We start from the raw sequence: 61,854 nt of genomic DNA, 5'->3' as shown, positions 1-61,854 counted from the left end.
ATGACTGCTGGACTGTATGGTAAGCCTATGTTTAGTTGCATGGGAAACTGCCAAACGCTCTTCCAAGGTGTCTGTATCATTTTGCCTTCCCATCAATAATGAATGAGGATGTTTCATGTCTTTGCCAGCATTTGGTTTTGTCAGTGTTCTGGATTTTCGCCATTTCTAATAGGTAGAAATGGCCAAAGATAGGTAGAAATGGCGAATAATAGGTAGATTTTGGCCAAAGATACCAGGGTGGTATCTCATTGTTTTAACTTGCATTTCCCTGATGATATGTGATGTGGATCACCCTCTCATATGTTAACTTGGCATCTGTATATCTTCTTTCTTGAGGTGCCTGTTAAGGGCTTGGCCCATTTTTAAAATGGGCTTTCTGTATTCTTATTGTTGAGTTTTAGGGGTTCTTTGCATATTTCGGATAACAGTTTTTTATCTGATATGTCTTTTGCAATACTCCCACACAGAGCAGATTTTGTTTTTCTTTGTTTTGTTTTGTTTTTTTGAGACAGTCTCACTCTGTCACCCACACTGGAATGCAGTGGCACCATCACAGCTCACAGCAGCCTCAATCTCATGAACTCAAGTGATCCCCCCACTTCTTCCTCCCAAGTAGTTAGGACTACAGGTGTGCACCACTATGCCCAGCTCATCATTTATTTTCTGTAGAGATGGGGGTCTCACTTTTTCGCCCAGGCTGGTCTCAAATTCCTGGGCTCAAGCTATCCTCCCACCTCAGCCTCCCAAAGTGCTGGAATTACAGGTGTGAGCCACCATGCCCAGCCAGAAATTTTCAATTTTAGTAAGAATTGCCTTCTTGATTCTTTCTTTCATGAATTATGCCTTTTGTTTTGTAATTACAAAGTCATTGCCAAACCAAACGTCATCTAGATTTTCTCCTATGTTATCTTCTAGGTGTTTTATAGTTTTGTCTTTTACATTTAGGTCTTTGATCCATTTTAAGTTAATTTTAGCGAAGCACATAAGGTCTGTTTCGAAATTTACTTTTTTGCACATGGATGTCTAGTCATTCCAGAACCATTTGTTGAAAAGACTATCTTTTCTCCACTGAATTGCCTTTGCTCCTTTGATAAAGATCACTTGACGATATTAATGTGAGTCTATTTCTGGACTCTCTGTTCAGTTCCATTGATCTATTTGTCTGTTCTTTTGCCTATAGTACACTGTCTTGATTACTGTAGCTTTACAGTATGTCTTGAAATCAGATGGTGTCAGTCCTCCAACTTTGCTCTTCTTGTCCAATATTATGTTGGCTATACTGGTTCAACATTATGTTGGCTACACTGGTTCAATATTGTGTTGGCTATACTGGGTATTTTTCCAGGGAAATGCAAGTTAAAACGATGAGATACCACCCTACTCCTATTAGAAATGGCCAAAATCCAGAACACTGACAACTTTAGAATCAGTTTGTTATATTCACAAAACACATTGTTGGAATTTTTATTGGGATTGTATTGAATCCAAAGATCAAATTGAGGAAAATTGACATCTTGACAATCTTGAATCTTCCTAGTCCTGTACATGGAATATCTCTCAATTTCTTCAGTTCTTCTATAATTTCTTTCATCAAACTGTTGTAGTTTTTCTCAGATAGATCTTGTACATATTTTGTCAGATTTGTACTCAGTGTTTCATTTCTGAGGGAGATAATATAAATAGTATCGTGTTTTTAATTTCAAATTCCATTTGCTCACTGCTGGTAGCTAGGAAAGTGATTGATTTTTTTTTTTTTTTTTTTGTACTCTGCAACCCTGCTATAATCACTTATTACTTCCAGGAATGTTTGTTGTCCATTCTTTTGGATTTTCTGCATAGATGATCATGTCGGTTTTGAACAAAATAGGTTTTTTTCCTTCCTTTCCAATACGCATACCTTTTTAGTTTGTTTCTAATTGAATTAGCTAAGCCTTCAGCAATGCTGAAAACCAATATGAGAGAAGACATCCTTGCCTTTTTCCTGTCCTTAGTTGAAAAGCTTCAAGTTTCCCACTGTTAAGTATAATGTTAGCTGTAGGATTTTTTTGTAGGCATTATTTATCAAATTGAGGAAGTTTCTCTTTATTCCCAGATTACTGAGCATTTTTAAAAATTATGAATGGGTGTTGAATTTTGTCAAATACTTTTTCTACCTCTACTGATATAACTATCTGGTTTCTTCATTAGTCTGTTGATGTAATTGATTATATTAACTTTTGAAATTTGAACTAGACTTGCATACCTGGCATGAATAATTTTTATACTTTGTTTTATACCTTAGACTATAATAGTTTAGACATTTTCGGGTTTGATTTGCTAATAGGTTTTTGAGAATTTTTGCATCTATGTTCATGAGAGTTATTCGTCTGTAGTTTTGTTTTCTTGTAATGTCTTTAAATGGATTTGGTTATTAGGGTGATTATGGATTTATCGTGAGTTAGAAAGTGTTCCTTCTGTCTCTATATTCTCAAAGATCCTCATTCTTTTTAATTTTTGCATTGTATTTTATTGGATGAATGTAACAAAATTTAATCTGACCTGTCACATATGAATGAACATTAAAATTGCTTTTGATCTTTTGCTCATTACCAAAAAAATGCTATAATGAATACCTGTGCATACACACATTCCTTTGCACGACTGTGGGTTTGTCTGTAGAAAAAAAATTAAAATAGTTTGTAACCTAAGTGTCTATCAATAGATGAATGAACAAAAAAATATGGTTCATATACATAATGGAGTACTATTCTGCCATGAAAAATAATGAGACTCTGTCATTTGCAACAACGTAGATGGAACTGGAGGTCATTATGTTAAGTGAAATGGATCAGGCACAGAAAGACAAATTTTGCACGTTCTCACTTATTTGTGGGAGCTAAAAATCAAAACATTTGAACTCATGGATATAGAGAATAGAAGGATGGTTACCAGAAATTGTGAGGGTAGCAGGGGTCGGGGGAGAAGTGGGGATGGTTAATGGGTACAAAAAGAATAGAAAGAATGAATGAGACCTAGTATTCAACGGCAATGGCACAATAGAGTGAATATAGTCAATAATAATTTAATTGTATATATTTTTAAAACTAAAGGAGCATAATTGGATTCTTTATAATCCAAAAGATAAGTATTTGAGGGAATGGATACCCCATTTTCCATGATGTGATTATTACACATTGCACATCTGATATCAAAGTACCTCATGTATCCCGTAAATATATGCAACTATTATGTACCCACAAAAATTAAAAATTAAAAAAAGTAATACTAAAAAAAAGTTTGTAATTTAATATTTCTCTGCTTTTATCTACTATCAGAGCTATAAAGCCCATTGCCACATCTTAGGAAGACAACTTTTCTGAAAAACGAATAGTGATCTATTTCTTGACATGAGTGGGAGTACATAAGCATTTTGTTTTACACAAATATATTAATCTTCACTTTATCTTTTTCTCATTGTGTGTGTGGGGGGCGGGGGGTTGTTACAGTCCACATTTTAAAAGCTAAGAGAAATAAGTCAGCTATATGCAGCGGCTCATGTCTGTAATCCCAGCACTTTGGGAGGCCGAGATGGGAGAATTGCTTGAGCCCAGGAGTTCGAGACCAGCCTGGGAAACATAGTGAGACCTCGTCTCTACTGAAAATACAAAAATTACCTGGGCGTGGTGGTGCGTGCCTGTAGTTCCAGCTGAGGGGCTGGGGCTGAGGTGGGAGGATCGCTTGAACCCGGGAGGCGAAGGCTGCAGAGAGCTATGACTGTGCCACTGCACTCCAGCCTGGGTGACACAGCGAGACCTTGTCTCTAAAAAAAAAAAAAAAAAAAAAAAAAAAAAGGAAAAAATGAAAACTAAGTTAATCGAATTCTGGTCCCCTTTTCTTTATACCGGTAAAGTTTCATAGCTCCTGAAATTAGGCTGCTTGAAGCAGGACACCATTCATAAAGGTGCTGCAATTCTCTAAATTCATACTTGCTAGGACGGGGAGAACTCAGGGTCAAAGGCAGCAGGAGGAAGCCATCCCCGGCAAGACTGGCCCCGGTCTCCACTGCTCGTGAAAACGAACTCATTAGAAATCGAGCTCCATCTTGTGGCAGCTAAAAGAAAAAACAAGGAAATGCAAGTCTTGCTTCACTCTCACTTCCAAGACCGCATTGGGAGATAACCCTTGGAAAGCTTGATTATTTCTGGGCTAGCTCACCCAGAATAAATTTCTAAGCACATCTGTACAAGTAACTTTGTTTTTTCCATACAAGAAGTCCCCTTCATTCCAAAATGTACAATCCAGAGGCGGTGGAGGCTGGAGATCTCTCCTGTATCTCATCCCATTCTGAGTTACCAGTGCCATTAGACAAAAGAAAACCCATGTAAATGCTTCATGCCCTTAAGATGCTGGGGACTGTTCAACTGTGATTCCATTCTATCTTTCTCTCTCATACCTCCTTCAGCTCCAAACACCATCTAGTTAACTGCTTCCCAAATGTTGACCTACACTGATGCTGTTTCATCAGAATCAATTGGGGAGGTGTTTTTTGTTTGTTTGTTTTAGTATGGGTTAGGTCACTGCAACATCAAAGCATCTTGATTTATAAAGTTTGGAGCAGAGTGCAATAATCTGCATTTAATCACAGATTAACTTTGTTCCCTTTATGTAGTCCCTGGTAAATTGTAATGTGCAATCAGATTCCCCTGTTTGTTTTGTTTTGTTTTGTTTTTGAGTCAGGGTCTTGCTCTGTCATCAAGGCTGGAGTGCAGTGGTGCGATTATGGCTCACTGCAGCCTCAACCTCCCTAGCTCAAGCAATCCTCCCACCTCTATCTCCCGAGTAGCTGTGACCACAGGCACATGCCACCATGCGGGGCTTATTTCTCCTTTTTTTTTCCTCTCTCTTTTTGTAGAGACAGGGTTTCGCCAGTTTGCCCAGGCTGATCTTGAACTCCTGGACTCAAGTGATCTGCCTGCCTCAGCCTCCCAAAGTGCTGGGATTACAGGTGTGAGTCACTGTGCCCAGCAATGATTCCCTTGCTTTCTAGCGGTTGAATAAATGCTCTCTTAACTAGAGAACATAAGAACTAATATTAGACCATGAGAATTAGAACTAATATTAGTACCTAATAAGTACTAATTATTTTTATTTATCTATGGAAACTGTGTAATTATGAACTGTGTTTTGAAATGCCAATAATGTCTGCTTATTTTCTCATTGAAATAATAAGGCTTTATATTTTGCTCCATTTAAAAACTGTCATATTACTTTTATCGCTTCTGTACTTTCTACTAAAAATCACATATTCTGAGAAAAAACAGAGGAATGATAAAACATTAACTACAATAAATGAGTAGGTATTGAGAGGAAGAGATGGAGGTGGTCTCTTTCTCTCTCGCTACTGTATCATTAAATTTTATTTCATTATTGCTATATATATATATATATATATATATATATTCTCTAATCTAACTAAAAAAAAAAAACTCCTTGTAGAACACACCTCCTCCTGAACGTTACCATCAATCTCTGCTCTCCTTGACAGCAAATTCAAGGGCCACTTCCACTTCAGTTCTCTACTTCCTCATTTCACATTTTCACAACAACCCATTCTATATGGGTTCGTTTCCTGATTACTGCACCGGGACTACTCTTACTATGGACAACAGTGACATCTGTTGCCATGTTACCGCACTGCAGGTTCAGACATTGGGTGCTTGGCTAAGAATCCAACGGGGCAGGTGGGGGGTGGGGGGGGGGGGGAAATCTACCATCGGTCAGGTAACAGTGGAATCTTAAGCCCCTAAGCATATACGACTCAGTTGACCAGTCCTTTCATCTGTAAATATATAATGTTCCTGGCGACATGTTTGGTTTTCATCCCACCTCAGTCACTTCTCTTTCTCGATTTCTTTGGTTATTTTCTGACTTTTAAATATTGGTGTAACTGAGGGCTCAATTCTAGACCCTTCATCTATTTGTGTCAATGCAGTCAGCCTAGGTAATGTGTTCCTGTAACTTGAAATCCCACCTGTCCATTGATGACCCCTCCCAAATCTCCATCATAATCCACAATCTCTTCTCAGAAGAAGTCCTGACTGGTATCTACCTCCCTCCTCTGCATCTCAACTTGAAAATCTAACTGAAGTATTTTATGTGGCATGACCAAAACAGAACTATCAATCTGATTCTTCCAAAAAAACTGATTGCTATGTTTTCCACATCATTTCCAAATTTAGAAAAAGCCACCACCCTCTACCTAATATCTTAAGTACCAAATATGAGTTATTCCTGATTCTTTTACTGTCATCCATCATCAAATCATATTGATTCTATGTCAGAAACATCGACCAAATCTGTGTGTTTCTTTTCTGTGCACTGCTATCATGTGACTCCAATCCGCCTCCATCTGGACGACTGCAATAGTCTCCTAATTCCTCTTTCTGCTTCCACTCTTGCTTCATAACAATCCATCTTTACAAACCTTTTTCATAGTGTAAGTATCATCATGCTCCTCCCCTGATTAACACCTTCTAATAGCTTTCTATTACACTAATAAAACAAGCATTTAAAGCCTCTCTCTAGGAAAGCCTCATATTATCTGGTTCTTGCGTATTCTGATCTTCTCTCACGTCATGTTTCTTCTCACTTATTATGATGCAACTACACTAGTAATATTTTTATTTCTCTTTTTTTGTTGTTGTTTTTTTTTTTGAGATGGAGTCTCACTCTGTCACCTGGGCTGGAGTGCAGAGGCACGATCTTGGCTCACTGCAACCTCTGCTGCCTGGTTTTAAGCAATTCTCCTGCCTCAGCCTCCCGAGTAGCTGGGATTACAGGCGCCTGCCACTGGTCCAGCTAATTTTTGTATTTTCAGTAGAGATGGGGTTTCACCATCTTAACCAGGCTGGTTTTGAACTCCTGAGCTTGTGACCCACCTGCTTCAGCATCCCAAAGTGCTGGGATTACAGGCGTGGGCCACTGCGCCCTACTTTTATTTCTCAAACACACAAAACTTACTCTTGTCTCACAATCTTTGTACTAACCACTCCTCTGCCTGGAATATTTCTTCCCTTGAACTTCTGAAACCACCTTTGCAAAATTATGACTGAGACAGTGAAAGAGATCTAATTTAATCAACTCCACCTTGCTTCTAACCTCCGAGCTGTACTTGTTCATTTCTGGGTGTAGGCTGAACTAACTTTGGGAAAAACTTAGTTTGTAGTTTAAAACAAAGATGATAACAGCCCTTTCCCAAAGCAGACCTCCTTCTTGCCTGGGGACTGGATTGCCTTGTAGGACTAACATTAGCCGCAAGATTAGAAATGATGGTTAGGAGTCATGCAGCTGGAGGCTACAAGATTCTGACCCTCCCTAAACTGCTCCTAAGACCAGTGTTGGAGATATTTTGCAGACCCCACACTGGATGGATCAGCGGGCACCATCCAGACGGATAAACTGGTTCATCTGATCTTGTGGCCTCCACCCAGGAACTGACTAACCTCAAGAAGACAGTTTCAATTCCCTGTGATTTCATCTCTGACCCAACCAATCAACACTCTTGACTCCCCAGCTTCCCCCTACCCACCAAGTTCTTCCTAAAAACTCTGCTTTCTGAATGCTTGGGGAGGCTGATTTGAGTAATAATGAAACTCCAGTCTCCTGCACAGCTGGCTCTGCATGACTTACTCTTTCTCTATTGCAATTTCCCCCGCCTTGATAAATTGACTCTGTCTAGGCAGCGGGCAAGGTGAACCCACTGGGTGGTTACACTTCACATTAGCAGTTCATGTAATTCTGATTTCAGCTTATATGTCACCTCCTCAAGATATTGTTTTCTGAGCCTCTAAGATAAAGTAGCTTCTCAGGCACTCTCCATTCTAGTCCATGAAACTGTTATTTATTCTCTTGATAATCTTCATTGCTGCCTTCTGTCAATCTCAAAATTACCCTTTTCCCTCAATCTTTACAATCACTGATGTGAGTGCCTTTGCATCTCTCACTCTCTGTCTCTTCATCTACTGAAACAGCCTCTGCATTCACCTGCTATTCTGTGAAAGGGAGAGTAGATTTCCACCAAATGATGTCTGCACCAGTTCTGGTAGAGCTTGGTAAGTCTGAGTTAGAAATTTGGAAACCACTGGAGAATGAAGAGCAGGGTAGTCATGATTTGATGTTTTTAAAAATTTTTTTTACTGACTCTGAAGCTGAATAGCAACTTTCAAAAGAATAAGCATTTTCCATTTTAATTCAGTCCAATTTATACTTTTTTCTTCTGTGGATTGTGTTTTTGGTGTCATGTCTATGAACTCTCCGCTTAGCTTTAAGTCTTCACTATTTCTTCTATGTTTTCTTCTAAAAAGTTTGTAGTTTTGCATTTAATATTTAATCTGTAATCCACTTTGGATTAGCTTTTATAAAGAAGGTAAAACTTAGGTTGAGGGATTTTTTGGCTTTTTTTTTCAGATGGAGTTTCACTCTTGTTGCCCAGGCTGGAGTGCAATGGTGCAATCTAGACTCACCACAACCTCCACCTCCCAAGTTCAAGTGATTCTCCTGCCTCAGCCTCCCAAGTAGCTGGGATTACAGGCACCCATCACCATACCTGGTTAATTTTTTTGTATTTTTAGTAGAGACGGTGTTTCTCCATGTCGGTCAGGTTGGTCTTGAACTCCCAACCTCAGGTGATCTGCCCGCCTTGGCCTCCCAAAGTGCTGGGATTACAGGCGTGAGCCATCAGGTTGAGGGTTTTTTAAAAAAAGGAATTGATAAGGGAGCCTTCTGCAATGACAGGAGGATTCCTGCCAGTGAGAAAAAGCTGTGCTGTGATGACTCCACCATGGTTTGAGGGAGAAAACCCATGATTTACAGTGAACAATAAACACAGCGGATACCGCTTTTTTGAACCCCTTCTTTGTGGCAATCACTGGATCACACTCTCATCGTTCTCGCCTCTGATCTCAACAGTGTTGACTCTACCTCATCCTCATTGTGGGACAGGAGAGGACACTAGGGCTTTGAGAGGGGAGGGGACCAGCCCAAGTCTGCAGTTCTTGAGAAGGTGGAGCTCAATTCTAGCCAAGGGTTCCATGCACCATGGAGGACCTGTCTGTTCATGTGGAGACTCATCACTGCTCTGAAAGGTGACCGCTTCCACATTACACCCATTTTACCATTACCCATAATAATCATTGGGGCCCTTCTGTTTTTCTTTTCAAAGCTGTGAAACTCCTCACTGATCCCCACTCATGCTCTCAAGCTGATGCCTCTGCCTCCTACTTCACCAGATTTAGCCTCCTGCCGGTTCCTGCACCACTGTTCTCTGCCTTCACTTCGATATTGAGAAACAAGTGTTCCTTCCCAGGGGTTCCTCTACTGGTTGCAAAACTCACATCCTCGTTTACTTAAGAACTTCCCTTCTTTACTTGCTCCCTGTGTCTCCTGCAGTATCAATACTTTATCTATATTCTATCATTCCTATTAGCACTCTGATACTCTCTGGAATCTCTTACATGTTCTCACTCATAAGTGGGAGTTGAACAAGGAGAACACATGGACACAAGGAGGGGAATATCATACCCCAGATCCTGTCAGGGCTGGGGGGCTAGGGGAGGGATAGCATTAGGAGAAATACCTAATGCAGATGACGGGTTGATGGGTGCAGCAAACCACCATGGCACGTGTATACCTATGAAACAATCCTGCATGTTCTGCACATGTACCCTAGACCTTAAAGTAAAAAAGAAAATAAAAGAAAAAAAATTTTTCTTCCACTTCACGTTCTTCTTCTACTCACTCCAAAGAGTCTATTGTACTCCAAAGGGTCTCTTAAGTATGCCCTTAACAAGCTCCCCATCCCCAGAGATATGTTCTTCATCTGGCTTTTATTTTCTACCAGCTGGGTCCCTGCTCTGGGAAGTTCTAGGTCCTGGTTCCAGGAGACAGTGACTGTCACGTAATTTTCACAGCAGAAGTTACCCCAAGAGACAGGAGGAGTAAGAGAACTGAAACCAGTTGGGAAACGGGAAACAGAAACCAGAGCTCCTTCCGATTTTTAATGGCCCTGAGAACACACCAGTATACTACTTGTTTTAATAGCATTTGTGGATTGGGGTGGGCCCATTTAGAAAATAAAGTACTTGACTGTGTTTCTCAACCTCAGTCTTTGTGGGATGCAGAGGTTCAACCCTCTCAACATAAAGAGCCAAGGAATCTGGGTGTCCAGGCCCCTTCTCCCTTCAAGGGTCAAGGTAAGGAGAGGAGCAAGTACTGTGATGATGTCAGAGGCACTGGAACCAGAGCAACTCCATCTTGAATAGGAGCTGGGTAAATGAGGCTGAGACCTACCGGGCTGCATTCCCAGACAGTTAAGGTGTTCTAAGTCACAGGAAGAGATAGGAGGTCATAAAGACCTTGCTGATAAAACAGGTTGCGGTAAAGAAGCCAACCAAATCCCACCAAAACCAAGATGGCGACGAGAGTGACCTCTGGTCATCCTCACTGCTACACCCCCACCAGCACCATGACAGGTTGCCATGGAAACATCAGGAAGTTACCCTATATGGTCTAAAAAGGGGAGGCATGAATAATCCACCCCTTGTTTAGCATATCATCAAGAAATAACCATAAAAATGGGCAACTAGCAGCCCTCAGGGCTACTTTGTCTATGGAGTAGCCATGCTTTATTCCTTTACTTTCTTAATAAACTTGTTTTCACTTTATTCTATGGAGTCACGCTGAATTCTTCCTTGCGCGAGATCCAAGAATCCTCTCTTGGGGTCTGGATCAGGACCCCCTTCTGGTAACAGTGAGAAGAATCAGAGGGAAACATCTGGGAAGGTGAGAAGGATGGAGACCAAAACCACAGAGAGATTGAAGGGAGGCAGAGAAGCTGACAGGACAGAGCATCCACACCCCGGCACGTTGCCAAGATTAACCCCATAATTTTTGGCTCTATTGGAAGCTCATTTGTAGGTTTCCAGTGCAAAGAGGTGGTGGGCTTTCTGAAATATTAGGTTCTATCCAAGGATATCAGAGTGGTATAAAGAGAAATGGGAAGCAGAGGCAGAAATAAAATAGTCTTCCTAAAAAGCATTATTGCCAAGGCTTTGTGTCATTAAGGCTGTTTACAATTTTTAGTAGTTTAAAATTTAAAATTGCATCTAACAATGACTTAAACCAAAGACAGCATTTATGGTTTACTTTCCAAAGATTTTGCAAGTGAGTAGTACTCAGTTACGTTCTGTCTGAATAATATCATAAAAAAAAGTTTATTTTAATCTTTTCACTTTTTCATCACTAGTTTGGCGTTTTTGTTTGTTTGTTTTATTTCCTGAAAATTGCTACCTCACGGCCCCAAGATAGCTCCTGACCTCACAATACAACATCTCATGCCAGGAAGATAGGGATGAAATGAAAAAATTCTGAAGATTTAGATCTGAGGTGAGGTATGTTCAGATGTATTTTATAAAAATTTATTTTTGGGTCCTAATAACCAGAAACATTTTAGAAGGTTCCAAAGGAAGGAAGGGTAAGAAGTATAGATGTGTCTAAGAGGCACAAGGAAACCAAAGTATTGTGTGTGTGTGTGGTGGTTGGGAGGCGGAATTAAAATAAGGGAAATGGCAGAGGACACCATTACGCACAAAGGAGAAGGACCCAGACATCAAGGGAAAAAAAGAGACAAAGGACCCCACAGAGACTAATTACCAAACACATTTGCAAGTTTTTGAAGTCTGATTGTTCTCCCTAAAACTGGGCTCCTGGATGCCTCTGCATGTTTCCCATAAACTCTCATTATTAAAACATAAGCGGCCGGGCATGGTGACTCACACCTGTAATCCCAGTACTTTGGGAGGTCGAGGTGGATGGATCACCTGAGGTCAGGAGTTCAAGACCAGCCTGGCCAACACGGCGAAACCCCATCTCTACTAAAAATACAAAAATGAGCCAAGCATGGTGGCACATGCCTGTAATCCCAGCTAGTAAGGAGGCTGAGGCAGGAGACTCACTTGAACCGGGGAGGTAGAAGTTGCAGTGAGCTGAGATCACGCCACTGCATTCCAACCTGGTTGACAGATCGAGACTCCTTTTCAAAAAACAAACAAACAAAAATACCAACAAAAAACCCAAAACATAAGTAGGTTTTCTTTCTTGCTACCAAATGGCCCATGATTAACAAAAACACCTAGAGGCAAGTAAACAGAAGAAGAGTCTTAAAATGAACTTTCACTCCGATGGGGCAAAACTCCATTACCAATCTGAGTAAGGCTGAAGAAGACGCAGCCTTGGGGTTGACCTGAGTGGGGAAAATTTCTGCCTGTACAGCAAAAATCCCTGACTTTTTTGGCAACAGCAAGGTCTGAAAGGAACTCTGTGAGTAGCAGAGCCTCTCAGTAAATGGCAGGGCTGCCATGGTGAAGCCAGATTGGCTGGACTGGAATCCTAGGCCTACTGTTCATGAGCTCTGTGCATGGACAGGCCAGTTAACCCTGGGGTCCCAAATATTTCCTGTAAAGGGCCAGATAGTCAATATATTACTTTCAGCAGGCCATAGGGTCTCCATCACAGCTCCTTGGCTCTGCTGTTACAGCATCAGTACAGTCACAGGCAATGCATAAATGATGAGCACTGCTGTGTGCCAATAAAACTTTATTTAAATCACTATAAATGAATTTTACATAATCTGTACATGTCTCAAAACACTCTTCATTTCCTTTTCTTCAGCCAGTATGAAACAGAAACAGAAGAAACAGGTGTTGGGCCAGATTTGACCCCTGATTTAACAGGAGTGAATAAGTCTCCATCACTTCACTGGAAATGAGAGTAAAGGTATTCACAGAGGTCTTTTCTGGAGCAAAACAAATAAGATCAGTGATACAAAGCACTTATGATTAGTTCCAGTGGAATAAATGTTACGAATATCTTAGTAATAACAAAAACTTCCTTATTTCCTGTTTCACGTTCTCTCTGGTGAACCTATCCATGCTGAAGCAACACCTCAGCTAACATTCCCCAGATCCCCATCTCTAGCTCAGACCTGCCCCTGATGTCCAGACATATCATTTTGAGCCATCTCTCCCTTCAGGCTCATCTTCAGCATTTGGTCTCATCATCTCTTCTCACACCTCTGTGTCATGGATGAAATTGTGACTCCCAGAAAATTCTTATGTTGAAGCTCTAACCCTTGGCACCTCAGAATGTGACTATATTTGGAGATAGGACGTTTAAAGAGGTAATAATCAAAGCTGAGGTCATTAGGGTAAACTCTCATTCTTTATGACTTACGTCCTTATAAAACATGGAAATTAGGACACAGACAGGCACAGAGGGAAGACCACATGAAGACATGAGGAGAAGGTGGCATTTGCAAACCAAGGAGAGAGGACTCAGGAGGAACCAACCCTGCTGACACCTTGATCTTGAAATTCCAGCTGGTAAAACTTTGAGAAGACATACTGCTATCACTTTAGCCCCCTAATTAATGGTATTTTGTTATGGCCACTCTAGCGAACCAAACACTGCTTCTCCTCATAAGTTTTCATCTCAGCGATGGCCCCCAAATCTATGCAGTTACCTTGGTGCAGTGGTTTTAAAGAAAATGGCCACAAAAGTATTTGACATTTCTCCCACTGAAAGGAAGGGTCTATGCCCTCTTTTCTTGAACCTAGGTAAGGTTGGGACTACTTTGATCAACAAAATGTGGTAGAAATGACACCACATAACTTTCAAGTCTAGGTCAAAAAAGGCCATGTAGATTTTTCTGGTTCTCCTGGGACATGTGTTCTGGAGGACGGCAGCCATGATGCAGGAAATAGGATTCCCCTAAGACTGCCATGCTAAAGAGGACGCATGTAGTCCCAGCCTAGTTCCGCATTTGAGTCATTCCAACCCAGGTGTCTGACATGTGAGTGAGGACCTCCAGATGACTCCAGTCTCAGCCTTGTAGTCACGCCAAAAACTTGGAGTCGTTGGTGGTAGAGACAAGTGTCACTTCTGTGCCTTATCCTAATCCCCAACACACATAATCCATAAGTGTAATAAAGCAGTTGTATATCACTACGTTTTGGGGTGGTGTCTTAATTCATTTAGCCTTCTTTTACAAAGTACCTTACACTGGGTGATTCATACACAGCATAAATGGATTGCCCACAGCTCTGCAGTCCGGGAAGTCCAAGATCAAGACATCAGTAGGTCTGGTGTCTAGTGAGGACTTGCTCTCTACTTCAAAGATGTTACCTTCTCCCCACATCCTCACATGGTAGAAAGGGTGGAAGGGGCTAAATAGCTCCCTCTTTTATAAGGATACTAATCCCATTCATGAGGTCAGTTCCCTCATGACCTCACGACTTTCCACAGACCCTTTCTCTTAATGCCATTACATTGGGGATTAGGATTTTAACATATGAACCCGCTCCATTGTCCCTGTGTCCTTCAACTACGTCTCTGCTGAAGCCTGTTCTATAAAAACAGGAAGTAAGTGGTTTGGACTGACCTACTGCACTAGGTTCTACAGAGCAAACCAAATGGAGTCAGTCATACTAAAACTCCACATCGCCAAACCAAAACTAATTTGTTTACCTGAACTTTTGAGAAATCAGGAGAGAGAGAAAATGGACAAATTCCTAAAACAGGCCAGTTTCAGTGGGCATGAAAATGAAGTTCTCTCTGCTTTCATCTTTACCAAACAAAAAAAAAGTAATCTGTGGTAACTTGACTTCAATCAATCAGTTGTTCCTTATTGCTGTTTCTCTATTCCTGCCACACAGAAAAATGCAACGTCCAAATGACGAATCAACTTTTTGTTCTTTGTTTCTGCTTTCTTTAGCCCTCCTGTCCCTATAAAACCAACTTTCTCGGCTCTAACCATCAAAATATTCATGTTATTTTATAGCATGAAAGGCTGTCTGATTCTATCATTACAAACAAAGCCAATTAAGATCTTAAAACCAAACGTGTAACTTCATCTTTTGACAAGTCCTTAGAGCCTGAGTTACTCCACAAGAATCCAGGAACTGGGCACAGGAAAAGGATCTCAGCTGGTGGTAAGTTGGGGTCTGAAAATTTTAAAGTTATTGTTGAAATGCCTGCTATATGACAGAGCCCTTCTAACTCTGGAGTAGTGCAGTCCGGTGAAGAATCCACTTCTCACACATGGCTATTGATCTCCTGCTATTCCTAGTCTGACCTGAGTTGCGCTGTATGGATAAAAATGCACATAGTATGCTTGAAGAGTTAGTGTGAAAACAATGTTAACTATTTCATTAACAATGTTTAATTTGGTTACATGTTTCAGTAATATTCTTTTTGTTTGTTTGTTTGTTTTTGGAGACAGAGTCTTGCACTGTCGCCCAGGCTGGAGTACAGTGGCGCAATCTCAACTCACTGCAAACTCTGCCTTCCAGGTTCAAGTGATTCTCCTGCCTCAGCCTCCCAAGCAGCTGGGATTGCAGGCACTTGACACCATGCCCGGCTAATTTTCTGTATTTTTATTAGAGACGGGGTTTCAATATGCTGGCCAGGCTGGTCTTGAACTTCTGACCTTGTGATCTGCCCGCCTTGGTCTCCCAAAGTGCTGGGATTACAGGCGTGAGCCACCGTGCCTGGCCAATTCTTTATCATGTATGTAATTAAATAAAATGTATTACTAAAATAATTTCCCCAAAGGTGTTTTACTTTTTAAAAAAATAATGGCTACAAAAAAGTTGTAAGTCCCATATGTGGCTAAAGTTAACACATTATATTTCTATTGGACAGTGTTAGTCTAAAGATGTAGCACTGGAGGATCTTGGCAGTCCTGTGGAGCTTACGTACTAGTGTGGAGGATATTTAAGAGAGAAAATAAATGAACAACAAATAAAGGAGAAAAGTACCTGGTGAGATAGGCTGCACCTGGGCATTCTGCTTTGCAGAGTGGGTCAGGCGGGATCTCTCTGAAACAATATTTGACCTGAAATATGAATATTCAGAATGAGCCAGGTGCGGAAGGCTCAAGACGAAGAGCACAGTAGTCAGAAGGAACAGAGAAAGCAGACGCCCTGAGATGACAATGAGCTGCAAGTTCAAGGAATGAGAGCCCAGTGGGTGGAGCCCAGTGAGAGAGTGCAGAGATGAGGTTTGAGGGATGCACAGGGCACCTGTGGCAGTGAATAAGGGAACCTAAGATAAGGGTAACTTAGAAGTCTAGAAGCCATCGGAAGGTATGGAGAATAACATCACCATCTTATTGTACCTTTTTAAAGCTCATTTGGTTTCTGTCTGGAGAATGGATCTTAGGGGAGGGGGCAGCAGGACCAGGAAAAAGCTATTTGCAAGGTTTGCGCAAATATCCAAGCCTGACAGGGCCATGGAGATGGCAATAGTTCTGGCTGGGCATTCGGCATCTTCTGTAGATAGAATGCATAAGACGTGGATGGCGTTGGGTGGTGAGGAAAAGAGAAATAAAAGGTGAGTTCTAAATCTGAAGCTTTAACAACTGAATGTTTAATCTCCAAATAGATACAGAATATTGGAAGAGTGGCAGGTTTGGGAGGCAGAGAACATCAACTGTTTGGTAAAACCATGTGAGGTTTGGAGTGTCTATGGGACTCCCATGGGGAGAGGTTTTATCAGACTTGAGTGCTAGGGAGAGGCCATGGTTGATAATTTAGATGAAAAGAGACACAATGGTTTAATCCCAGAGACTGGATGATATCATTTATAGAATGTGAGATACCCCAACACTTGGAGTCAAATTTAGAATAGAAAACACCAGTAAATTGGACTGAAAAGAGGAAGTGAATTGAGCTGTAGAGACGACCAAGAGTGTATTGTGTGTACATATCTCTTGGATGTATCTCATGGCATAGGAAAAACGTGTTTGAAAAGGGAGAAAGTGATCCAATGGGTCCTATGTCACTGGGATATCGGGATAAAAACTGAGAAGGACTCAATGGAGTTGGCAGCCTGGGGGTCATAAGCATCCTTGGGAAAACGCATTAGGTGGAGTGCTAAGGACAGAAGTCAATATGGAGTGGATTAAGGAGAACAGCTGAGGCGAGGAAGAAAAAGGAGGAATTAGAGACATTATCTTTGGATGTTTGGCTGAAAATTCCCCTTACAGAGAGGTCATTTGGCTGAATAGGGTTGAAGCTGGAAAGAAATATGGTTCAAAGGAGGTTTCTCTTCAAAGAGAGAGGGTTCACACCCTCTCTTATGTGATAGAATGATCTAGTAGAAATACAATTTTCAATTTTTTTTTGGTATAAAAAATGGTCTTTTGTCCCTCACCACATCCCACCCCAATCTAAGTGTTAACTTTCTCATCTGTACAATGGTTACACGAATTAGAACTAACATTAGTCAATTTTCACTGTGTCTCAGGGTGTGCTCAGTGCTTACACATATTAACACATCCCATCTGCAGAGCCTATGAGAGGAGTTGTGAGGGTTATGGGAGAAGCTCTTGGTGTGTTGATTAATGTTCATAAGTAGAAGCTACTATTGCTATGGGCATCGTTCTTGTCCTGACCCTGAGCTTCATAGTGCAGGGTTCGGGATTGCACCCCACAACACATCACACGGCCTGGTGAGGGCTAAGGGTTCTAATTTGTTATAGATTTACAGATCTATCCTAGACGATTTCCATGTCTATTCTTCTTTTTTTTTTTTTTTTTTTTGAGATGGAGTCTCGCTCTGTTGCCAAGCTGGAGTGCAGTGCTGCAATCTCAATCTCAGCTCACTGCAACCTCCGCCTCCCAGGTTCAAGCGATTCCCCTGCCTCAGCCTCCTGTCCATGTCTATTGTTATTTAATCCTCCCCTGAAAATCAGTCTTCATCAAAAAACCATTTCAGTTCTGCAGAGGGGAAAACAGGGGCTCAAAGAGATGTCACTGATCAAGAATTTACACTGTTGAGGTGTCAGAGATAAGATTACAGTAGAGATTTAACTGACTTCAGAGCCTGGTACTCTTTACACGGTCACAGTGATACTCAACTGGCAGGGGGAGGGGGTGGGGAGGTATTTTGCTTCCCAGGGGATCTTTGACAATGTCTTTTGGTTCTCACTCCTGAATGGGGAGTTGCTACTGACATCTGTGGATAGAGGCCGGGGGTGCTGCTAAACATCCTACTGTGTACAGACCAGTCCACCGCAATAAAGAATTAACCAGCCCTAAATGCCATTGGTGCCAAGGTTGAGAAACCCTGAGCTACAGTAAACAATGTCCCTTGGAAGACCTCAGTGAAAGTGACTGGTAATGACAGGAAAAAAAGGAGGAAATGCGTAAAAGAAGTAGGAGAAAAAATTTATTATATGAGGGCAGGACCCTATCCTGGTAATTTTGGGAGAATGCCTTTCAGTGGCAGCGCTTGAGCGTGCAAAGGTAGTGGCTCTGGGCTTGTTCAGTCTGGTTTTCAAATCTTGCTGCCTCCACTGATTGGCTGGGCATGATGCTGAAAACCAACTACAGAAGTCCCTGGGGCATGGATTCTCCCTGGTAACAAAGGGATAATCATGGCTACCTCACCGTGTTATTATGGGTATTAGATGTAAACAAGTGCTAGATAATTGCTATCATTCTTAAAGAGGTTAAAGAGCCCACGGTGGGAAGATTCTCAAATTTTCACGATCATAGAAAATCACCGTAGCTTGGCTGGGCGCGGTGGCTCACACCGGTAATCCCAGTACTTTGGGAGGCCGAGGAGTTCGAGACCAGCCTGGCCAACATGGTGAAACCCCATCTCTACTAAAAATACAAAAAATTAGCCGGGCATGGTGGTGGTCGCCTGTAATTCCAGCTACTGGGAGACTGAGGCAGAAGAATTACTTGAACCCAGGAGGCAAAGGTTGCAGTGAGCCGAGATCACATGATTGCACTCCAGCCTGGGCGACAGAGGAAAAAAGGGAACCATTACAGACATTTGCCCCTGAACTTGAAGTGCGCCACACCCCACTCCCACTGCCAGTTGCCACCCCCATCAGCTCTCTTCCTGCCTGTTCTCTTGCTCCTCTGAGTGTGGCCTCCGGATGTCTCATGTACCTCCCAGGGTCTGTGAATGCTAAAACCTCTCAAACTTTAACACTGTGGTGGCATCATTGAAGCTGCGCCCACCATCTGACCAGCGATGTGAGGTTGCCCAAACGAGACCTGGGCAGGTGGATCCCCTCCTGATGTTCTTTTGTCCTGGCTTCTGGTGGCTTCTGAGGACGGTCACTACCAGCTGAGTTGACAGAGAAACTTGAAGAGCTTTATTTAATACCACTGGTATACCAGGCAGGCTTTTGGCTGTGTCTTGGACACAATCCCAATGTCTGTGTTTGTGGATGACTCACACACTTCCTGCCCAGTCGGTCTGGGATGGCACTACTGCTTGCTGGTGCTTGATTTTGCTGCTTCGTGCAGCTTAGTACTGCTGTCCTCAGCTGTTACCCTGGAGAGTCTCCAGAAATTCCAGTGGCTGTGGACGGCTCTCCGAGGCTTCGGGCTCCCCAGCAGCTGCTGGAGGGCAGATCCTATCGTAATGAGGGTGTTTCCCTGTGGGACATCAGACACCCTTTCTGGGATCAGGCCCCTGACAGGAGGGCCACACTGGAGGGTATGTTGCCCCTTGAGCCATACCTGCTTCTCTGGTGACCTAGGGCCTCGGTAGTGGTCCGGCCTGTATTGGCTCTAAGTTGCAAAGCTCTGGCCTCTGGCCAGAGAGAGCTGGTCAGGATGGTGAGCTGGCCACCTGGTAGCTGTGGCTCTATCCTCAGCTCTACCTCCATCTTGCTAACGATAGGGCCATGGGCCACCAGGCTCCTGGGGAGCAGCGATTCCCCCATAGTGAGGTTGAAGAGGGTGACAGAATGCTGGCTTCACTGTGTCAGTGAAGGGGAGGTGAGTGAAAGGATCCAATTGCCTAACTAACCTGTGACAGGGCAACCGTACCTGAGTCCCCAGGACACCTTGTGAGAACAGGTGCTGCTGAGGCCAGCACCTCCTTGGTTGCTGCATTCCTTGGTGCTATCACTTCTCATTCTCCCAGCCACTCAGAGGTCGATCGGGTCACCCCGGAAAGAGAAGCAGCTGCCTACAAGGATGGTGCAAGTGGAGTTCATTGTTCGGTTTTGAAGAGAAAGTGAGGTTAAAGAAAGACACTCAAAGAGAGAGCATCTCAACAGCAAATGCAGGCATTTACGTCCAGCATAAACCTGCAGCGGTGCCAGTGCCCACCACTGCTTACAGGCTTGGGCAATTACAGGCCTGGGTGGGGGAGGTCTGGAAGCGGGACATGGCCTGTTGCCTGGGAAAATGTTGATAACGTGTTCCCATGATGAGGCGGTTTGGCACTTGTTCCTGCAGAATGTGATAGTGACATGCCTTGGGCCTTTGCCTGGCAGGGTATGATAAGGATGTTCTTCTGCCTCGTGGTCAGGTGGTTAGGCAGGATGTTTCTCATGGCCCGAAATCCCGTGGAATGTTTCACTTTGATCAAGGTCTGCAAAATGGCGGTGGGCTTACAAAGTGGTACAGTTTGGACTAACTCTCATTACCATTTTTTTTTTCCTTGTTTGATAACAATGTGTAAAGTGAAAAGAGCAGAGTGCTACTCCATACCACTGGGACCCTGTCCAGTAAACATCCGGAGAGTGAGGATAGGAAATAAAAAGTGTATAAATATTAGATGCCTAGAAATGCAAGCCATTTTAAAGATTTTACGGAAAATAGAAAAAAAGAGAGGAGAGGGACTCATTGTCTTGTAATGGGATCCTTCCCAGAGAGAGGTGACTATTTAGTGGCACTGGGCCCTTTTCCTCCTTCCCCTTTTTCTCTTATCAACCAGGGCAGAAACTAAGAATGTTGGCTTCAAGTGGCTAAAAGACTAATGGGGGAAAAAAGAAAATAGAAAAAAACAACAGAGAGACTGACGCTCTAGGCAGCTACAAGTCCAAGAAAAAAGAGAGAAACTTTTAACTTTAAGTGCTGAGCCAAAACCAGGTCTAGCAAACATAATGCTGGCCCTAGATTACTTACTAATTTATGAAGAAACTTCTAGATATGGGGGTGACAAAAGGAAATTAAATCCATTATATATGCATATATTTTAATATAAATATATAATAGATAATTATGTATACATAATATATAACCAAATTGAAAGTTTTATAATTTGATTTGACTAGAAAGTCAAAATCCATATATTAATTTTTGTAGTAAAAGTTTATATGAAAAAAAGACAAAAAGGACACTGATTGGCTTTTGTTCCTCTACAATATAGGTTCTAACTTAACTTTTAACATTAGTGGCCAGGTGCGGTGGCTCACGCCCGTAATCCCAGCAGTCGGGGAGGCCGAGGTGGGCAGATGACCTGAGGTCAGAAGTTTGAGATCAGCCTGGCCAACATGGTGAAAACCCATCTCTACTAAAAGTTACAGAAATTAGTCGGGCGTGATGCCAGGTGCCTGTAATCCCAGCTACTCGGGAGGCTGAGGCAGGAGAATTGCTTGAACCTGGGAGGTGGAGGTTGCAGTGAGCCGAGATTGTGCTACTACACTCCAGCCGCATGGACTGACAAAAATTTATGGACTTAATAGTGGGACTCAACTTATAGTAATACATCGGGATCCCATTAAATTTACTTACTCTACCCCCATAATCTTGAGAAGCTAACTAAAATTTTGAAAAATGAGTAGACCTCACTTTATCTGTAGTGTCGCCTAAATTTCCCATAGTCATACAGTCATTGCTCTAAAATATTCCATGTTGGACATAGACTCTGTGACACAATTAATAACAAATTAAAATTAAAGTAAGCTTTTGGCACTTACAAATTGGCTTGATCAAATGGGGCCCCTTAGTCCCACAGTTAAGATAATTTATTACAGCCCAAGAGAAGTTGAAACAGCACCTTCAAGGATTAAAATGTATTATACAAAACCTGATTAACAAAAGCGTGATTATCGACACCACATCTCCATTTAGCAACCCAAAAGTTCTTCCTGTTCCCAAATCTAAAAATAAAAAATATTCATAAAAATGCCTTATGATGGATGACTACAGCAGATGGGCTGTTGAGGGCTGCCTCAACCCCTCAGCCCAGACCAATGACAGAGCTACAAACACTGCTTCACTTCCTGCAGAGGTGGAGTTACAGGCAACGTGAGGAGGGGGTCAGGGATATTTTTTAGCTCTTTCTCATCCTACCCTCATGCCAGTTCCAGCTTCATCTACCCTTGAGTCATATTAAGCCATTCAAGGATGAGTGATCAAGTTTTTAATCAGGAAAAAACACTTCTGTGCCACCTGATTTGAGAGTAAGAAATAGAAAATGAGGCTATTGTGGCTGTCATTTCTAATTTCTGGACCTCAACCTGTACCCTGGGGTAATTGGAAGTGCAAAAAAACCTATAAGAGGCCGGGCGCCGGTGGCTCACGCCTGTAATCCCAGCACTTTGGGAGGCCGAGACGGGCGGATCACGAGGTCAGGAGATCGAGACCATCCTGGCTAACACGGTGAAACCCCGTCTCTACTAAAATACAAAAAAAATTAGCCGGGCACGGTGGCGGGCGCCTGTAGTCCCAGCTACTCGGGAGGCTGAGGCAGGAGAATGGCACGAACCCGGGAGCGGAGCTTGCAGTGAGCCGAGATGGTGCCACTGCACTCCAGCCTGGGCGACAGAGTGAAGACTCCGCCTCAAAAAAAAAAAAAAAAAAAAAAAAAAAAAAAAAAAAAAAACCTATAAGAATACAGAAAAAGTGGTGGGGATTTGTCAGGCTTAGATGAGATCGTATATATTAAAGGGAAAACTTAATTACTTTACCCTTAAGTATAATGTTTCCTGTCACTTTTTGTATGTTTCTCTTTTTAATCAGATTATTGAAGGTGTCCTCTATCCTTACTTTTTAAGAGTTTTATTCTTCTATTGCTTAAATTATGAATGGATGTTAAATTTTTTAAAATGAAATTTCTGCCAATAGTAACATGATTTTTTTTTTTTTTTTTTTTTTGAGACGGAGTCTTGCTCTGTCGCCCGGGCTGGAGTGCAGTGGCCTGATCTCAGCTCACTGCAAGCTCCGCCTCCCGGGTTTACGCCATTCTCCTGCCTCAGCCTCCCGAGTAGCGGGGACTACAGGCGCCCGCCACTTCGCCCGGCTAGTTTTTTTGTGTGTGTGTTTTTAGTAGAGACGGGGTTTCACCGTGTTAGCCAGGATGGTCTTGATCTCCTGACCTCGTGATCCGCCCATCTCGGCCTCCCAAAGTGCTGGGATTACAGGCTTGAGCCACCGCGCCCGGCCACATGATTATTTTTATTCTTTCATTTACATCGTTACAAATTAGGTTGATGAATTCTTCAGTGTTATACTACCCTTGTGTTTCTGAAATGAATCACGCTTGCTCATGATACATCTTAGATACTTGCAATTGATCTCCTAGGTTTGTTTAGAATTTCTGTATTTATGTTTATGTAAAGATGGCTCTGTTATTTCACTTTTCTCTACTGTCCTTGTTAGGTTTTACATCCACTCCTCATGGTCTCCTGAATGGAGTTGGAAAATGATTTTCTGATTCTCTTCTGTAGTATTATACCTTTTTAAACACTGTTACACTTAAACTTTTTTTTTTAATTTTCAAAAAAAAAATTTCTTTTGAGACAGTGTCTCACTCTGTCACCTAGGATGGAGTACAGTGGTGTGATCTCGGCTCACTGCAACCTCCGGCTCCTGGGTTCAAACGATTCTCATGCCTCAGCCTCCCGAGTCGCTGGGACTACAGGCATGTGCCACTATGCCTGGCTAATTTTTAGTAGAGATGGAGTTTCACTATGTTGGCCAGCCTGGTCTCAAACTCCTGCCCTCAAGTGATCTGCCCACCTCGGCCTCCCAAAGTGCTGGGATTACAGGTGTGAGCCACCGCACCTGGCTTCAAAATTTATAAAAAGTGTTTATTAAAAATACTTTTTAAAAACATTTACATGAAGCCAACTGGGTCTTGGGTTTTCTTTCTGGGAAGGATTTTAAATATAGGTTTAATTTCTTTAACAATTATTACATTGTTCAGTTTTCTGTTTCGTATCTTTCACTTTTGGTAAACTATTATTTTCAAGAAATTTGGCCATTTCATCCCAACTATGAAGTTTATTGGCATGAAGTGGGATAACAACTGTATACAAACTTCACATGGTTCCTTTCATATAATAAGAATGTAAGATATCTGAGGGCAAAGATTGTGGTCTGTATTGCTTACAGATGGATCCTCACCGCCTATGTGTAAAATAGTGTCTGACATGTGGTAGGCACTCAATAAATACTGAATTAATGAATCAATAAATAGTAGTGTCACCTAGATATTTAGGTGAGAAACATTTGATGTCTAAAACTATCTCCAGCCCTCATAACATGAACCAAATCATGTCTAGTAAATTCTCATCCTCATGTGCACAATATTTATAAATTCCCAGGTGGCTTCCATTTTCATGAACACCTAAATTTTGAGTTTCCACTTCAATAGAGCACTCTCGCTAACCACTGCCTAATGACTTTGTATTTAAATCAACCAGCTCATAACTCAGCCCTTTACCTTGCTTTCTCCACATAAACACTCAGAAATTGTCATTTTTGTATTGTGTAACGTACTTTCCTGATGCACTGGCAAAAGGCACCACTCAACAAGAATGTCAAGGAGTCCTTTTATCAATGTCCTTTCTCACTCCACTGCTTTACTCACTCATTTTTCTCCTGTCTTCCCTAGAGTTCTGTGCGTTTCCAAGGCAGAGCAGTTTGCCCATTTCGTTCACACTTTTGACTCCTATAAATGCCTTCAATTTAAAAAAAAAAAAAAAAGTATATTCTTTAATGCCCAACTTAAGTTGTGGCCATAGAAAATGAGGAACAATGAAAAAAATGCAAGAGAGAAAGTCAGGAGCCATGAAGGACAGGGTGTGACCTCTAGATAGGAGAGCCGGGCTTCCAGATGGGCTAACTAAGAGACTTCCTCCACTGCCAGGACAGGGGGTTCTTACCATTCTTTCCCACTGGCCTTGGTTAATTGCAGTAGAACAGTGCCTGCTGCATCTCCCCGTTTCTCTTTTCCTCATTAGGAGTTTTCATCGTGGTATATTGGGGCTTTGAATCTGAGTATTCTTTTAAGTTATGGGACAGTTATCACAAAGAAACTTCAACATAAAACATTGGGGATATCATCCTTGGGAAGGATGGCTCTACTTCGTCTATTTGGGAGAAGAGTGTAAAGGGATCTTGAGTACCCGAAGGCATAATTCTGGCCAAGACTGACAGCTGCCTACCCAACATTCATCACTCTTCTTCACTGCAGTGAATGCTTATAAGGGTCTGTTGCCTCGGCATCCAGTCTGAAAACAAGCTTAATTTTCTCATATGAGGCTCAGGGTTCAGTCACCCTTGACACAGTTTCCAGTTCTACACCACAGTCATGAGTCCAAGAAAAAAAAAAGAACTTTAAGTACTAAGCAGAATCCAGGTCTAGGAAACATAATCCTAGCCCTAAAATACTTAGTGATTTATGAACAAACTTCTAATGGGAGGGTGATAAAAGGAAATTCAATACATCATATGTATATATGTATATATTTCATGTAAATATATGACAAATAGGTGGATTATGTACATTTATATATAACCGCATCAAAATAAAGTTTTACAATTTGATTTGTTTGGGAATTCAAAATTCATATATTAATTTTTGTACCAAAAAAATTATATAACAAAAAGATAAAAATGCACTGATTTGGTTTTGTGCCTTTACAACATAGGTACTAACTTAACTTCAACAACAGCAAAAAAAATGCTCAAATTGACAAAAATTTATGGACTTTACATTGGGGCTCAAATTATACATGAGGATCTGTTGAGCACCCGATTATCTCGCTGTTCGGGGTGCCACTATGTAACCTGCCATGATCCCTGGTGGACTGAACAAAGGGGGGTGAACGTGGGAATAAAAGACAAGAGACAAAATAGTATATTTGGAAGAAGGGGTCAGGGGGCACCTCGCCTCTAGTGGACAAGGGCCCTGAGCTTTACACAGCCCTCCATATTTATTAGTCAAAAGAGATAGTGAGAAGTGGGGTGGAAGAAGAGGTCAGCTGGTTGGTCCAGAGTAGGCTTACAAGACTACATTCTCTAGATGTCCCAGTAGATAACTTCAAAGAGCTTGGCGCCAGGAAGCAACTGCCCTCTGCAAACCTTCTGGCGGCAGGAGCAGTTGTGAGTCTGCTCACATCCTGTATTCACGATAAACAGTTTGCTCTTTGATCATATAGCCTCCAGTGGAATGCTGAGTTGGTCACGTCCCATGGGCCTTCAGCTCCCTACATATCTCCCTTTCTGGGCAGTTCTCATACTCCAATTGGCGGTCCATCCAATTTTACAGACTATAAACAGAAGATAGAGATAAAACATAATTCCAAGAACTACATGTAAGATGTTACTGTGGTACTTTAGATAGGTCCAAGGGTTGAGGCTCTCCAGGCCTTCCTGGAATTCAGTCCAGTCTTCTAAAGAAGGCTGAAATTCTTGAGTTTGCCTATTTAAATGAAGAATTTTGTTTTGTAATTCACCAATATCAAAGGTGAGGTTGGATGTGAAAGCTCCCTGCAAATGGGCTTTCACAAGGTCCCATGGATACTCACTTTGGTTATATTCTAAGTTGGTTACACAAATATGAGCGTGATTAAAATGATGACGCAATTGCTACTGCAACTGCAAGCTTTGTACTTGTTCCCCTAACCACAGAACCGTGGATTTCAACATTGCCACTTCAGTTTGTAACTCAGTGTTAACTTTATTCTGAAGTAGCCGTGCTTCTTTGTCTGTACGTGTCCAATTCTCTATGTACTGAGCCGTTTGAACAGAATTATGCAAAGCTACAGAAGACATCACAACAGAAGTTATTAGTGTGACCAAGGAAACGATAGCAAAAATTATTATGCTTAAGGCTCTATGGGCACAATGAGTAAGCTGAGTTAGAAGAAGTTTCACAAAATGCAAAGCAGGTGTGGTAACCAAAGCCTTGGACAGATGAACAGGAATCCATAGGCCAGCGATGCGACCTAAAATGATCAATGTAGAGATATTATGTGTTCGCAATGTGCTATGATTAATGCAGTGATATAACTGGCAAGCTTTACAGGTCAACTGGTTATTGTTTACCTGGAACTGGTCCTTCTTAGCTGCCAAAAAGACATAAGTATTAAAAACACAAACCACAAACTGGTGGTATTCTTTACAAATGTAACATTAAGACTGTGTCGTGACTCCAGTCGGCCTTCTCTCCATCTCTGCACTCAGGCTTAGCTGACTCATGGCTCGTACCAGAGGGACTGGGCCCATGGTTGGCCACCCTGGGTCCCTCCAGTCTCCCATTCCATGGTCGCACGCACCTTGAGGGCACCCACACAGCTTGTCCATCTCCTGTAAAACACAAGCATATCCTCTTCCCCATGTCAGTAAATCCACTGGGCCTTTCCATTGTTCTTCTTCTGGGGATTTCCATAACATTTTTGGATAAACTTTCCTCTTTTCCTCTAACACGTGCCAATGTCTTTCTGCTGGAGTCTTACCATCCGTACCAGGAGTCAAAAATTTTAAAGTAAGGAAGGCTAAATGTAGTTTTGATCGAGGTGGTAGTTGGCCTCCTATACCCCATTTTTGTCTTTTCAACATGCAGTGTAATGTTTGATGTGCCCACTCTATAATGCCTTGTCCTCTAGGATTATAAGGAATTCCTGTTTTATTGGTTATAGCCCAAAGCTGCAGGAAATTTTGAAAAGCATGACTAGTATAAGTGGGTCCATTGTCAGTTTTTAATTGTTTAGGTATCCCCACATGAGCAAATGATGACAGACAATGTCACTGTGCATGACCAGCTGTCTCACCTGTTTGGCATGTAGCATGCAGCATATGAGAATAAGCGAAACAAATTAAGCAGTTCTGGGTCTAGTGTACTTTTAACTGTAGCAGTTTCTATGCGACTGACTACATTTACAACATAAGCTGAATAAGAAGAATCTCCTTGCAGGGTTTGGTGAAGATGTATAAGTTGATAGGTAGCAATACCTAACATCGGGCGTAGCCAATTAACATCTCCTAATAATTGTTGAAAATCATGTAAAGTCTGCAACCTGTCTTTATGGTTGACAATGTTGATTGTAGCCTGCCATGGTCCCTGGTGGACTGAACAAAGGGGGCAAACGTGGGAATAACAGACAAGAGATAAAAGAGTATATTTGGAAGAATGGGTCAGGGGGCAGCTTGCCTCTAGTAGACAAGGGCCCTGAGCTTTACACAGCCCTCCGTATTTATTAGGCAAAAGAGATAGCGAGAATTGGGGGGGGGTGTTGTTGGCCAGCAGCTTGATTCACAGCAGGCTTGCAAGACTGCATTCTTAAAACAATAGGCGCTAGATTTCTCAATAGATAGCTCTCAATAGATAACTTCCAGGAGCCAGGGAGTGAGGCCCTCCGCAGACCTTTTGGTGGCAGGGCAGTGTGAGTTTGCCCACATCCTGCATTCATGATAAACAGTTTGCTGTTTGATCACATAGCCTCCAGCGGAATGCTGAGTTGCTCACATCCCACGGGCCTTCGTCTCCCTGCAGTTGATAGGATCTGAAGCCGTGAGCTGTAAAACCTCGCAGCTGACTGCAGTTAGCCCTGAGCATTGAGCTGAAACCCGAGATCATTATTGTTTGAGTATGTTTTGGTCCATAGATAGCGGCATGACCTTTGGAAGAGCCATCAGTACAACAAGGGTGCCCACCTGGAATAGGTTTGTGATGCGTAATAACAGGAAGAATGAAAGAATGGATTTTATTAAACGTAAAATTTTGTCTGAGGGTAATGGTTATCTATAGCACCCATGAAGTCTGCGAATGCAGTTTGCCAGGCAGTCTTCATTTCCCAAGCTGCAGCTTGTTGCTGGGAGTCTAAAGGAACAATAATTTTGTCAGGATCATATCCCGTAAGCATTTTTGACCTATGCCTGCCCATAGTTACAATTTGTGTAATTAAAGAAAGATAAACTTGCAAGGTTTTGACTGTTTGATTAGATAGAAGGAACCATTCTATCACTGTTACAGACTCGTCTATGAACTGGCCCAAAAGTCCTGTTGGAGAGTGGGGGGTAGGAAGAATAAACAAAAGCAAAGGTTTTTTGTGGTTGTAGCCGTGAGGCATAGCTCTGTTGTAACATTTGCTCTACAAACTGTAATTCGGCTTCTGCCTCTTTAGTTAGTTGCTGCCGGGAATTGAAGAAAGAATCTCCTTGCAGGGTTTGGTAATGATGTGTAAGTTGATAGGTAGCAATACCTAACATCGGGCGTAGCCAATTAATATCGCCTAATAATTGCTGAAAATCATTTAAAGTCTGTAACCTGTCTTTCCGGAGAACTACTTTCTGAGTCGGTACACTTCTCTCTGTAACAATCGTTCCTAAATATTGGTCTGGGGAAGTTGTTTGTACCTTTTCTGGAGCTCTTTTGAGATTCCATTTAGTCAGAGCCTGCTTCGTTTCTCTGAATAACTGATGTAGGTTTTGATCTGTAGGAGCGGCCAAAAGAATATCATCCATAAAATGAATGACATAAGCGGTAGGAAACATATTCCGAGGCTCCTTTAATGCCTGTCCTACAAAATGCTGACATAGCGTAGGCCTGTTAAGCATGCCTTGGGGTAAAACTCTCCATTGATAATTGGAAACAGGTTCTCTTTGGTTAATAGAAGGCACAGAGAAGGCAAAACAGGCTTATTGTTCTCGTGTAAGGGTGTAGTAAAGAAACAATGCTTAAGATCTATTATACAAGAGGCCAGTCTCTTGGAATAGCCGTTGGAGATGGTAAAACTTTTTGTAAGGCACCCATCAGTTTTACGTGTACATGAATAGCTCTTAAATCATGTAGTAGTCGCCATCTTCCGGACTTTTTTGGAATAACAAACACTGGAGAATTCCAGGGTTATGTGTCTGGCATCCCATTGATCTTTTACTAGCTGCTGAAGTTGCATCAGGTTCTCCTGAGATAGGGGCCACTGATTCACCCATACAGGTTTTTCACTGAGCCATTCTAATGGTAAAGGCAGTGGGCGGAGGAGAAATATCAATGACCCTCATCAGAAATCCTGACATCCTATCCCTTTTCTCTCTGTTTTTCCATTACTGATACTGGGTTAGGATTTCCTTGAAGAAATTTTCCTAAACCTTTTCCCCTCTGATATCCCATGTTCTTCAACATTTTAAATCCTGGGTTATGAAAGTTTTCATTTGTAAGTCTCCTATCCCATGCTGTAAGTAAGTCTCAACCCCATAAATCGATAGCTATATTTGCAACATAAGACTGAAAAGTACATGACTGTCCATCCGGACCAAGACAAGGTAAAATCTCAGTGCTCTGTTGAACACTTTGAGCTGTTCCTACTCCCACTAAGGATGTAGAAGTTAATTGCAAAGGCCAGGATGGGGGCCAACTGTCTTTAGATATTACTGACACATCAGCTTCCTTATCCATAAGACCATAAAATGTCTTTCCTTTAATTTGTACTACACAGGTGGGTCTATTAGAGGCTATTGGTTGGGACAGATAGATTTCCCATGTAGTTCTGCTCCCAAACCCTTTGTTTTCTCATTTCTCCTTTCATGGAGAAGGGTGTGATTTGCAGAGAATAAGCAATAATTGAGCAATATATTCTCCCAGCTCAAAACCCCAAAGATTTTGTGACATTAAAACTACTTGAATTTCTCCATAATCAGAGTCAACAACTTCTGGGACTACAGTAATGCCCTGTAAGTTAAGGCAGCTTTGGCCTAAAATTAGTTCCACATATCCTGCTGGTACAGGTCCCCAAATACCAGTGGGAACTTTGATGGGTTTGTCTGCCCCAACTAACATTACCCATTCTCTGACTGGGAGATCTAATCCTTCACTCCTGGTGTTCCTGGGGTGAGGGAATCAATGTGCCTCTGGGAATCCATGCCTGAAACGGGATTGAGGTCTGGACTGGGAATGCCCTCATTGTTTGTGGGGCCTGGGTCCAGGCCCCTGTCTCATTACCCAGCAGGGGGGTGCCATTCTGATGAAATTTTGGGTGGCACTGATTAGCCCAGTTATTTCCTCTGTTACAGCAAGGACAAAGTCCTGGCGTTTCTTCCGCTGGGTGGGGCACTGCATTGTAAGGTCCTTTCTTTCCTGAGATCTGGCGGCATTCCTTTTTAAGATGCCCAGGTTTTCCACAATTATAACATTTTCCCATTTTAGGGTTTGACCTTTGGCTCCTTTTAGATTTGTCAACTGCTAAATTAGCCACTGCTTGCATTAATATTGCAAAGCGATGAAGCTCAGTTCCTACATCTTGACAAGCTCTGAGAAAATTTCCCAAGTTTTTTATACACCTCACCGGTGCCAGTGCATGTTTACAATCCGCGTCTGCATTCTCAAAAGCTAGAGTTAAGGTTAGCATTTCTGCAGCCGTGGTATGAGGAATCTGATGCTTCACTGCCTCTTGTGATCTTGCAAGAAATTGCACATAAGGTTCCTGTGACCCTTGCATGATTTGTAAAAAGGATTGTACTGGGACTCCCTCTTCAGGAACTGTGGCCCAGGTGCATTCAACAGCCTGTGCACACTGCTGATAAGCAGCATCTGGGAGTGCCATTTGACTTTCCAGGTCTGAATAAGGGCCATTATCTAATAGCATATCCTCAGTAATGTCTCCATGTCCAGCAACACGGTTCTGTTTAGCCTGGTCTGCACACATTTCTTGCAAATTTAAATTCCATGTCAGATATGCACTAGCGGACAAGCAAGTGTGCGCCAAGTGTCTCACATTAAAGGGTGAAAGACGCATAGCACCAAACACAGATTCTAGCAATCCTAAGGTGAATGGGCTCTGTATGCCATTATTTACCACTCTTGCTTTTAATTCCTTCAACAACTTAAACTCCAGTGGGGTGTGTTCATGAATAACCTGCTGTGGGTTGTTTGGATCAGGACTTATGGAAATAGGAAAAACACAAGGTCCTAAGGGCTCTCCAGCTATGACAGCAGAACATGAAATTCTTTGTATTGGGGTCTCTATTTCTGCTACGAAAGAAGGCGGTACAGATGTTTCTGTAACTGGAGGCGGCGGTATAGGCCAATTTTTATCCTCCCTCTCCTGTTTTTTATTTTCAATTGGAGCTGTGAGTGGGACAACAGATTCAGATTTTTAGATTCAGCCTGCTGTCCCGCAGAATAATAAAGAGATAATGGCACAAGTACAGTATGAACTAAACTCCAAGTGGATAAAACAGAATAATCAATTTTAAGACCTTTTTGATGAGCTCGTTTTAATCCTTCTCCTGCTCTGTCCCAATTTTCCACATCAAGAGTGCCTGCCTGTGGAAACCACGGGTTATGCGTAATAATCTCCTGCAGCAGCTTAGTTAATGTCTGAGAACTAACCTGAGCACCAGTTTGTTTCAACAAAACTTTAAGCAACTGCACATAATGTATTTTTTCAGTAGACAAAATCTGCCCCATGTTACCCTGATTCAGAAAACTTCCCATTCCCAGTATTTCTGTAAGGCACTGCTCCCAGTACCTCTTTAGGGCACTGGTCAGTACCTCTTTAGGGCACTGACCTTATATCCACTGCCAGCCGACTCGTCCTGGGGTCCCCGTTTCCCCTGTTCCAGGAGATCTTCTTCATTCATGTCCTCATAGTCCCGTGTTCAGACTGTCGCCTGTTTGAGTGCCACTTGTAGAGCACCCAATTCTGGGGCTGTTCGGGACACCACCATGTAATGTGCCACAATCCCTGGTGGACTGAACAAAGGGGGATGAACATGAGAATAAAAGACAAGAGACAAAAGAGTATATCTGGAAGAAGGAGTCAGGGGGCATCTTGCCTCTAGTGGACAAGGGCCCTGAGCTTTACACAGCCCTCCATATTTATTAGGCAAAAGAGATAGTGAGAAGGGGGGTGGAAGAGGGGGTCAGCTGCTCAGTCCAGAGTAGGCTTGCAAGACTGCATTCTCTAGATGTCCCAGTAGACAACCTCAAGGAGCTCGGCACCAGGAAGCGACGGCCCTCAGCAAACCTTCTGGTAGCAGCAGCAATCGTGAGTTTGCCCACATCCTGCATTCATGTGCTGTTTGCTCATGTAGCCTCCAGTGGAATGCTGAGTTGGTCACATCCCATGGGGTCTTCGGCTCCCTGCAAGGATCCCACTAAATGTACTCACTCTACCCCTATTGTCTTGAGAAGGCAACTATATATAAAATTTTGAAAAATGAATATACCTCACTTTAACTACAGCCTTGCCTAAATTACCCATAGTCATACCTATCGTTCTAAAATAGCCTATGTTGGAGGTACGTTGCTCTAAAATAGAATATGTTGGAGGTAGAGCAGACATAATAAATAATACATTAAAATTAAAGTAAGTTGTTTGCACTTAGAGATTGGCTTGATAAAATTGGATCACTTAGTTCCCCAGTTAAGATAGTTAATACGGCCCAATGTAGGGTGAAACATGGCCTTCAATAATTAAAATTTGTTACACAAAACATGATTAATAAAAGGGTGACTATCCACACTGCATCTCCATTTAACAGTCCAAAGTGCTTCTTGTTCCCATATCTGGAAAAAAAAATCATAAAGAATGTCTTATGATGGATGACTACAGCATTAAGGCTGTAGTCCCATCTATCAAGGCCCCCATATCTAACATCTAATATTATTAAAAATTGCTAATACTATTCAATCAAGAACTGGTAAATATTTTGCTCTAATTCATTTGGCTAGCATGTTCTGTTAAGCGCTTATTTCTACAGACCCTCAGCTACAGCTGCCTCCACCTCTGAAGAAACACAATACACCCTTCCAGGCCACCTAGGGGTACCCTCATAGCTTTGTCATCACACACAAGCTTTGCAGACAAGAGCTTAATGACATCCACAATCTCCATGAGCACAGATACAGCACTACGTTGAGGATATCCTCCTCCAAGAAGGTTCACTTGATACACACATTACAGTCATTTAGACTAATTTGTCTCTTAGTCCATTCAAGGTGCTATAACAAAATTTATTATGCTGGATAATTTGTAAACAACATAAATTTAGGCCAGGCATGGTGGCTCATGCCTGTAATTGTTGTGGGAAGTCAGGGACCCCGAATGGAGGGACCGGCTGAAACCATGGCAGAAGAACATAAATTGTGAAGATTTCATGGACATTTATTAAAGTTCCCCAAATTAATACTTATTTCTTACACCTGTCTTTACTGCAATCTCTGAACATAAATTGTGAAGATTTCATGGACACTTATCATTTCCCCAATCAATACTCTTGTGATTTCCTGTGCCTGTCTTTACTTTAATCTCTTAATCCCATCATCTTCGTAAGCTGAGGATAAATGTCGTCTCAGGACCCTGTGATGATTGCGTTAACTGCACAAATTGTTTGTAAAGCATGTGTATTCGAACAGTATGAAATCTGGGCACCTTAAGAACAGGAAAACAGTGATTTTCAGGGAACAAGGGAGATAACCTTAAAGTCTGGCTTCCTGTGGGCTGGGCAAAACAGAGCCATATTTCTCTTCTTTGAAAAGCAAATAGGAGCTATATCACTGAGTTCTTTTTCTCAGCAAGGAACATCCCTGAGAAAGAGAATGCATTCCTAAGGGGAGGCCTCTGAAATGGCCGCTTTGGGAATATCTGTCTTTTACAGTTGCAGATGAGGGATGAAATAAGCCCTGGTCTCCTGTAGCGCTCCCAGGCCTATTAGGATGAGGAAATTCTCGCCTAATAAATTTTGGTCAGACCAGTTGTCTGTTCTCAAACCCTGTCTCCTGATAAGATGTTATCAATGACAATGCATGCCCAAAACTTCATTAGCAACTTTAATTTTGCCCCAGTCCTATGATCTCGCTCTGCCTCCATTTGCCTTGTGATATTTTATTAATTTGTGAAGCATGTGATCTCTGTGACCCACACTCTATTCATACACTCCCTCCCCTTTTGAAAATCACTAATAAAAACTTGCTGGTTTTGTGGCTTGTGGGGCATCATGGAACCTGCCAACATGTGATGTCTCCCCTGGGCACCCAGCTTTAAAATTTCTCTCTTTTGTATTCTTTCCCTTTATTTCTCAGACTGGCTGACACTTAGGGAAATAAAAAAGAACCTACATGAATTATCGGGGGCAGGTTCCCCTGATATGTAATCTCAGCACTTTGAGAGGCTGGGGTGGGTGAATCACCTGAGGTTACAAGTTTGAGATCAGCCTGGCTAACATGGTGAAACTCTGTCTCTACCAAAAAATATAAAAATTAGCAGGACATGGTGGTGCACCTGTAGTTCTAGCTACTGGGGAGGCTGAGGTAAGGGAATTGGTTGAACCCTGGAGATGGAGGTTGCAATGGACTGAGATCATGCCACTGCACTCCAGCATGGGTGATGAGTGATGCTCTGTCTCAACACACACACACACACACACACACACCATAAATTTATTGATCACAGTTCTGGGGGCTGTAAAGTCCAAGATCAAGGTGCTAGCAGATTCAACATCTGGTGCGGGCCATTACTCACAGACAGTGCTTTCTATCAGTCCTCACAAGGTAAAAGGGAAAGACAAGTGCCTATAAGACTCTTATAAGGCACTCATCCTACTTATGAGGGCAGAACAATCATAATCTAAAACCCCCACCTTTTAATACCATCACCTTGGAGATTAGAATTTCCCATACTAACATTTGTTTCTCCCCTCTGTATATTGGGGGAAGCTCCATACTGGTTTGAGGCTCCATCTATGCTCCATACTGGGGAGGGGAGAAACAAACATTCACATCATAGCAGATGAGTTACAATAAAGCAATCACAACTTAAGGAATGTGGGATTTATAAAGAGCACTCATTCTTCCTCACTCTCCATAGCCATCCAGTCTTCAAGGCTCATCTACTAAGCCTGGACAATCTCTCCCTAAACCACACCTCTTCTATGTCACACTATTTCTCCCTGAGTAAGTCTTCAACAAGTTCACCTTGATCTCCAGCAACATTCTCCACTCTACAGCCTCTGCCTCTAATCAGAAACATTCTCAAAGCCATCCCTTTGCAGGACTCTAGAGCAATATTTTTCTGAAGTACACACCTGATAAGTGAGTCCCTTTCCTACTTATGTGACTTTTTGTGTCCTTAAAGAGAATTCCAAGTTTTTCTTGTAGATTCAAGATGCTCCAAGAGATGGCCTCTGCTTCTTGCTGCACACTCAATGTGTATTGCGGTCTGCCTGTCTGCCTCCATCTATGCTCTAACAACAAAAGATAGCCTGCTATGTCTTATCTTTTTTCCTGTGTGCTTTCACTCCCTTCTGCCTAGATTGAATTATTTTTTTCTCCTTTACCCAGGCCTTTAAACTCAGCTCAGGTGTTACCTGCTCCAGGAAGTAATCCTAGACCCTGTCAGTCTGAGTTAGTTGTTCCTTTTGGGTGATCCCATAATGAACCAGGCAGCTGTCTATCATTATATACCCCAAGTCTACCATGACCCAAGCACTGCACTCTCATCTCTCTATCCGGGTGATCGGCATCTCCAGGGCAGAGCCCATGTCTGGTTGATCTCTATGTCTCCAGCAGCTGGCAAGGAAGTACCTCTTCAGAGACCTGCATCAACATAATACCTGCCACCCCTCATTACCTGATAAGTAAATTCCATTCTAATCAGGTGGCAATGTACCACTATGCTGGAAGATCCACTATGATTGGCTTAAGCCAATATGAGCAACCTCATTTTTATTTTTAATTTTTGCCTAAGGAATGATCTAAAGGAAGACAAGATGTTTTCCTCTTTTTTTTTTTTTTTTTTCCCCACAGAGTCTTGCTCTGTTGCCTCGGTTGGAGTGCAGTGGTGTGATCTTGGCTCACTGCAAGCTCCACCTCCTGGGTTCACACCATTCTCCCACCTCAGCCTCCTGAATAGCTGGGACTAGAGGTGTCTGCCACCAAGCCCGGCTAATTTTACTTTTGTATTTTTAGTAGAGACGGGGTTTTACCGTGTTAGCCAGGATGGTCTCAATCTCCTGATCTCATGATCTGCCTGACTTGGCCTCCCAAAGTGCTGGGATTACAGGCATGAGCCACTGCACCTGGCCAATGTTTTCCTCCTTTATAAAATGAGACAGGCATGTGAATGAAGTCAGTTTTTCTGTTTGTCTTTATTCTTCTTGCTCAGGAGGGCCCGTTGATGTGATGTCCAGAACAGTGGCAGCCATTCTGTGGTCATTTTCAAGAAGGCCCTGGAAGAATGCCAATAGGATGGTGAAGCAAAGGGTTTAAATGAAACCCAGTTCTTATTTAGACTCAGATTCTATCACCTTGCAAAACTTTTTGTAATAATAAATTCCTTTTTGGTTTATGTGCTTCATATGTTTACTATACTTGATCACTGAAAACATCCTTTTGGTATAGTGATTCAGGGAGAGAAGAGAAAATAGTTGACTCTTGTTTTCTGCCTCTCCACTTGTCTTCACGGTTGTGGTGCTTCAGCTGGAGAACAATGTCTTGATGTTGCTTAAAATCTCAGAAAGGGCCCATCTCCTCAGATTTAGACCTTTAACTCTTCTCAGATTAAGATATTTGAGCTAAATTTATTGTAATTTTGTCTATTAACTAATCCTTAGAGCTATGTTGCATGTCCCACAAATTATCTCCCTCTGGAGCAGAAGGTTAAGGGGTTAATCTTGGTAATGATATTGGATAAAGGGTACTCTCTCATGCATCTGCCTCACCTCTCAAGGTTTTTTGTTTTGTTTTTGTTTTGAGACAGATTCTAGTTCTGTCACCCAGGCTGAAGTGCAGTGGTATGATCTCAGCTCATTGCAACCTCCATCTCCTGGGTTCAAGTGATTCTCCTGCTCGGTCTCCTGAGCAGCTGGGACTACAGGCATGTGCCATCATGCTGGGCTAATTTTTTTATTTTTAGTAGAGATGAGTTTTCACCATGTTGGCCAGGCTGGTCTTGAACTCCTGACTCAGAAGATCTGCCCACCTCAGCCTCCCAAAGTACAGGGATTACAGGCATGAGCCACCGGACCGGTCTAAACACCACTTTTTTTGGTTTGTTTGTTTGGTTTGTTTCGAGACAGAGTCTCGCTCTGTCCCACAGGCTTGAGTGCAGTGGCACCATCTCAGCCCACTGCAACCTCCACCTCCTGGGTTCAAGCGATTCTCCTGCCTCAGCCTCCAAAGTAGCTGGGACTGCAGCCGCCTGCCACCATGCCTGGCTAATTTTTGTATTTTTAGTAGAGGCAGGGTTTCACCTTGTTGTCCAGGCTGGTCTTGAACTCCCGACCTCAAATGATCCACCTACCTCAGCTTCCCAAAGTGCTGGGATTGCAGGCGTGAGCCACCTTTTATCACATCTCATTTTATGTTAGTGAGGTTATTTAGGGTGAGGTCCCTTGATAGCCACAGGTTAGGGCTGGCCACCACAAAAATAAAGTGACTGGAAGGTTGGAGTTTTCAGTCCCACCTATTGAATTCCAGGAAGGGGAAGTGGGGACTGGAGATTGAGCTCTATAAAAAATGTTGGGCTCACGCCTGTAATCCCAGCACTGTCAAAGACCAAGGTGGGTGGATCTCGAAGTCAGGAATTCGAGATCAGGCCTGTCTTTACTAAAAAAACAGAAATTAGCCAGGCATGGTGATGCTCACCTGTAGTCCCAGCTACTCAGGAGACTGAGGCAGGAGAATCGCTTGAACCTGGGAGGTGGAGGTTGCCGTGAACCAAGATCCTGCCACCGCACTCCAGTCGGGGGGAAACGGTGAGACTCTGTCAAAAAAAAAAAAAAAAAAAAAGTTAGAGACCAGGCACGGTGGCTCACACTTGACATCCTAGCCCTTTGTGAGGCTAAGGCGGGCAGATCACTTTAAGCCCAGGAGTTTGAGACCAGTCTGGGCAACACAGTGAAACCCTGTTTGTACAAAAAAATACAAAAAAGTAGTTGGGCATGGTTATCTCACGCCTGTAGTCCTCACTATTCAGGAAGCTGAGGCTGGAGAATCCCTTGAGCCCAGGGAAGTGGAGGTTGCAGGGAGCAGAGATCATGCAACTAGACTCCAGCCTGGGTGACAGAATGAGACCTTGTCTCAAAAAAAAAGAAAAGAAATTAGCCAGGCATGGTTCCACGTACCTACAGTCCCAGCAGCTCAGGAGGCTGAGGTGGGAGGATCACTTGAGCCCACGAGTTTGAGACTGCAGTGAGCTGTGACTGTACCACTGAACCCCAGACTGGGGAAGAGAGTGAGATCCTATCAAAAAAAAAAAAAAAAAAAAAAAAAACCCTCTTGAAAAATGAGATTAGATGAGCGTCTTGAGTTGGTGAACACATAGAGGTGCCAGAAGGGTGAGTGCCTGAAGAGAGAGCATGGAAGTTCCATGTACCACCCCAACCTCTCCCTTGCTATATACTTGCCCTGTGCATCTATTTTGACTGTTTTTGAGCTGTATTCTTTTCTCCTTTTTTTTTGATACAAAGTCTCACTCTGTTGCCCAGGCTTGGAGTACAGTGGCATGATCTCGGCTGACTACAACCTCTTCTTCCTGGGTTCAAATGATTCTCGTGCCTCAGCCTTCTCAGTAGCTGAAATTACTGGCATATGCCACCACACCCGGTTAATTTCTGTATTTTTAGTAGAGACAGGGTTTTGCCGCATTGGCCAGACTAGTCTCCAAAGCCTGGCCTCAAGTGATCCACCAGCCTCAGACTCTCAAAGTGCTGGGATTGCTGGCGTGAACCACCATGCCTGGCCTAAGCTGTACTCTTTAGAATAAACCAGTAAATGAAAGCAAAGTGATTTATTGTGTTCTGTGTGCCATTCTAGCAAATTACCAAACCTGATGAGGGGGGTCACAGGAACCCCTGATTTATAACCCATCAGTCAGAAGTACAGGTGGCCACGTGGGACTTGGATTGGTGTCTGAAGTGAAGACAGTCTTGTGGGAGTGAGTGCTTTAACTTGCGTGATCTGACGCTGGCTCCAGTTAGACAGCATCAGAACTGAATTTAATTGTAGGATAGACAGTGGTGTCTCCAGAGAATTGAAGAACTGCTTTGTTTGGAAAAAAAGCCCACACATATGCTGTTAGAAGTATATGTGTAAATAGAGAAGTGAGTTTTTGCTTAATCATGCATCTTTGTTGTTTATTGTTTTCCTCTCATTTTTTCACCTTGGTAATTGTTTCTTTCATTTTCCTGAATCTCTGAAGAAGAAGAAGAAAGGGCCTGGACTCTCATATTCCTTGACCCTTGTTATTTGGAGGGATGAACTCCAGTCTCCCACAGAAGGTTAGAGGTGAAGGAACATTCAGACACATAGGTTTCTAAGATGAGTAGTTTGATGACATCTCCAAGGTGTCTTCTGGGAATGGTAAGAAACTCTGAGTTTCTGTCACTGGATTGATTCCAGCTCCATTGTCCCCTTGTCCTTCAGCAAGTCTCTGCTGAAGCCTATTATGTAAAAATCACAGGACACCATTGGCTTAAACTGAGCTACTGTACTACACTCAACAAACAAAACCAAAATAGAGTCACTCATACTAAAGTTCTATGGCACCAAACTAAAAATTAAGTTGTTTATCTGGCTTTCTAAGAAATCACAAAGAGGGAGAGAGAAGATAGCCAAATTCCCAAACAGGTCACTTTTAGCAGCCATGAAAATGCCTCTGCTTTAATCCTCACAAAAGAAGTAACCTAAGTAACCATGTCAGTCAATCTGTTGTTTTTTTTTTTTCTTAAATTATTGTTTCCCTATTCCCACTGTACAGAAAAAGCAACTTCGAAATTACCATTCAGCATTTTTTTTTCTTTGTTTCTGCTTTCTTTAGCCCTCCTCTCCCAATAAAATCAAACTTCTCTGTTCTACTCATCAACACATGCATTCTATTTTGAGGGATGAGGTGTTGATTCTAGAATTACAAATAAAGTCAATAAAAACTTTACACTAAATTAGTTGTAATTTTGTCTTCTGACAAATCCTTGGAGCTTGTGTTGCTCGACAGGAAGTCAGGAACTGGCCACAAGAAAAGGAACTCAGCTGGTGGTAAGTTGGGGTCTGGCAACTTAAAAATTATTGTTGGAATGCCTGCTCTATGACAGACATTTCCTAAACTCTGGAGCAGGGCTGTGCAATGAAGTATCACTTGCCAAATACAGCTTTTGAGTGCTTGCTTTTTCTCTCATTTAACCTTAAGTGTGCTATAAGTATAAAATGCATTTCATGTCTTCTAAGGCTCAGTATGAAAAAAGAATGCCATTTATCTCATTAATAATTTTTATTCTGATTTAATGTTCCAATGATATCCTTTCTGATATGTAGGATTCAAGAAAATATATTATTGGTGTTAATTTCCCAAATGTTTCCTACTCTGTTTACACGTGGTTACTTGAAAGTTATAAGACACAAATGTGGCCCATGTTTACAGATCACATTATGTTTCTATTGGACAGTGCTATGCTAGAGACATAGCACTGAAAGAAGGTGCTACTTGTGGAGTTTGTATATCAATGCAGAAAGTATTTAGGATAGAAAATAAATGAATGAACAAAGATGAAAAGCATCTGGTGAGATAGGTTGGACCTGGGGCAGCCGTTTTGCAAATGGGTCAAGAGGATATCTCTGAGGACAAGCTATTTAAGCTAAAATATAAATATTCAGAAAGAGCCAGGTGTGGAAAGCTCCAGAGGAAGATCATAGTAGGCAGAAGGAAGAGAGAAAGCAAAAGCCCTGAAATAGCAAGAAGCTGGCATAGTCAAGGAATCAAGGAGTCCACCATGGGTCCAGCACAGTGTGTCAGGTGAGAGGGCAGAGGTGAGGTCTGGGGATACACAAGATAAATCCCAGGGTGCTTGAGAAGTGTGAGTTAGAAATGTGGAAGCCATAGAAGAGTGCTGAGAAGAATAACTCATTGTCTTATTTTTCCTATTAAAATACAATTTGTCTGTGTCTGGGCTTTAGGAGAGGGAACAGCAAGGCCAGGAACAAGCTATCTGCAAAGTTTGTACAAATATCCAAGCCATGGACATGGGTAGTGGAGATGGAGATGGCTCTGGCTGTGCATTCAGCATGTTCTGCAGATATAATCAATAGGACTTGGATTGTATTGGCTGGTAAGGAAAACGAAAGGTGAATTCTAGATTTAGAGCTTTAATAACTGAATATTTAAACTCCAAATAGATACAGAATATTGGAAGAACGGCAGGTTTGGGAGCAAGGGACAAACAACTGGTTGGTTTGGGCAATGTTTGGTTTGGAGTGTCTATGGGACTCTCATGGGGCGATATCAAGAAGTCAATTGATTATATGAGACTAGAGCCCCAGGGGAGGCCAGTGCTAACAATTCAGATGAGAAGACAGCATGATACTTTAAGCTGTGATACTGAATGATATCACCTATAGAATGTGGGACACCCTAAATTTAGAGACATTCAGAGCAGAAAACACCAGTAAAGTGGACTGAAAAGAGGTGGCCAACTGAGCCGTAAAGACAACCCAGAGTAGATTGTGTGTACATTTATCATCTTATGATATGGAAAAAAATATGCTTGAATTAGGGGAAAGAGATCCAGTCGTTCCTATGTCACTGGAACATCAGGATAAAAACTGAGAAAGATCCACTGGATTTGGCAGTCTGGAGGTCATGTGCATCCTTAGGAGAGTGCATTAGCTGGAGTGCTAAGGAGTAAAGTCAATATGGAATGGATTCAGCAGAATAGGTGAGGTGAGAAAAAAAAAAAAGCAAGCAATTAGAGACAACAATTTCTAAGGTTTAGCTAGGAAATCTCTTTACAGAAAACACTTTTCTTAAAGAAATAGGGTTGAAGTTTGGAAAGAAATAGGGGCCAAGATTGGTTTCTTTTTAAACGGAAGGAATAGGATAATGTTTATGTGGTAACAAGAAGTATCTAGTCGAAATAAAATCTTGAGAGTTTCTTTTTAGCAGAAAGCAGAAGGACAAATACCAGTTCTTGGGGAAACGAGAGAGAGAGGGATGGAAAGCAAATGTGAAGAGGAAAGTCACTGGGAAAAAGAAGAAGTATTTATTCACAATAACAAGGGCAGGTAAATTGAGGATTAGGAAAGAAAAGGCTAAAAAATGCACATCTAATTGTTACCATTTTCTCATTAAAATATCAGCCAAGGCCATCAGCTGAGAGTGGAATTGTAGAGGAAGTTGGTCAGTTTGAGGAGAAAGCAGAAGGGCTGAATGTTATTTTAATGTATCAGAAATCATATGTGCTGGAGAAGCAGATGCTAACAAGGAAGTGCTGAGTTTCCATTTGAAATCTGTAATCATACATCCATTTGAGCCTCTCAATAACTGTGACATTGAACAAGTCACTTCCCCTCTCTGAGCCATGGTTTCCTATGGATTACACAAGAACGGTATTTGTCCCAAAGCAAGGATATAGAAATAATAAAATATACATTGGTTGACACACATTGGGATTGCATCAAATAGCAGCCCTCATAATCAGTACAGGTGTCATCTCTAGTCCATGGTTCTCTTCCCCACTTTATAACTAGGGTGGATCCAAAATTTTACAACATTGTCTTGTTGGCCTGCCCCCACCTGTCACTGCACATTCATCTTTTCCTCTTGTGTCAACATTTCCAAATGACTTAGAGAATATTGATACATCATACTGTCTGAATGTCTTCTAGGATATTTGGAGAGTGGGTGGAGAAAATCTGAGTCTGTTGAGGAACTAGGGAATGGGAGAGGGTTAACCATACAATTCTGTTGAAATCAGTCTGGTTGAGCTCCAACTCTGGTTCTACCCCTTTCTGACCGGGGGCTTTAAATAATTAATGTAACCAATATAAGTCAACTTCCTCATCTGTGCAATGATTATACTAATTCAAACTAAGATTAGTCAATATGCACCATGTCTCAGGGTGTGTTCAGTGCTTACACATATTAACACATCTCATCTGTAGAGGCTGTGAGAGGCATTGTTAGGGTTAAAGGAGAAGCTCTTGGCATGTGAGTAATGTTCATAAGTAGTAGCCACTATTGCTATGAGCATTGTTCTTGTCCTGACCTTAAGCTCTGTAAGGCATGACCCAGGATTGAGCCCCATGACACAGCACACAGTCTGGTGAGGACCAAGAGTTCCCATTTGTCACAGACATTCAGTCTAGCCTAGATTTCCATGTCCAGTCTCACTTAATCCTCACCTGAAAAGTTAGACTTCACCACAAAATTGTCCTTGTTCTGCAGAGGAGAAAACTGAGGCTCAAAGAGATGTCACTGACCAAGAACCCATATTGGCAAGGTACCAAAGAGTAGAGATCTAACTGACCCCAAAGCCCAGGGCTCTTTACTCTGTAACAGTGATGTGCAACTAGGGGGAATTTTGCCTCCTACGGTACCTTTGACAATGTCTACAGACACTTTCAGTTGTCACTCCTGAAGGGGGAGTTGCTACTAGCATCAGTGGATAGAGGCCAGGGGTGCTGCTAAATATTCTACTGTGTACAGAACAGTCCCCCACAACAAAGAATTATGCAGTCCCAATTGTCAGTAGTGTCAAGGTTGAGAAACCTGGAGCTGCATTAAACAATGTCCCATGAAAGACCTCAGTGAATGTGACTGGTACTGACAGGAAGAAAAGAAGGAAGAGAGAAAGGGAAAGGAGGAAAAAACCATGATACTAGGGTATGACCATATGCTGGAAATCTTTGGGGAACTTCTTTCAAATGCAGCACTTTAGAGTTGCAAAGGTAGTGGCTCTAAAGTTGTTCATCCTGAATTTCAAATCTTGCTGCCTCCACTGACCGGCTGGACATGATGCTGAAAAATCTAAAAAAACCTGTAGGGCATGAATTCCCTCTGGTAAAAAAAAAAGGGGGGGTAATGATGGCTGCCCACAATGTTACTATGAGTATTAGATGAGAACAAGTGCTAGATAATTGCTGTTACTTTTAGAGAGGCTGGATAGCCCAGGGTGGGAAGAGTCTCTAATTTTCATGGCCATAAAAATCACTGTAGCTTTTACACAGAGAGATTCTAGAGTGGGGTTCGTGAATATGCACTTTAACAAATACCTTGGATGTTTCTGATAAAGCCCACAGACCACAGTATAAGCAAATTTGGTCAAGTGGCAAAGACACAAGGGACACAGAGACCTTTGGGTTGAGTTGGATGCAACAACTTCCCATGTGACCTGGTGCAGAGACAGGGACTGTAATTTTGTGATTCTGTTTCTTAAAAGCAAGGAAATAGATCCCAGAAACACACCAGGATATCTTCCCATAGTGTTATTGCCCAGAATTTAGTCATGTGTCCACCAATAAGCAATCGCTTGCAACACAAAAGTAATTCTAGTTAGAACAAATTAGAAAATCAAGATATGCCCGCAAAGACGGAGGAGGGATACCTTCCCCAAAGAGTGAGTAACTGAATAAAATTGCGATTTGATTTGCAGAGAAGAAATGATGAACAGTTATTTGTGGGGGAGGGGCACCACCAGCAATATCTGTCAAAATTGTTGCATAGAGAAAGGGCTTAGAATTCAGACTAAGCTAAATTAAAGATCTTTGTCTACTGTTTCCTACTTAAGTGACCAGCAGATTTCACAATTGCTCTCAACATTGAGTCATTCCTATGGAAACTACAAACAATGAATATTACAGAGCTATTATGTAGACCAAACTACAACCCATACATAGCAATTAACACAGAGAATAGTCTCTGATAAGAACTCTACAAATATTAGCTAAATATTCATGCTCATTCTGTTTATCCCACAGACCTTGAAGATATACAACGAATGCTAATTCACTGCATCCCAAACAGAGAACTTTATATCAAGTAGGGACAATGAAAAGCAGAAGGGAGAAAGTAAATATAGGGTCCCCTTTGTTGACTTCCTCTAGCATAGAATCTATAGGATGTAATATATTTCTGTTTTTTTTTTTTTTTTTTTTTTTTTGGTGGGGGGCAGGGGGACGGAGTCTCGCTCTGACGCCCAGTCTGAAGTGCAATGGCATGATCTTGGTTCACTGCAACCTCCGCCTCCTGGGTTCAAGCAATTCTCCTGCCTCAGCCTCCTAAGTAGTTGGAGTTACAGGCTCTCGCCACCACACCTGGCTAAGTTTTGTATTTTTAGTAGAGATGGAGTTTCACCATGTTGGCCAGGCTAGTCTCCAACTCCTGACCTCAAGTAATCCATCCTCCTCAACCTCCTAAAGTGCTGGGGTTACAGGCATGAGTCACCACGCCCGGCCTATAACACGTAATATATGTCTACATATTACAGGTAATGGTTCCAAATCCTCTTCAGCTATGAACTCAACCCAAATCCTAAAACTTTAAATTAAATATCAACTAAAAAATAGGTAAAGGGTCCTCACAGTGGGAGGGACAGGAGCTGGGAGACTGGGAGAGCATGGGGCCGAAAGAAGTTGCAGAGCTTGCCAGCATGTTTGCATTGAGTGATAAAGAGGCCACAGATGTGAACCTTCTGACTCTGAGTCTTGTGCCTTCCTCACGACGCTGAAGCTGCCTATGCTCAATTTTCCATTGTCCATACACTCTCAGTTCAGTATTTCTGCTGGTGGACAGAGCCCTTTAATCCTCTTGCTAATCAGCCTGATAGATGGAATGCATATTAATAATGATGGGGATATGGAGAACTATCCTTTCCCAAAGGAACTCTGAGAGAGTGCCAATTTTGTGTTATAACTATTCACAAGGCTCACTAGGGCGGGTCTTGGTAGGAGGAGGAGCTATAGTGGAAGTTAATGAATAGTTGTACTGTAAGATGGTGCCACAGCTGAGAAATGGCCATTGCTGAAATGTTACAGGTGTGGGAAGATGGAAAGCGACTTCTCCATTCCTCTGAATGAATCTGAGGAGGTGCTCCCTGAGCCTGCTGGCTACACCGTTCTGTGGATCTTCTCATTGCTAGTCCACGGAGTCACCTTTGTCTTCGGAGTGCTGGGCAACGGGCTCGTGATCTGGGTGGCTGGATTCCGGATGACACGCACAGTCAGCACCATCTGTTACCTGAACCTGGCCCTAGCTGACTTCTCTTTCAGTGCCATCCTACCATTCCGAATGGTCTCAGTCGCCATGAGAGAAAAATGGCCTTTTGGCTTGTTCCTATGTAAGTTAGTTCATGTCATGATAGACATCAACCTGTTTGTCAGTGTCTACCTAATCACTGTCATTGCTCTGGACCGCTGTATTTGTGTCCTGCATCCAGCCTGGGCCCAGAACCATCGCACCTTGAGTCTGGCCAAGAGGGTGATCATGGGACTCTGGGTTCTTGCCATAGTCCTTACCTTACCAAATTTCATCTTCTGGACTACAGTAAGTACTGAGAATGGGGACACACACTGTATTTTCAGATTTCCATTCTGGGGTGACACTGTTGTAGAGAGGATGAACGTGTTCATTACCATGGCCAAGGTCTCTCTGATCCTCCACTTCATTATTGGCTTCAGCATACCCATGTCCATCATCACAGTCTGCTATGGGATCATCGTTGCCAAAATTCACAAAAAGCGCATGACTAAATCCAGCCGTCCCTTACACGTCTTCACTGCTGTGGTGGCTTCTTTCTTCATCTGTTGGTTCCCTTATGAACTAACTGGCATTCTAATGGCAGTCTGGCTCAAAGAGATTTTGTTCAATGGCAAATACAAAATCATTATTGTCCTGCTTTACCCAACAAGCTCCCTGGCCTTTTTTAACAGCTGCCTCAACCCAGTTCTCTACGTCTTCATGGGTCATAACTTCCAAGAAAGACTGATTCGCTCCTTGCCCACAAGTTTGGAGAGGGCCCTGACTGAGGTCCCTGACTCAACCCAGACCAGCAACACAGACACCAATTCCGCTTCACCTCCTGAGGAGAGGGAGTTACAAGCAATGTGAGGTCGGGGATATTTTGGGGCTCTCTTTCTACCCTGCATTAAGCGGAAAAAAAATTCTGACAGTGTTTTTTTTCTACATTCATACCACCACCACCACAATCATCAACATAAAAGAAGTCTGTACCAAACGTGTAGGAGGTTTTCCCCACAACCAAGCAGTAGACACCATCTGGGTGTCGTACAATTAAATTCCAACACTATCTACCTGGAGTTAGTGTCAGATCCCACAGGTTTAAGGCTCATTCCCCAAGTCTGCTCCTCCAGTTGAGACACAAGTCACAAATCCAGACTTCTGAAACTCTGGACCAACCAGCTTCAATCAGGGTTCCCACTACCCCCTCTTTGGGGTAGAGTGGCTCATGGAACTCAGAGAAATAATTTAATTGCTAGAGTGGCTCATAGAACTCAGCGAACATTTATTTTGGCTTGCTGGTTTATTATAAAAGATACTACAAAGGATACAGATGAAGAGGCGCATAGGGCAAGGTATGCAGGAAGAAATGAGCAGGTTCCATGCCCTTCCTAAGTGCATCATCCTCCGGGAACCTCTGCGTGTTCACCTCTCACGAAGCTCTCCAAATCCAGTCCTCTTGGGTTTTTATGGAAGCTTCATGATGTCAGCATTCTTTCCTCCAGTGTACAGGATGGGACCCTCCCTGGGGAGGGTCTTAAGACCCACAATTAGAAAGGTGAGGGAAGATTAGAGTCCTGCTTTGGGGTAGATGAAAGGAAAGGAGAGAGATTTTGTTTCCTCAGGCTTAACCCACCCAACATTATAACAAAGGACTGTAGCAAGGGATATGGGAGTTATGAAGCAGAAACCATGGGCTAAAACCAACATACATCTTAATACCAGATACCCTAATCTCAGTCCTAACTTCATTTAACCTTGGTCACATTGAGTCATTACAGGATGAGTGGCTCAAGTATTTCCTCAGGGAAAATACTTCAGTGCCCTCCCTGATTTGAGGGTAAGAAGTAGATAATGAGGCTACTGTGGGTGTTATTTTTCACGTCTGGACCTCAGCCTATATCCTGAGACTAAGTGGAAGTGGGAAAAGAGTACAAGAGAAGAGACAAAGTGGGGGGATTTGTAAGGCTTAGATGAGATAGTGTTTTTTTAGAAAAAAACTTTATCTACCATTAAGTAAAATGTTTGCCATAAGCTTCCTCGGGCTTTCTCTTTTTAAAGTCAGACTGTAGAAGGTTTCTTCTATTCTTATTTGTTAAGAGTTTTCTTTTATTGTTTAAATTGTGAATGAATATTGAACTTTATTAAATGCGGTTTCTGTAAATATTAACAAGATCATATTACTTTTATTCTTTTATTTACATATTATAAATTAGATTATGTTTTCAATGTTAAACTACCCTTGCATTTCTGAAATAAACCACGCTTGCCCATGATTTTTGAACATTTATAATCTGTGTCACAGATTTGTTTAGAATTTCTGTATTTATGTTTATGTAGAGATAGCTCTGTTATTTCACTTTTCTCTACTGTCCTTGTTAACTTTTACATAAAATGTACATTTTCCTGAAAGGAGTTTGGAAGCAATTTTCTAATTCTATCCTCAGGTATTATATCTTTTTTAAACATTTAGAAAAATTTGCTAAAGTCAACTGGATCTTGGGTTTATTTTTTGGGAAGGCTTTTAAATATAGGTTCAATTTCTTTAATAATTATTAGACCTGGCCATTTTCTTTTTCACATTGCTCACTTTTGGTAGACTGTGATTTTCAAATTCAAGAAATTTGGCCATTTCATCCCAACTACCAAACTTATGTAATCACCCAGTGGGTTCTTCCTGCCTGCTGCACAGACAAAACCAGTTTACTGAGACTGTGGTATTGCAGTAAAGAAAGAGTTTAATTAACATGATGCTGGCCACATGGATGAACTGGAGTTATCATTCAAATCAGTTTCCCTGAAGGCTGAGAGGTTATGGTTTTTCAAAGATAGTTTGGTGGGCAGGGGACTAGGGAATGGGTGCTGCTGACTGGTTGAGAAGGCAACCATAGGAGAGTTGAAAGTGATCCTCATGCACTGAGTCTGCCTTGGAGTGAGGGGGTCACAGGACCACTTGAGTCATGAGTCATGAGCTCCCTGTGGGGTCAGTCAGTTGCTAGAATGAAAGTCTGAAAAACATCTCAAAAGACTAATCCTAGGGTCTACAATAGAGGTGTCACCTATAGAAGTGATTGGGGAAGTTACAAATCTTGGCCTTTACTGCCCAGGTGTCACCGGCCACATGACACCTGGCAGTAAAGGATTATAGAAACTATAATCCTACATTTTAGCAGAATTCAGACTCCTCATACAATCCTAATCTTAAGCCTTTCATTGCCTTTCAGTCCCAGAACAAGGAGGGTGTGAGTTAGGGAAGGCCTACTATCATCCTTGCTTCCATGTTAAACCATAAACTAAATTCTTCCCCTGGTTATCTTAGCCTATATACAGGAGTGAGCAAAGACAGACAACCTTTGAGGCTAGAGGCAGGAAGGAGTCAGCCACGTTAGACATCTCTCACTGTCAAAATTTTTGCAAATGTGATTTCACTTATTGGCATGAAACAGTATAATAACTGTATGGTAGTTGATATGTTTCTTTCAAGTAATGAGAATGTAAGCTATCTGAGGGCAGGAATTTTGGTCTATATTGTTTGCTGATGAATCCCAATCCCCTGCATATAAGATAGTGTCTGATACGTGATAGACACTCAATAAATGTTTACCTCATTAATAAACAATAATATCACTTAATGTCCAGTCAAAATTATCTTCAGTCCTCATAATATGAATCAGGTCAGGTCTAGGAAATTCCCATCCTCATGTCCACAATATTTGTAAATTCCAAGCTGGCTTACATTTTCATGAACACTGCTGATTTTGAGCTTCTGCTTAAGTAAACTACTCTGGCTAATTATTGCCTAATGACTTCATATTTAAATAAATAACTCATAACTCAGCCTTTTACCTTGCTTTCTGCACATAAACACTCAGAAGTTGTTAATTCTGTATTGTGTAACATACTTCCCTGATGCACCGGCAAAAGACATCACTCAACATGAATATCAGGCAGTCCTGTTATCAACGTTCTCACTCACTCCACTCCTTTACTCCGTTAATTTTCTTCTCCTTTTCCCTTCTGTCTCTCCTAAAGTTATTTGCATTTCCAAGGTAGAGCAGTTTGCGCATTTCATTTGCACGTTTGACTCCTATAAATGCTTTAGAGTTCTCAGGAGGTGTATATTCTTAAATGCCCAACCAAGGTGTAGCCATAGAAAAGAAGGAACAAGGCTGGGCATGATGGCTGACTCCTATAATCCCAGCACTTTGGGAGGCCAAGGTGGGTGGATTATTTGAGGTCAAGAGTTCTAGACCAGTCTGGCCAACATGTGGAAATCCTGTCTCTACAAAAAATACAAAAATTATCTGGGCATGGTGGTGCTCACCTGTAATCCCAGCTACTTGGGAGGCTGAGGAAGAAGAATTGTTTGAACCTGGGAGGCAGAGGTTGCAATGAGCTGAGAATGTGCCACTGCACTCTAGCCTGGGAGACAGAGAAAGATTCCGAAAGAAAGAAAAGACAGAAAGACAGAAAGACAGAAAGGAAGGAAGGAAGGAAGGAAGGAAGGAAGGAAGGAAGGAAGGAAGGAAGGAAATAAAAGAAGGACAGAATTTAGATAGGAATGCCAGGGCTTCCAGATGGGCTAATTAAGAGACTTCCTCCACTGCCAGGACAGGGGATTCTTACTATTCCTTCCCACTGGCCTTGGTTAATTGCAGTAGAACAAAGCCACTACATTCTCTCCATTTTTCTTTTCCTCTTCAGGAGTTTTCATTGTGGATTCTCAATTCCCATTTCATGATGATATATTGTGGGTTCAGGAAACTGAGATTTTTTTTTTTTTTAAATTATGGGACAGTTACCACACAGAAATACTTCCCAATGTGTGTTCATGTGGATGGCTCACTAACTTCCTGTATCAGGCCTGGTCAGTCTGGGATGGCACTACTGCTTGCTGGTTTCAGATTTTGCTGCTTTGTGCAACTTAGTACTGCTGTTGTCAGGTGTTGCCTTGGGGACGCTCCAGAAACTCTAGTGAATATAGATGGCTCTCTGAGCCTTCAGGCTCCCCTGCAGCTCCTGGAAGGCAGGTTTCATTGTAATGAGGATGTTTCACTATGAACAGCAGTCACTCTTTCTCCAATCCGGCCCCTGCTGACGGGCCACTACTTCAGGGCATGTTGTCCCTTGAGCTGTATATGCTGTTCTTGTTACATGGGGTCTTGGTAGTGGTCTGGCCTGTACTGTGTATAAGTTACAAAGTCCTGGTCTCCAGTCAGAGTGAGCTGGCCAGTATGGTGAAACTCTACGTTCATCTCTGCCGGATCCGACCTGCAGAAGCTGGCTGAACGATGGATGAACAAATGCATTCTGACTCTGACATCCAGTGAAAAAGCAGGCTAGGGGACCGGGAAGCTCACAGACACTGAGGAGGGAGCTGTAAAGAGTCAGCAGCCACGGCCCTGACAAGCTGGCACTGTGGGCATTTATTCAGTACAGATTTAATGACAAAGGCCTCAAGTCAACACATCTTGTGGGTAATTAACATTGTCACCCCGTCCCCCAAAAGACAGTAGTCCTGTGCATAGATGACTAAAGACCAGGTTCCAAGGCCTAAGTAAACAAACTTATCTAGATCAATTCCTTTACACTTCCTTGTTATCCATTCCGTGAAAATTCAGCTGACTTCAGCCAAATCCTCTTCTGAAGCTATGCAAACCCCAGGCCTTCCGAGAAGGCTTGTGTCCTTTTCCTATAATTTATCTTACAATTTTTCCCACCATCCTGACCGATCTCCTATACATCTCACTGATGAGAGAGCCATAGGATACCAGGCTCCTGGGTAGCAGCAATTCCCTCACAGTGAAACCAGAAAAGATGATAAAATGCTGGGCTTCAGTGTGTTCATAAAGGAGAGCCAGGATGAAAGGATCAAGTCACCTAAGCCTAACCTGTGATACGGCAACTGCACCTGAGTCCCCTTGGCAATTTGCAAAAGCAAGTGCTGCTGAGGCTAGTGCCTCCTTGGTTGCTACATTCCTTGCTGTTATCACTCCTTGTCCCCACCAGCCACTCAGAGGTCAAGTGGGACACCTTCAAAAGGGAAACAGCTGCCTACAAGGCCAGTGCAAATGGAGCTCACCCCTAGATTTTTTTAGTAACAATTGGTAAAGTCAAAACAACAGGGTGCCAAACCCAAGGTCATCTAGATTTTCTCCTGTTATCTTCTAGTTTTATAATTTTGTCTTTTACATTTAGGTCTCTGATTCATTTTCAGTCCTATTTATCTGATGGAAACCTGACTGACACAACATATGTTTCTAGTGTTTAAAAACAAACAAACAAAAAAACACAGAGGAAAGATGAAGCATTAACTAATAGAAATTTGTAGAAATTGAGTGGTAGAAATGGAAATAGTCTCTCTCTCTCGGTCTTCTTTATCACGAAATTTTCTTTTTGTGTTTTTGCCATCAGCATATACATCTGTTCTCTCATTTACTAACTGAAAATGTAAAAACCTCTTGTACCACACACATCCTCCTGAACTTTACAACCAATTTCTCTGGTCTCCTTGACAGCAAACTCAAGGGTCACTTCCAGTTCCTTTCTCTACTTCCTAATTTCACATTTTCTCCAGAACTCATTCTAAATGGGTTCATGTCCTGATTACTACAGTGGGACTACTCTTATCAAGGACAACAGTGACATCCATTGCCATGTTATTGCACTGCAGGTTCAGACATTTGGTGCCTGACTATGAATCCAAGGGGTAAATCTAAGTCATATATGCTTATCTGATAATGATGGGAATCTTAGGCCCCTAAGCATATATGACTCCCTTTTATTTTAAAATATATAATTCTCTTGGCAACATCCCACTTGTTTGGTTTTCTTCCTACTTCCATGACTTATCTTTCTCAATCTCCTTGACTGGCTCTTTTCTGACTTTTAAATGTTGGTGTACCCGAGGGCTCAATTCTAGACCCCCTCATCTACTTGCTTCAATGCAGTCATCCTAGGTAATGTGTTCCCATAACTTGAAATCCCATCTGTACATAGATGACTCCCCCTAAACATCCATCATAATCCACAACTTCTCTTCAGGATTCCAGAGTGGTATCTACCTCCTTCCTCTGCATTTCCACTTGAAAACCTATGGGGCATCATCAAAGTAAAACTATCAATTTGATTCCCCCTAAAACAGTTGCTTGCCAAATCTTCTACATTTCTTCCAAATTTAGGAAAAGTCATCACACTCTACCAAATGTCTTAAGTTCCAAATACAAGTAATTATTGGTTCTTTTTATTTTGTTTATTTTTTATGAGACAAAGTCTCGCTCTGTTGTCCAGGCTGGAGTGCAGTGGCATGATCTTGGCTCACTGCAACCTACACCTCCCAGGTTCAAGCAATTATCCTGCCTCAGTCTCCCAAATAGCTGGGGTTACAGATGCATGCCACCCCACCTGGCTAATATTTGTATTTTTAGTAGAGATGGGGTTTCACCATATTGGCCAGGCTGGTCTCAAACTCCTGATCTCAAGTGATCTGCCTGCCTTGGCCTCCCAAAGTGCAGGGATTACGGGCATGAGCCACCGCGCCCGGCCTATTGACTCTTTTAATCTAATCCATCACCATATCCCATTGACTCTATGTCAAAAACATGGACAAAATCTGTGTGTTTCTTTCCTGTCCACCACCACCTGACTTCAAACCATTACCATTTGGACCACTACAATAGTTTCCTAATCTTTCTGAATTCACTCTTGCTCTATAGCAGTCAGTTATTCACACAGCAGCCAAAGTTTTTTCTTCTAATATAAATATGAGCATGCCCATCTCTTGATTAACACCCTCCAACAGCTTCCCATTGTGCTAATAATAAAAACATCTGAATCTGCTATCTGACTCCCAAAGGCTCATATTATCTGGCTTTTGCCTGTCCTTCTGATGTTCTTCCTCAACAGTTTTTCTTTCATTGATTATGTTGTTAGTAATTACACTAGTAATATCTTTATTTCTCAAACATACCAAATTCATTCTTGTCTCAGAATCTTTGTACTAACTGCTCTCCTACTTGGAATATTCTTCCTCTTGAACTTTCATGTGACCAGTTCATGTAATTCCAATCTCAGTTTAAACATAACCTCCTCAGAATATTTTTTTTTCTGAGTCCCTAAGATAATGTAGCCTCTCAGGCGCTCTCCAGTCTAGTTCAGCAAATATTTTAGTTCTTTTCATAGCACTCGTTGTAGCTTTCTGTCCATCACAAAATCACCTCCCTTCTCTCATTCTTCGCTGGTCTGAGAGTCTTCGATGCCTCTCTTTTTCTTCATCTATTGCAACAGCCTCCACATTCATCTGTCATTTTTCAGTGAGAAAGAGAGTGGGTATCCAGAAAATGAGGTCTGAGCCATATACAGCAGAGTTTGTTAAGCCTGAGTTAGATGCCTCGTAGCCATTAAAAGATGCAGAGCAATGTGATGATCTGCTCTATTTCTTTTTAAATTTTTATTGAGTATAAAGCTTAACCATAACTTTCCTTTTTATTTATTTATTTTTTTTTTTTGAGACAAGGTCTTACTCTTTTTCCCAGGCTGGAGTGCAGTGGTGCAATCTCAGCTCACTGCAGCCTCTGCCCCCTCCGGCTCAAGTGATCCTCCTGCCTCAGCCTCCCAAGTAGCTGGGACTGGAGGTGCAAACCACCATGCCTGAGTAATCAACCATAACTTTCAAAGTAAAATTTTTTCATTTTTATGAAGTCCAACTTATTCCTTTTTTACAGATTGTGCTTTTGGTGTCATGTCAAAGAGTTCTTTGCTTAGCTCTTGGTCCTGGACATTTTTTAATGTTTTCTCCTAAAAATGTAGTAGTTCTGCATTTAACATTTAAATCTATAATCCATCTTTAATTATCTTTTGCAAACAATGTGAGGCTTAGGTTGAGTTTCTTTTTTGTTAATATTTTTTAATCTCCAATTACGCCAGTACCATTTGTTGGAAACAATATTCTTTTTTCATTGAATTTTTTACATATGTCAAAAGTCAATATTGTGTGTGGATCTATTTCTGGACTCTATTGTGTTCCACTGGTCTATCTGTCTACCGTTTAGCCAATATCACACTGTCTTGATAATTGTAGCTTAATAGCAAGTCTTGACATTAAGTAGCATGAGTACTTCAATGTCGTTCCTTTTCAAAAATAGTTTGGCTATTTTAGTTCCTTTGCCTTTCCATATAAATTTTTAGAATTTGGTTGTTAATTTTTTAACTTGAATCACATTGAATCTATGGATTTGCTTGAGGAAGAATTGATGTCTTAATCATATTCTGTCTGCAATACTCTCTTATTTAGTACTAATCTTTGAAATCTATCTGTCTTGTTCTTCCCAACTCTCAACTTTATCTTCTTATTTCAAACTCATTTCAAAGAGTCTGCTGGGCTCTACCTGTGTTTCCCCTCCTGCACTGTGGCCTGGAAACTCTCTTAAGTCAGTAAGCAGGGCAATCATGGGGATCATCTTATTTGTTTCCCCTTTTTTTGGAGATTACAATGCTATAATCTTGTTGTCCAGTGTCAGAAAACCACTCTTTCGCATTTTCCCTAGATTTTTAGTTGTTTAAGGCAGGAGCATAAATCTGGTCCCTCTTACATGTCATCACTGCTGGAAGCAGTTATGTTGATTGTGTTTTAAAAAGTCATTTTTTGCTTCTGTTCATGGAGAGAGAGATCTGTCCGCAAAAGCCAGTTCAGGCATCCAGACAAGAGATGGCATGAGCCTGTAGGTGATTCCTGGGGTGCATAACATCAGCAGCGCTTGGATTTTGCTTACCAAATGAGAGAAAAATCAATAATAAATTTTAGACTTGGCACTTAAAATCTATTGAGAGGACAATGTCTCTGATTCCTAAAAGAAAGAAAACTGAGGAAGGGGCAGGTCAGGGAATAGGAGAATTGGGGACACTGTTTTCAGAATGTTTAGTTTGTCATGCCTACTGCTTGTGTCCACAGAAATTCCAAGAAGTTGACTGATTTTATGAGGCTGAAGTTTTGGGAAGTGGTCAGGTCTGATGGCTTAGACTAACAGTTAGGGGTACAATATATTTTTTTCTTTTAGTTTTAGTTCACATCATAATTGTACATATTTAAGGGATACAGAGTGATATGTTGATACACGTATACAATGTGTATAATAGTCATAGGGTAATTAGTATATCCATCACCTAAAACATTTATCATTCCTTTGTGTGTGAAGATTCAAAAATCCTCTCCTCCAGCTTTTTAAAAACACACAATAAATTTTTTTTTCTAGTCACTTATGTAGCTAGCAAATATAGTACTGGGGTAGGGTCAGGGTCTTGCTCTGTCACCCAGGCTGGAGTGCAGTGGCACGATCACAGCTCACTGCAGCCTTAAAATTTCGGGCTCAAGTGATCCTCCACCTCAGTCTCTGGAGTAGCTGAGGCATATGCAGCCACACTCCTTTCATTTATTTATTTTTTCATAGAGACAAGGTTGCTAGGCAAACTCCTGGCCTCAAGATAGAGAGATTTAAACACCACAATCAAGTAACCTAACTGATATTTATAAACTATTTCTTACACCTAAGAGTAGGATATTTCACATAATATCCAATCTAATTCTTTTCAAGTGCTGGGTTATAAAATAAGTCTCAATAAAAATCTAAGGCTTTAAATTATACTAAGTATATTCCATGACCATAATCTATCAAATTAAAAACCAGTAATAATAACATAACTAGCAAATGCCCAAATCTTTAGAAACTAAACAACATATAATAAATAACCCATGGGCCAAATAAATCTTAACGAAGATTAGAAAATATTTTAAACTGAATGATAAGAAGAGTAGATTTCAAATTTTGTGATTAAAAGCTAAAGGCAGTGTGCATAGGATTTTTTTTTTTACACAGGGTTTTGCTCTATTACTCAAGCCACAGTGAAGTGGCAGAATCACAGCTCACTGCAGCCTCAACCTTTTGGGCTCAAGTAATCCTCCTGCCTCAGCCTCCTGAATGGCTGAGATTATAGGCACTCACCACCACATCTGGCTAATTTTTAAATTTTTTTTAGAGGTGGGGTCTTGCTATGTTGTCCAGGCTGCTCTTGAACTCCTGGCCTCAAGCAATCATCCAACCTCAACCTCCCTTACGGGGGAATTTTTACCTTAAATGTTTTTATTAGAGAATAAATGTGTGAACTCAATGATCTAAATTTACACCTCAAGAAGCTAGAAAAAGATCAAATTAAATCTAAAGAGAATATAAGAAAATAATCTTTAAAAGTGGAAATAAATGAAATAGAGGTCAACAGATGAGGAAATATTAAAGTTATGTTAAGACATCAATAAAATGGATAAGTTTCTAGCAATACTAATCAAGAAAAAAGAGAAAATACAAATGACTAATTTTAGGAATGAAAAAAGGAACATTATTACAAAGACTAAACACATTAAAATGATATTACAAATCACTTTATACCATTATATCTGACAATTTAGATGAAATGGACAAACTCCTTGAAAAGCACACATATGAAACTTCCATAAAAAGAATTAGAAAATCTAAATAGTCCAATACCTAGTAAAGAAGTTGAATTTCTAATCAATACCCATTAAAAAAACAAAAAAACAAACAACAAAAAAAACTTTAGGCCTGCATTGTTTCACCTGTGAATTCTACTAAATATTTAAGAAAGAAGTAACATCAGTCTTACAAGAAATACTTGCAAAAGACAGGGGAAAAAGGAACACTTACTAGTTTACTTTTAAATACATCTGTTCAATACAAAAATTGTGCTTGAAAAATAAAGTGATTTTTATGAACTGAAGTTAAAATTAATATTCATTTTTTAATTTTAACCAATATTTCAGAAAAGCTGTGTTTTCATTGACATGACCAGACATAACTGAAATCGATATCGTTTTTTTTTTTTTTTTTTTTTTTTGAGATGGAGTCTTGCTCTGTTCCCCAAGCTGGAGTGCAATGACACGATCTCGGCTCACTGCAACCTCCGCCTCCTGGGGTCAAGCAGCTCTCCTGTCTCAGCTTCCTGAGTAGCTCAAACTACAAGTGCCCACCACCACACTCAGCTAATTTTTGTATTTTTAGTAGAGACGGGGTTTCATCATGTTGGTCAGGCTGGTCTTGAACTACTAACCTCAGGTGATTCACCTGCCTTGGCCTCCCAAAGTGCTGGGATTATAGGTGTCAGCCACCGTGCCTGGCCTTGAAATCAATATCTTAAGTAATGTTTGGATCATCCAATTTTAAAGTGACACATACTTTACACATTAGTGGTTTTAAAAAGTTTTTCTCATATTGATGTCATGGCAATAAATGGAAGAAAAAAATATCTAGTTCTTGAAAACAATAATGAAAACCTTTGTTTCTGATGATTACTCATCATGTGGAAATTTGCAGTGAAACAAAAATGAAGCCAAGTAATTTAATTTCTACTCTTCAAAAATCTCTGCATGTAGTATTTCTGGAGTACCTGACTAGTATAATAAGGTTTTTTTGCCTTTATTGTCAGACACTTCATTAAATCTTAAGGTGGTAAAAACAGTGTGAAATCATCATAAAATCTTACCGCTTAAATAAATTAATTCCTTGATTCAAAGTACTTATATTTTATACTTTTTTTCAAATAGATATTCTGACGGGGGTAAGATAATATCTCATTGTGGTTTTGATTTGCATTTCTCTGACAATTTGTGATGTTTGGCTTTTTAAATATACCTGTTGGCCATTTCTATGTCTTCTTCTGAAAAACGTCTATTCATGTCCTTTGCTCACGTTTTAATGGAATTATTGGTTTGGTTGTTGTTTTCACATGAGCATTTTCAGATGAACATTCATTGAGGTTTTATTCATAAAAGCCAAACCTAAAATAAATAAATAAATAATAAAATATTAGCAAATCGTATACCAAAATAGATAGAAAAATATTGTACTATGACTAAGTTGCATTTATTACAGAAGTGCAAAGGAACTGATTTATGCCAACCACCTGACTGAGCTTGGAGCCAACTTCTTCCCCAGTCTTCAGATAGAAGCCCAGCCCAGATGACACCTTGGTTTGATTTTGGCCTTAAGATCCTATGCAGAACATTCAGCCAAATGCATTCAGATGCCTGACCTACAGAGCTATGAGCTAAAACATGAGCATTGTTTTACACTGCTAAATTTGTAGTAATTTCTACATAGCAACTAAGAACAAATACAAATATTATAATACTATTTATAAAACTTAAAAATCTAAATATTGAGTTCTTTAGGTATCCACATATAAGTACATATTTCTAAACATATTTCTAAAAATATGTACTTATATGTGGAAATCACATACACAATTCTAGATGGAAATTTTTAGCGGGGTGGGAATGATTAGGCAAATACACGATTGATGCAAAGATGGGACAGAAATGAAAGACTTTGTCATTTGCATATTATCAAACATTACCTTTATTAAGCAAAAAGAGCCAATGGTTAAATATGCATTTAAATGTTTAATTAGAAACTAAATTATTCATTGTGCACATGTACCCTAGAACTTAAAGTATAATAAAAAAATTTTTTAAATAGTCATTCTTCCTGGTATAAGAGGGTAAAAAAACCCTAAATTATTATATTTATTATATAAATTTTATATATGTATAAACATAAATATATATAAATTTATATTAAATTAAATAGAATTTAATTTAAAATTTAATTTAAAAGTTTATGCATTTAACCTGATCTGCTTTATATATTTAAAAAAATGAAATATTCATACTCTGCAGTTCAATTTAATAACATAGAACAAAAGATAAATTTGCTATAGGTGGTAAATTGTAGATGCTTTTACTATTACTGCCTGGTTTTTTATTTACAAGCATGTAACAATTTTTGTAATAGATAATTGTTGTAAGGAGATCTTTATTTAAAATCCTCAGAAGTTTTCAAATATGTACTCAAAGATAAATTCATATAGGAAAACGAACTATATGAAAGCAGAAAAGGAAAAGTCAGAGAATTAAAATTCCCACAGAAAGGTATATATTTGAATAATAATAAAAGACCATTTCTCAATTATCTACTATAAACCAGGCACTTTGCTAGCATTTCAGGCACACCATTCCAATAATCTTCAAAAGAAATTTGCCAAGGAGATACCATCATTTTTTCCTAACAGTAAAACTTATAGTATTTCAATACCTTGCCCGAAGTCATGCAGACAGTAAATAGCAGAATCGGCATAAAGAATCAGGACTAAAATGTTATTTCAAAGGATTCATCAAGAAATAAATTATGTTAGCCAGGCGTGGTTGAGCATGCCTCTATTCCCAGTTACCCAGGCCGCCAAGGCAGGAGAATCACTTGAGCCCAGGAAGTTGATGCTGCAGTGAGCTAGGATCACCCCTCTGCACTCAAGCCTGGGTGACAGAGCAAGACTCTTTCTCTAATAATAATAATAATAATAATAACAACAACAACAACAACAACAACAAGAGGAAGAGGAAGAGGAAGAAAGAGAAGAAGAAAGAAGAAGAAAGAAGAAGAAGAAAAAAAGAAGAAGAAGAAGAAAGAAGAAGAAGGAGGAGGAGGAGGAGGAGGAGGACAAGGAGGAGAAGGAGAAGGAGAAGAAGAAGGAGAAGAAGAAGAGAAGAAGAAATTACACACACATACCCATACACATGTACCAGGTATTTATGACACGATTTTAGTAATTGCTGAATCTAGGTGATGGGTACACAGATGACCACCATGTTGCTATTCCTTCAGTGTACTTGAAAGGTTTCAGTATGAAATGTTGGGAAATACGGTTGGATACTTAGCATAGCACCCAAATCCCTGACATCTGAAGCAATGAAGTACCTCCTTCCCTGG

The 61,854-nt window shown here is 41.3% G+C and overlaps 2 protein-coding genes across 5 annotated transcripts; one reads left to right on the top strand and one right to left on the bottom strand.

Annotated features, from left to right (window-relative positions):
• Positions 1-14,604: 14,604 nt before the first annotated feature.
• On the top strand, positions 14,605-59,660 carry FPR3 (formyl peptide receptor 3). Of its 4 annotated transcripts, none has more exons than XM_007997832.3 (2): positions 14,605-15,023; positions 46,822-59,660. In XM_007997832.3, the coding sequence occupies exon 2, from the start codon at positions 46,832-46,834 to the stop codon at positions 47,891-47,893; it is 1,062 nt and encodes a 353-aa protein (XP_007996023.1). In that variant the 5' UTR covers positions 14,605-15,023; positions 46,822-46,831; the 3' UTR covers positions 47,894-59,660. The 4 variants fall into 4 exon arrangements, with proteins under 4 accessions (XP_007996023.1, XP_072872210.1, XP_072872209.1 ...); XM_073016109.1 differs by lacking the exon at positions 14,605-15,023 and adding an exon at positions 15,918-16,178; XM_073016108.1 differs by lacking the exon at positions 14,605-15,023 and adding an exon at positions 16,200-16,425.
• Positions 25,648-59,863, bottom strand: LOC140711820 (endogenous retrovirus group K member 5 Gag polyprotein-like). The gene is made up of 2 exons (XM_073016110.1): positions 59,722-59,863; positions 25,648-32,772 (listed from the first exon to the last, which is right to left on the bottom strand). Exon 2 carries the CDS (start codon positions 31,811-31,813, stop codon positions 30,890-30,892), a length of 924 nt encoding a protein of 307 aa, XP_072872211.1. The 5' UTR covers positions 31,814-32,772; positions 59,722-59,863; the 3' UTR covers positions 25,648-30,889.
• Positions 59,864-61,854: the final 1,991 nt, after the last annotated feature.

Source organism: Chlorocebus sabaeus, chromosome 6 (assembly GCF_047675955.1).
Source record: "Chlorocebus sabaeus isolate Y175 chromosome 6, mChlSab1.0.hap1, whole genome shotgun sequence".
Classification (NCBI taxonomy): Eukaryota; Metazoa; Chordata; class Mammalia; order Primates; family Cercopithecidae; genus Chlorocebus; species Chlorocebus sabaeus.
The sequence above is the reverse complement of the archived record's forward strand: the minus strand, read 5'-3'. Positions and strand labels throughout refer to the sequence as shown.

Coding starts and splice junctions, on each gene's coding strand:
- FPR3 (XM_073016108.1), top strand. CDS start 16,244: ATGGATCTTAGGGGAGGGGGCAGCAGGACCAGGAAAAAGCTATTTGCA. Junction 16,426..46,821: donor GAGGAAAAGAGAAATAAAAG/GTGAGTTCTAAA, acceptor GAAATGTTACAG/GTGTGGGAAGATGGAAAGCG.
- LOC140711820 (XM_073016110.1), bottom strand. CDS start 31,813: ATGCGTCTTTCACCCTTTAATGTGAGACACTTGGCGCACACTTGCTTG.